The sequence below is a fragment of the Helianthus annuus genome, chromosome 16 (assembly GCF_002127325.2).
Source record: "Helianthus annuus cultivar XRQ/B chromosome 16, HanXRQr2.0-SUNRISE, whole genome shotgun sequence".
NCBI classification, from domain to species: Eukaryota; Viridiplantae; Streptophyta; class Magnoliopsida; order Asterales; family Asteraceae; genus Helianthus; species Helianthus annuus.
Window position 1 is genome coordinate 119,607,205 of NC_035448.2, and position 72,089 is coordinate 119,679,293.

The following is a 72,089-nucleotide window of genomic DNA, read 5'->3' on the forward strand; positions in this document are numbered from 1 at the left end:
ATTTATTTATTTATTTATTTATTATAATTAATTTAGTTGCTTCACTTATTTGGCTCGTATAACTTCTAAAATATGACGTTTTATAAAACAATAAATATGTTATTAGAACGAGAATATTGGTATCTACATTTTGAACCAAGTTTCATTAAAATAGAGTAGGTTCAGATATATTGTATTTTTATAATTTAGTTATTAAACGGTTCCTAGGCCCGTCTAGGAACTTCATATTTCTTACAGTCAACTTAACCGTAGCCTACCCGTCTAATATAAGTTTTTATATACTTTTATTTTAATAGAAAGGTCACCATATACAAGCCAATTAATTATTATAACATTCCAACCAACTATATATAAAATAGTTTTTAAAACTATTTGGGTCGAATAATTATATTAAAAATAAACTAGTTACTAGTGGTTAATTAACCTATAATTCTTATATGATAAAAATGGGAATGTTACATCCTCCTCACCTTGTTTTAAATCTCGTCCTCGAGATTTGGGCTATGATATCTCTTTTAGAGTTATGTCACTTCATAGTCAATAAAAACAAATATTAAGATAAATGATATAGAATCAAAATATTAAATTTTGTGAATATGAGTTGTACAATAAATAGGACTCAATGATTCAACTGAATTAGTTCAAGAAATCAATGTCAAACGAATGGGGTGAAACGATATAATTTCCAAGGTGACTAGGTTCAGGTCAAAAGATATATGATTAATGGATGTGAATATTTACAAGTTGTAAATGACTTTAGAAACAATAGAAGTGATTGTCAAAGGAAACTTACTTTGATTGTTAACTGAGGACGACTCGGAATCATAAGCTTGAATGAAATAGAAATACGAAAATAATTTGTCAACTATCGAATTATGATATAAGAAAAATCAATGAGTTGAAATTATAAGGATACACCAATATACAACAGAGTTTAGTGTATATTGTCTTAACACATAGTTGTATTAAGACCACTTTCAAGCGAAAGAAATACATTGTTTTGAACGATTCGTACGCTTATGATTAGTCCAAGCTACAAGTTTATACTGACATCGCAAGGTGTTGTAATGATTGAAATGATTCAATAATTGCGGTGACCGAACAATTTCACCGTTTTTGTAATCAACTGGAAGCTTTTTGAAGTAAAATTTTGGATATTCATTTCGAATAAGATTTTCAATTGATGATGGTAAGACCAAATGAAAGTTATAGAATTTTCGATCAATGATGAAAGAAACTTTTAGAGGTACACCGGAATATGATATGAATTTGTGTACTCTTATCTTAACACATAATTGTATTAAGATTGTTTAAGATAATGAACCAACAGAAAATAAATAAATAAATTCGTACATCAGGTGTGAAAATGAGATTAGCTCAAGCTAAAAATTTATTGTGATGTCATAGGTGTCGTAGTAGTCGAAATAATAGTAGCGGTGACTGAATGAGTTCACCATGCTTGAAATCAAAATGAAGTAAGTCCGAATATTTGTTCCAAACAAATCTAGGAGGATTTTTGATGGAAAATGAAACAATTGAATAATGTTTTTCGATCAAAGATGATAAAGCAATAAAGATTACGAAACGCTCGATTGATGATGTAAGAATTATTAAGAGATACATTGAAATATGATATGAATTTGTGTATCATTATCTTAGCACATGATTGTGTTAAGATTGCTTTTATAGGATAAACCAACAAAGCGGATTCAGTACAAATAAATAATTAAATCCGTATATAATGTGTGCAAACGAAAAGCATAAATAGTTCCGCATGAAACGACTGATAATAATTTAGCACAAGTTGCAAGTTCATACCAACACCACAAGGTGTCGTAGTGATTAAAACAAGGCAATAATAGAAGTGATCAAACAAGTATCACCGTGTTTTGAAATTAAGGGAAGGGTTCACAAAGTAAATCTGAATATTTGTTTCAAATAATTTTTATAGGATCTACAACTGAAAATGGAACGAATAAACAGTATTTTTGAGCGAAAAGGAAAGGCAATGAATATCACGAAATGTTCGCTCGATGGTGAAAGAATCGTTAAGAGGTACACCGGAATATTTAACACGAACTGGGGTACCATTATCTTAACACACAATTGCATTAAGACTGATAATACATAGATCGAACAAGCGGATTTAATATCAATACACAATAAATAATTTAATAATTAAATCCGAGCATGGTGTGAGCAACGAGATTAGCGCAAGCTTCAAACTTGTGAAAACGTCACCACAAGGTGATCGTGATCAAAGAAATAATGAAGTCGAAGGCCAAGCAAGCATGTTATGGTTTAAAGCAAATGAAGTGCTTGTTGGTACTATTTTGAATATGATAGCCTCAATCCATCATATGGGATCTTAAATGGAATACGTAATGCGAGCAAGTTCAAGCAATTGAACTTGGTTTAAACACAACGAGTTCATATATTGATAAGAAAGTTCTGACATGGTCACAACAAAAACCATGTATACCATTCAAAAGAAAATCGAGTTTTTCAGGAAATTCATCAATTCAATATCAAAGAATTATCGTTTTGCAAAAACGCGGTTTACAATGCAAAGATCAAGTATAGCAAAATGAGATTTGAACTTTTGATAAAACAACAGATTGGAATGAAGCCCTCCTATGGTCTTCATAACTCAAATGAACCACATGCACAACAAACATTGCATGTGTAACGTGTGGATTTACCAAGAAATGAAATAGATCAATATTTGCTACTATGAAAGAAATCCTCATGGTATGATGACCATTAAGGAAAGTAGAAACGCGAAAGTCAACTCATTATATGCAGAAGTCAGGATTTCAACGAAAGAAATATAAGAACTTTATCTGGAATTTCGTGTGATAACCGTTTGTTAAGTGACGTTATCATGGAATGTCGAATAAAATGAAATAGAGGGAGTTGCAAAGGTATGTGACTCCTTTTTCAGTGATAATAATTATAACTCTGATTAGACTGTGCACCGATGGTTGTGAAAAATCTTGTTCTATCATACCTCAGCAAAATTCATGTCATTTGTAGGATCACATGGCCACGTGCTGCTTTTGCTTAGTAGTTCTTCCACTGACAGGATTCGTATTGGAGTCGTCATGCCAATTATATTTTCCAAAGGTCTTGCCTTGAAAGTCGTGTGTGATATATTTCGACGTCTGTGGACGTAAAATTTTAAGTTTCATGTGTTTTCTTGTGCACTAGCACAACTTTACATGTTTCTTACTTGCGTTAATAGTTTATGGTAACGCATTGGAAATTCTTATACTTTTGATGGTGTCCCAACTTAATGGGTTTCCATTGTTATTATTGTCGCTCGAGTTACGAGGTAGATGATCAAACGAAATAATGTTTGATATCGATATATGTAAGGGATTCTTGATAAAGGAATATAGATTTATTATTGACACATATGCTTGTGCTTTATTCCAAATTGTCAATCCTTATAGTTTTTTTGGATTTCCTTATAGATATACATATCTATATAATCATATATTTCACATGCTGTAATATACATACCCTTCATAAGGTTAATGTATTTAACATATTCATATTTCTAAAAAATAAGTTAGATATCAGATCATGATACTATTTAGGGAAATTTTGTCACTTGTTTGACATATTATATACCTGCTTACCCGGTTCTAGCCGGAGAGGTAACCTCAGTATATCCGGACAAACTGGAGAGTCTGCTACACCGTACCCAGTCTTGCCAGAGAAGAAATTTGTATTCCCATAAATAGTATTTTTCATAAATCATGATTTGGAATGTGCATTATCACTTTCAACAAGGACTAAGCAAATTAGTCTTCACGTGACAGATCATATTCTAGAACAAAGTAGTACTAATAAATAAGAAATAACAGTGGTCAAATGTTATTGCTTATTTATTATACTTGCAACGTTCTAGTTATCATTCTCATGGCATACCAAAACCCATCACACTTTATTTACACAAGTATTTAGCTTATCTCGAAGCTGATACTAAGGCATATTTTCTTAAGTTCAAGTCTAAATGCTACCATGTGTGCTACCAGTTAATAGCAATCTCCTAACTCTTTTATATATGCTTAGGTATTATTAGCACAACACCTATAGGCTTAAATCAGTGGCTCTGATACCACCTTCTGTCACAGCCCCCGACCCCACCCTAGGAGCGGAATCGGGCGCCGCGAGCAGCCAAGTGGTACCGGTGGTTATATTTGAAAACAATGCAGCGGAAATTTCATCAGGACCGTGAGTTAGGAAAAATATCAGAGTTTAGAAACACCGTATTTTATTTATTAAATAGATGGGATAAACCCATGTTTTACAAAGGTAGCTTTAATATGGGATATACCCGATTACATGAAATGAAAATTCTTAATTTAATTTAATTGATAAAATGAGCCACTTCTGTAAGTCTTGTTGATGTCGTATCCAACTCTTACTCCAATCTACTGTAATTACCTGAAACGTGTTTTAAAAAGGTTTTGTCAGTAGGAAATACTGAGTGAGTTCATTCAGGTTTTTATAAAATGACCCTTAGTTATAAATTACAATATAAGAGCGATTACGATGGCTTTTATCTTATTTTTATCTGGCACTTTGTCACTTGCTGACGATGGTCATATCACTATTGGGTCCCTCCCCAAGTAGTGACGTTTATCACGGTGAGGATTTATTAGCCTAACCCGTGAGAAATTAGTAATGTGCACAATACCCCACTAGCCAGTGATTTAAGATAACCACAACTTAATCCCTGTAATTATAACTTTTGAAAATATGTAGTATTGTAAAATATGATTGATAAAAAGAGAATGACTCACATTATAAGCATGCAGTACTGATTTAACAAGCTTTCTTATTCAAATTCTTCTGAGAATTAGCATCTACTTTGATTGTAAGTGTATGGGGTAGAGTTTAGCCTACTAATAAGCTTGATAACCTAATAATGTACATGAAACTAGGTAAGTAACTGAATACAACTTTTACGATAAGCTCACGAGATTAAAATCTCACAACGAATGACAAAGTGCGATACTTAAACATCCAGCGGATTCGCAACGAATGACAGAGTATAGCCCGAGTTCGGGCGACACTCAAACATCCTGTCGGAATCACGACGAATGACAAAGTATAACCGGGGTTTAAGCAGCACTTAAACATTCATCGGATAGTTTCAATCGATCGGACATTGAATCGTAGCAGCGATCGAGTTAATACCCTGTTTTGCGACAGCGTTTCGTGCTAGTGTGTGTTTTGTAGTAATCAGACGATATCTTGAAGTGTAGAGCGAATTTTAACGTCGAACGAACGCAGAAATCTAAGTGCCAATGCCCTCTATTTATACTGAAAATTTGGGACCTTCGCGTGACGCGAGGGGTCACATAGGGGGCGTCGTGTGACGCGACGGGTCTCACTCTACCATAGGGTAGCCACGTCCCTAACTAGCTTAGCTGAGTTGACGGAATGTCAAAATTCGATTTTGACAGCAAATTATGTGGATAATCGTCAATAGGGAATATCCCCCCTTGAGTTTTAGGGGCCCTGATCCTGATTCTGATTGTTCTGAAATTTTTAGGGTTTATGCAGGATTACTTGGGAGTCTCAATTAGGGTTTCCTTTTGGACAAAGTAAAATAATAATTAATAGTTTTGGTGAGAGTTGTTACAAATCGGAAAGGGTAGCGGTGATCGGGAGTTGAAACACTTAAAACGAAGCGGGGCTTTATTATTATTATTGATATAATATTAAAGACAGAAAAAATGAATTTAGAGAAAGTGATGGGAAAGCTGGCGAGATCTAGAGTAGAAGAAGAAAAGAATGAACAAATGTTATCATGAAAGGCAACTCCTATATATAGTAAACTTTCATATGTCAGTAAGCCTCCACGTACACATTAAGCATTAATTTTATGTTTTGAGTTGTACACTATATGTACATACGTCACTTTTGATTTAGGTTCAAAGGTTTTGTTGTTTTATTTATTTATTTATATATTATAATTAATTTAGTTGCTTCACTTATTTGGCTCGTATAACTTTTAAAATATGACGTTTTATAAAACAATAAATATGTTATTAGAACGAGAATATTGGTATCTACATTTTGAACCAAGTTTCATTAAAACAGAGTAGGTTCAAATATATTGTATTTTTATAATTTAGTTATTAAACGGTTACTAGGCCCGTCTAGGAACTTCATATTTCTTACAGTCAACTTAACCGTAGCCTACCCGTCTAATATAAGTTTTTATATACTTTTATTTTAATAGAAAGGTCACTCATATACAAGCCAATTAATTATTATAACATTCCAACCAACTATATATAAAATAGTTTTTAAAACTATTTGGGTCGAATAATTATATTAAAAATAAACTAGTTACTAGTTACTAGTGGTTAATTAACCTATAATTCTTATATGATAAAAATGGGAATGTTACACGTTGTGTCCATGTCAATTGTCGAAGCAGAATAAGGGCAATGTGTTCTTCTAGTTGTGAACTATTGTGGATTGTAAATATTTTAAAAGAGTTAAAAGTTGTTTGTGAATTACCTATAAAGGTATTTTGTGATAGTCAATCTGCTATTTCCATAGCTGAGAATAATGTGTTTCACGAACGTACCAAGCATTTTGAGATTGACTTACACTTTTTGAGAGAAAAAGTTGTTGCAGGTATTATTGAACCTGATAAAACTGATTCTGAGAATCAATTAGCTGATATTTTTACGAAGGGTTTAAGTACTACAGAACATGAGCTGATATGTACAAAATTGAAGTTGGTCAATTGGTTCTCACAAATGAATGATGGGGGGATGTTAAAATGAGATAATAATATTAATTCATATGTTGCGAAATATTTGTTAATTATTACTACTGGGTTTTTTAAGGCTGTTTGTGTGCAGATATTATATTTGAAGGGCTTCAGCGTAACTTGCAATGTGCAGGAGGGGCTTAAATGTAAATGTGCAAAAAATAAGGGGTGCAATCATCTCTACTTGATATTCAAGGTTCCTTGTGTTACATTGCAGGGGGTCTAAGTGTAAGTGTTTATGGGCTGATATATAAGTGAGAGTTAGAGTTTGTTGTAAGAGAGAGTTGTTATTCTTCTGTTTTGTTCATCTGGTTCTCTCTCGAAGAGTTTGAGTTTTCTCCTTGTTCGAATCCTGCGTGATTCTGCTATTTCTGTGTATGTTCATCAGCTGATCGTGTTATCAGTTGATTATATTGAACACTTGTTGATTCTTGATCTTACAAGTTGTAAGATCAAAAGGTTTATTGGGGGAAATCGTTTTGATTTGGGTTAATAATACTTTTCTCCACGTTTTGTCACTCTACTTGGTGTTCTTGTTCTTTTCCGCGTTCATATTATTGTTGTTTACGCTAGCTACTAGCGAGTTCTCCAACCTTGCACTAGTCTACTCGTCACGTCACTTAGACCATTCATTACCCTCTCCTAGCCTATGTAGTGGCGTCACTTAATCCGGTGACCCTCTTTATTTGTTCCTATTTTAATTTTACGATAAATTAACACATAAATTAATACATTCTTAAAAATAAAAATTAATAATTTCCTAAATATTAAAATTTATGCATTTCTAAATTTTTTATAAAGTTAAAAATTAAGTTTTTAAAAATGAATTAATTTCTGTTTTATAAAAATATAAAACATTAAATTATAGAATATTTAAAAAAAAATAAAAACATATTTTTTTAAAAATAAAAACCCAAACAATCATCTTCTTCAACAACCTCCATCATCTCACCTTCACCACCCTTCCTTTACTAATAAAAAAAAATCAACAGAAATACCTTAACCCATCGGCAAGAAGCAAACCTAACCCATGCCCGCCGCCCCGCCCCGCCCTGCCCCGCCCGTACCTGCACCGCCGGTGGCAGTGTGTTGGTTTACCCGTTGTGGCTTATCCAGGCGCCTCGACCCCATATAAATATGAAAAGAATAACTTTAGTTAGCCTTATCCCCTAATCCGTTCATCGAAAACTTAATGCAAAACTTAAAACACATACATGCCCGGTTCAGGAGAACCCTAACATCGACATATTAAAGCAAATGTGTATTTAAAATTCACATATGTTTAGTAGTGTTCATTAACGTTGTGTGGTACTTATATATGTGAAATACTTTAATTGATGGTTGGTGTTCAAAACTATCCGATATTTGAATCCGAACTACCGGAAAACTCGGATATCCGGTTATTTCGGATTCAGATAGTGATTTTAAAAAATTTCGGATATCCGAAATATTCTAATATTTATAAAAAAAAATTCAATCCGAAATATATTTCATATATCTGACAATATCCGAATTATCTGAAAATATATTCGGATATCCAAAAATTTATACGTGGATATCCGAAATATCCGGTTTCAAATAAATAAAAAAATGGATATTCAAATATCCGATTCATTATCTAAAATTTCGGATACGCATTCGCTAGCAAAACTAGCTATCTGAAAATTTCGGATATTCGGTTTTGAACACCCTAGTTTTGATTGGTTTGTGTGCACCCAAAATGAAACACCTATTCTAGTTCTGATGCTCGTGTAAATTAATTAGTGAACAAAATATGAAACCCAAATCAGAACACATAAATGTTTTATACGTGTGTTCGTAAAAGGAAACTAATAAAATGCTTTATGTTCAAAATCCAAAGAAAAATATAAGTTCTATATAAATATAAATATATTTTCAAAAAGATTTATCTATATATACAATACCAACAATGATATAGAGATTTTTTTTAAAAAAATTGTTTATTGTTTGTCTATGACATTATAGTCTAGTGACGCTAAGGCTTAGAAACCATAAGGACCTGGGTTCGATTCCCACAAGAGGCTTTTTCCAGAATTATTTAATTTTCTCCTGAATTAATGTGTAGACACATAGTGCAGATGAATATGATCGGGTGGTTGTTTATTGTTTAGTTTGAGTAGTACTGCACAACATGAGCTGATATGTACAAAATTGAAGTTGGTCAATTGGTTCTCACATATGAATGTTGGTCAATTGGTTCTCACATATGAATGATGGGGATGTTAAAATGGGATAATAATATTAATTCATATGTTGAGAAATATTTGTTAATTATTACTAATGGGTTGTTTAAGGCTGTTTGTGTGCAGATATTATATTTGAAGGGCTTCAGTGTAACTTGCAATGTGCAGGAGGGGCTTAAATGTAAATGTGCAAAAAGAATAAGGGCTGCGATCATCTCTGCTTGATATTCAAGGTTCTTTGTGTTACATTGCAAGGGGTCTAAGTGTAAGTGTTTATGGGCTGATATATAAGTGATAGTTAGGGTTTGTTGTTAGAGAGAGTTATTATTCTTCTGTTTTGTTCATCTGGTTCTCTCTCGAAGAGTCTGAGTTTTCTCCTTGTTCGAATCCTACGTGATTCTGCTATTTCTGTGTATGTTCATCAGCTGATCGTGTTATCAGTTGATTATATTGAACACTTGTTCATTCTTGATCTTACAAGTTGTAAGATCAAAAGGTTTCTGGGGGAAATCATTTTGGTTTGGGTTAATAATACTTTTCTCCACGTTTTGTCGCTTTACTTGGTTTTCAAGTTCTTTTCCGCGTTCATATTATTGTTGTTTACACTAGCGACTAGCGAGTTCTCCAACCTTACACTAGTCTACTCGTCACGTCACTTAGACCATTCATTACCCTCTCCTACCCTATGTAGTGGTGTCACTTAATCCGGTGACCCTCTTTATTTGTTCCTATTTTAATATTACGATAAATTAACACATAAATTAATACAATCTTAAAAATAAAAATTAATAATTTCCTAAAAATTAAAATTTATGCATTTCTAATTTTTTATAAAGTTTAAAATTAAGTTTTTACAAATGAATTAATCTCTATTTTATAAAAATATAAAACATTAAATTATAGAATACTAAAAAAATAAAAACATAATTTTTTAAAAATAAAAACCCAAACAATCATCTTCTTCAACAACCTCCATCATCTCACCTTCACCACCCTTCCTTTACTAATAAAAAAATCAACAAAAATACATTAACCCATCGGCAAGAAGCTAACCCAACCCATGCCCGCCGCCCCGCCCATACCTGCACCACCAATGGCAGTGTGTTGGTTTACCCGTTGTGGCTTATCTAGGCGCCTAGACCCCCTTATAAATATGAAAAGAATAACTTTAGTTAGCCTTATCCCCTAATCTGTTCATCGAAAAACTTAATGCAAAACTTAAAACACATACATGCCCAATTCAAGAGAACCCTAACATCGACATATTAAAGCAAATGTGTATTTAAAAATCACATAGTTAGTAGTGTTCATTAACGTTGTGTGGTACTTATATATATGATATATTTAAGTTGATGGTTGGTGTTCAAAACTATCCGATATTTGAATCCGAACTATCGAAAAACTCGGATATCCGATTATTTCGGATTCAGATAGTGATATAAAAAATTTCGGATATCCGAAATATTCTAATATTTATAAAAAAACAATTTCGTGTATCTGAAATATATTTCGAATATCTGACAATATCCGAATTATCCGAAAATATATTCGGATATCCGAAAACTTATATGTGGATATCCGAAATATCCGGTTTCAAATAAATAAAAAATAAAATAAAAAATGGATATTCGAATATCTGATTCATTATCTAAAACTTCAGATACGCATTCGCTAGCGAAACCAGCTATCTGAAAATTTTGGATATTCGGTTTTGAACACCCCAGATTTTATCGGTTTGTCTGCACCCCAAAACGAAACACCAACTCTAGTTCTGATGCTCATGTAAATTAATTAGTAAACAAAATATGAAACCCAAATCAGAACACATAAATGTTTTATACGTGTGTTCGTAAAAGGATACTAATAAAATGCTTTACGTTAAAAATCCAAAGAAAAATAGATGTTCTATATAAATACAAATATATTTTCAAAAGAGATTTATCTATATATACAATACCAACAATAATATATAGGTTTTTTTTAAATATTTGTTTATTGCTTGTCTATGACATTATAGTCTAGTGATGCTACGGCTTAGAAACCATAAGGACCCGAGTTCGATTCCCACAAGAGCCTTTTTCCAGATTTATTGAATTTCCTTCTGAATTAATGTGTAGACACATAGTGCAGATGAATATGATCGGGTGGTTGTTTATTGTCTAGTTTGAGTTTTTCTCTAATAACTTTTTCGTTAACTTTGTAAAAATTCTATATACAAAGTTAATTTTAACTTTTTTTTTCAAACTTTTTGTGTATTTAAAATAAAGTAATATTTAGCAGCGTAAACTATATCAAATACCAGTATTATACCGTTATAGGTTATCGAATCAAACAAATACCCACCAAATAAAATCAATACCGACACCATAATTTATATTGATATAATTTATATATAATAAAAAAGAAGTTGAATGAACAGTAGTTTTAGAATTATTTAAAATGGTATCGGGTATCGGTACCGGTCTCAAATTTACTAAACCGGTGTATTTTCGGTATCGGTTCTGCACAGGTATTTACCGGTTTTTACCCTCAAATACCGGTGCCGTACTTGTACCGACCAGTACCGAACCGTACCATACTAGGTATTTCGGTACTGGTACCCACTTTTGGGGATTCCGGTAACGGTTGGTAACGAGCTCATCAAATCCTGTAGCAACGCAACAATGCAAGTAATTGCACCGTTTAGATTACTTTTCATACACACAGTAAGTAAACTGTATTTCGTTTAAATGAGTTTTTATATACACAACAACTTATTTTGCTTTCTTTTTTGTCTTTTTCTGTAATGAATGAATTGTAGCATGTAAAATTAACTTGGATATTTAGAATATTGATGAGCAAATCGTATCAAATCCTGTAAACGAACCGATATCGTATCGGTACCAAATTTACTATGCCAAATCATTTTCGGTACCAATTTGGTACCCACCATTTGGCGTTTTCAGAATCGTTACTTTTGGTTCGACACCGGTCTAGCACCATACCTTTATTTATTGATTTTTTACCTTCAAATACCATACCGTATTGTACCGAGCATTTTCGGTGCCGGTACCTAATTTCGATGATTTTCCGGATCGGTACTTTCGCTGCCGTTACCGGTACCGAGCTCATCAATATTTTAACGTGTTAGCAACGTAATAACTGAACTGAAAACAACCGAATTTCCAATGTGTAGGACGTGTGGGCCCTATTATTATATATTAGGCTATTTAAAATCGTTTTTTATGACTGAGTGACTAACCTTACCACGTCATTTTATTTATGTTTTGATATTCAATATCTGTTTGCCGTTGCTGACACGCCTTTTGTAGTTATTGAGTTCAGCCGCAACGCACGGGATGAAAATAACTAGTTAGGTTTTATAACACTATAAGCAATATTAACAATATTTCCAATCACACCAATCAAAAAAATTTCACTACTTTAATACTATTATAGGAAAACTAATAACGAATAAAACTTAGAAATTCCACACAATAATACATTACAACTCTAGACACAAAAAAATCCCCCAACTAACTCCACTCCGTCTCTCTCCTCCACCACCACAAACACCGTCGGTCAGCACAGTGGAGACGGAGGAAGTAGGTTCCGGCCGGCGTTACTTCTTCCACAGATACTTAACAGCAAACCACCACCGCCGTTAACCAAAACTATGACCTCTGGTACCACCATTACCACAACCAACAACCCAAACCACCACAACAACCACCACTACTATCCATACTCCGCCACCACTGGCTCCTCCTCCGCCTCTCTCAAAGGCTGCTGCTGCTGCCTCTTACTCCTCTTCTCCTTCCTCGCTCTCCTCGCCCTCGCCCTCGTCCTCGTCATCTTCCTCGCCGTTAAACCCAGAAAACCTCACTTCACTCTCCAACAAGTCGGCATCCAGTACATCAACCTCGCCGCCACACCTACCCCTTTCTCCGCCACTACTCCGCCCTTCGCCGCTGTCAATTCCGCCCCCGGCGCCTCGCTCTCGCTCGCTATTCGCATGATATTTACCGCAAAGAACGACAACAAGGTATAGTATAATATTAAGTAAAGTAAATATTCGTATAATATTTAAAATACTTTTTTTACTTTGATATCTCTAATATAAATACGCTACGCTTGTATGAAATACAAACCGTAATTATGGTCCCGCATGGGACGGGACCATGGTGCTGTGAAGTGAAATATTATGGTCCCGCATGGGACGAGACCATGGTGGTGTGAAGTGAAATATTTAAGAGTATGTTAATTTTGTGGTAAAGTGTAATTATTATACAATCAATAAATCACATTGACCACGTTATATTTTTTTCATTCCTTATTTAGGTAGGGATCAAGTACGACGAGTCCACGTTTACTATCATGTACCGCGGGATTCCGTTAGGTAGGGGTGTGGTCCCGGGGTTTTACCAGCCGTCACATAGCGTACGGCTGGTGCAGACGACGGTGTTGGTGGATCGGGTGAATTTGATGCAGGCGGATGCTGATGAGTTGTTGAAAGATGCTGCGATTAATGATCGGGTTGAGCTTCGGATCTTGGGTGATGTACGGGCTAAGATTCGTATCCTTGGGTTAACTTCACCCGCCGTGCAGGTTAGTGCTTTTGGACTCTTGTTTAGGTTGTTATCATGCTTTGCTTTTTGTCGGAAGGCGTATCTCTTACCCCTTTTGCTAACGTACGCTGGTTAAATGATTAACGTACGCCGTCAAATTGATTCTAGATTTTCAAGAACCTACTTTGTAAAAAAGAAAAAAAGAAAAAAAGAAAAAAAGAAATTGAATTAAGGGTAAATTACAGTTTTCGTCCTTTATGTTTATATCAGATTACAATGGATGACCTTTAACTTCAATAATTACAGTCACAGTCCTTTATTTGGAAAACCCATTACACTCTAGGTCCTTTAACACAAACCAGGTTAAAAATTTCAGTTAAGTATGATATGTGCCATTCACATAAGGGTATGTTAGCAATTTTACTACTATATACAGTACAAAATATCTTTTTATTTCTTTCATCTTTACAACCACACACAACCCAAACCAAGTCCCCTTACTCTTTCTTCTCTCTCATATCTCTCCCTCTCTCTAGAAAATGCCGGCCACCACCACCCTTGTGGCAGAGCCACGGCGGCAGCGCCACCCCGACAGTTAAACACCTTTAAAATCATTTAAAAAGGCTAAATTAAAGGATCCCATTTCCCATACAGTTAACAAAAAATGCAAAATTTCCCATTTACCTATCCAAAAATCATAATTTACTTCCCAAAACAGTCCATGTACCCTTCTAAATGCAACATATGCATTTCTCAAGTATAATACCCAATTAAAAAAACAAACTTTAAGTATAAAACACCCACCAAATTTCCAAGTCAAAATAGTTCATGTCCTCTAAACCTAGGTGGTGGTCATGGTGAATTGGCGTGAATTGGCACCAACCAAATCTGGTAACATTTAATTGAAAACCACTCACCAATTTCTCATATCTGATCCTCCTGCTTGGTCAACCCAATCGGCACCCCTTTGGGTTGGTGGAGATGCGATTCGAACCTGAGTGGTAGATCTGGGCTGAATCTGCAACAATCAACGAAAATAGTTTATTCTCCATGAGAATCAATGGTTGAATCTGATCTCGGATACAGGAATCAACGGTCGAGGTCTACAATGGTTGGGGGTTTCAATGCTGTTGGTCGAAGTGGTGGTGGTGAGGCGTTTAGGTGGTGGCCGGAGTGGTGGTGGTGACTGGTAAGGCGTTTAGGTGGTCATCGTGGCAGTGGCGCTGGAGTGGTGGTTGGGGTTGCGGTGAAACTTTAGGTTACAGGGGATATGGATGAGTGTAGAGAGAGTGAAAGAGGATGTCTAGTATAAATTGTTAATTGTTAATTAATATAATAGGTAAAATTACTAACATACCCTCATATGAAAAGCAAATGATATATTTAACTGAAATTTTTAACCTGGTTTGTATTAAAGGACCTAGAGTGTAATGGGTTTTCCAAATAAAGGACTGTGACTGTAATTATTGAAGTTAAAGGTCATCTATTGTAATCTGATACAAACATAAAGGACGAAAACTGTAATTTTTCCTTGAATTAATTAGTTATGCTGAAAGATATAAAGATGCTGTCTTATGTGTTTCTTTAAATGTTAAAGAATACTTTAAATTTAATTTGTGGAAGGTACTAGACATACAAAAGGTTACAATCTCATAGGTGTTTTAATAAAGTTAATTTAGAACCCTCTTTTTATATAATATAACATTCTCTCTGATTTTATACACTTATGGTAGACCACTTTTTTCCCAATTTATATGCATTTATTTGCCTTTAAATGATTCCTTTCATCTTTATGTTGTTTAGCGTACAGAGTTACGTTTAGCTAACCATATACTCCGTATGTATTATTTAAATAAATGTGTTGAATATTGTTTTATGATATATGCGTAATGGGTTACTTTTCTTGTGGTGGTGGCTGCCGTGTCACAACCACATGACTGTAAGATTGTCTCCCCAATCATTGGTAGTGGGTGCCTGTGTTCTTAACTCCTTTCCGATCAATCATATGTTTTTTTAGATTATTTTAGGTTGTTTTATTTACACACCCCTATAATCTTATTTTCACATCCCTAGGCCGGGTATAATGTTAAACGGGCTCTTATAGAATGTTAATGCACAGAATTTAATGTGGGGGAATGTGTTGTTTGTTTTACATAGGGCTGTAAACGAACCGAACGAACACGAACAAGGTCTTGTTCGTGTTCGTTCGTTAAGGAAATAAATGTGTTCACGAACGGTTCATGAACACTTACCGAACGAGATTTTATGTTCGTGTTCGTTCATTAAGGAAATGAGTGTGTTCGCGAACGGTTCACGAACACAAACAAACACAGATAAATTTGGCGAACGCGACGAAGGATAAAGATAGATGGCCCAGAGACTAGCACTCGAACTTGCATCCCTTATTGTGGAACGGAGGTCGATCGTATTCGCCAATGTAAATAATGAGAAATGAAAGGGAAATGATGCATAAACAAGGTGAAAGTGAGTTTCCTAGTTTAATTGTTAGGGTAATAAAATAAATAAAAGTTTAATAATATAAAAAGTACAAATAAAATATAAAAAAATACAAAGATCTTCAACTAAAACACAAACATACGAACATAAACAAACGCAAATCAACGAATGTTCATGAACATGTTCACGAACACGTTCACGAACACCTTACCGAACGTTCACGAACGCAATCGAACGAACGCGACCTCTGTTCATGTTCGTTCATTTAACTAATCGAACGAAATTTCTTGTTCATGTTCGTTCGTTTATTAAACGAACGAACATAAACGAACTTCTCGCCGAACGGTTCACGAACTGTTCGCTGAACGTTCGGTTCGTTTACAGCCCTAGTTTTACATGTATACGGGCCGTATAGCTTTATACGAGCTGTATAGGGTTGTATACGAGCAATATAATGTTATATGGTCTGCATAATTTTGTTTCACAGGTTTGATATGGTTTTTTAGTTTTAAAATCTGTATACGGGTCGTATAAGGTTATACGACCCGTATAGCCCGTACAGAAAAGTTAATTTTTGATGCAATCGGAAACCCGTATAGAATAGTTAATTTTTGGTGCAATCGGAAAACCGTTTAATAAGTTTAGTAATTCTTTAAATAGTGTTTGCATATTATTTAGATATATCGGATTATGTTACGAGTTTGTAGTTAAACGTACTAATAATGTTTAATAAGTTTCCACTTTGTAAAACGATAAATATGTGATATGATTATGATAAACACTACGACAACAATTATTAAACAAACAACTTTACATCTAAACATAAGATTAATATTTACAATGTTTTACATCAAAAACAAACAAAAAGATAAATTTTTACAATGTTTCAAACGTAAAATAAAAAAAATAAAAAATACAATAAGCAGCTATGGCGATGGTGGTTGTGGTGGTGGTGCAACGCCAGCTCGTGGAGGTAGGGCGCACCAGAATGTATAGTCATAATCGCCTCGACCATCCACTGTACATCCCCCCTGACAGTAGCTAAATCTACCCGTATGGCAGCTACATCCGACTCGACTGAGCGAGTCTCTCCTCCACCCCCAGTGGAGGCGTCACACGAGGTCTCACGCTCCGTCGATCGTACGGGCGATCACCGTGTACATCCTACGCAGCTACCTGTGATATATCGACGGCATCATCGCCCGCCCCCTGTACTTCGTGTCCCCCGGCCTCGCCTCCCTATCCGTCCCCCCCCCCCCCCCCCGGCTCCCTCTCCCCCGCCTCCCTCATCCCCGTGACCCTCATCCTCACCATACGACCAAATTAATTTTTTCCAACGAATTGGTGTTAGTTAAATGATACCATGACAAAGATGCCATCTAAAATTTAATTTTGGTAGTCCTTTGTTGACTAAACCAAACGTTCTTTTCGTTCTACTAAATGGTATGACAAAAGATGCCTTCCATGTGCTAGTAGTTTGTAATCATCAAATTTGATTACAAAACTTATCGTAGAGCCTAGACTAAAACAAGTAATGTTTATGGGTATCATTTTTTGTCTAAAGCCATTATTCTTTTTGGTTGTCATATATTGACTAGACCAAATGTTTACAAGACTTGTAGTATCCTGTTTACTAAAGCAAACGATTTTAGAATCGTTTGTTTTGAATTGTAGAATCAATCCTTTGAATATAGAATTCATGATATTGAATTTACGAAATTCATTCATTTGTAGTTACGACCATTTTTGATTGAGTAAATCATTTAATTTCGATAATAGTTAATCGATTGTTGTTTGTATATGTTTATAAAAAACAGATGTTTATAAAAATGCTTAAGGAGAGATTAACATAAATATTTCGAAGTAATTTAACAGTTAGAATAGAATATACCTTTCCTCCTTATCCGCCTAAGTAAATCTTTAAGTTGATTTTTCCAAGTGACCAACCCAACCAATTCTTCCCTACGGCCTTCTGCCTAAACGGTACTCTTATGGCTCCAGGGCTCCAGGTTTTGCAAAATTTTAAAGATGAACATAATGGATAAAAAGGAAACTGATATTTTTATTCATAACTGTTCTTCCCTAAGGAAGAACTTCTTGATATTTACATAATACTCTCCTTTAGCAAGGAGACTACTCACTTACACACATATTTGTTACAAATGAAAAGTTAGAAAGGAAATGATACGAGAGATAAGGGATGCCTAAACTTAAAGAATTCAACTTCTTTATATAGTAGAAGTGAATTTTACAAAAGACCAGTATAGCCCTTAATCAACCGTCATGGATGAGGTTTATTTAATCGACAAACACGTATGTTGGGTCCAGTTCTCGAGTGTCTTCATCTGAAGAATAGCTGCCTTTTTCAGCAGAGGTTTTGTTTTCTTCAGAAGAAGATGCTTTACAATATTCGCACTGATGGTTTTCAAATGTGCGTTGTAACTTTTGGCAAAGCTGTTCTTTAGTGGCGGGGCCTACTTCTATCTTATTGAAAATAATGCATTGCTCCATCCTTTCTAGAACTTTTTTTTCATGTAGTGGTAACAGAGTTCCACTATAGCTAGTAATTATGCAGTTGGTGCTGCAATAATTTACTTTATTAAATCTTACTGCTTTAATTTTTTGTAGGTTATTTAGGATTTGTATAAATCCTTTTGTCCTAATATCTAGCCATTTTTCATAGTCTTCTTTTATAACCCTTGAAGGGTTGATTGTTCTTGTTTTGGCAATACCAATTTCTAAATGATGGTAACTTGGAAAGGTTTTTCCTTGATACCAGTCAGGGAGTGTAGAACTACACTTGATGAAGATATTTGCATCTCTTGCAGCGGCAATTTTCTTTCGAAAATTTTTGATAGCTTTCTTCACTCCTTCGGATAAATTACTTATTTCAAGTAAATTAGGAGAAGGGTAAATGAACTTTGCTAATCCAGCAAAAAATGCTAGAGAACTAGTTCTGGGCTTGCACCTAGACAAAAGATAATAAGACTTTTAGTAGCCTTATCTTCCGTGTAAATATGTTCGAACTCGAAATCGTTTTGGCTTAGGGCTCTAGCCTTTGACCAAATTGTTCTGAATTCGTCTAAATATATAATATCTTTTTCTTCTTTCTCTTCTTTATTTTTGGTTTTGAGAAAGTGTTCCTGAATTCAACGACCCTTTCTTTTTTCTTAGGCTTCAAAGGTTCAGAAAAAATGGTTACCTTTAAAGGTATTTCTTTTTTCCCGAAGTTTGCTGAATATCGGGTGGCTTCTTGTTGGGCTTGTAATAATGACCCAATTTTTTTGAAGAGATAGTCAGTTTTGTTAACATAACTTTTGACTATAGACTAGTCTTCATAAATTCCTCTGTGTTCGCCATCAAAGATAACATAAAATCTTTATTTAAGATTTTCTGGTGTCTGAGTGACTTGAGAGTAACTTGGTCTGAGAGAGACCTTTTCAGTTTTTGGCAAACTGTCAGCCATCAACGGAGTTGATGTGCCTTTACCAGAGTCGTTTGCTTCTAGGCTAGATGAAGATTTTAGTACTTCATTTACTCTATTTTTGCTTTTTTCCAAAGCAACAGGAGTAAACGGACTTGATTTTTCTTTATCCTTCGCCGTTTGAGAGGGAGTAGATTCAGATTGTTTCCTTGCGGATTCCTGCTCTGAATTAGCAGTTGGTTCTAGACTTTCGTCATAGAGAGCTATTTGATCTTGAATAGCTTTTAATTCTATTAAAAGAATTTTTTTCTTTTAGGCGTAAAACCTTTAAATTCTCCTTATATTTTTTAACAATAAATCTTGCTTTTGTAAAAGTGATAGGTGATTCTTTGTTTGAAGGATGTGTGCTCCTTAAATAGGCATGGAAAGCATTTGACGCATGTATTTTTTATTATATGTTTTTTGAAAATCTCGTGTCAAGCAATTAGCCAGCACGTTTTTGGCCCCCTTAAGATGCTCACTGTTGAAAGAATATCTTGAAAACCAGATCTGCCATCTGACAAGACGGCCTTGTTTGTTATCTCCAGAAATTTTTGTTTTCAGAAAATAAATAAAATTTTTATTATCTGTCCTGACTAGAAATTTTACAGGAGTAAGATAAATAGAAAATTTAGAAATAGTGTTTTTTACCGCAAGTAATTCTTTTTCATTACTGTGGTAATTTCTTTCGGCTTGTTTAAAGCTCCCAGAAGTATACTTACATATGTAATCCTTTTGGAAGATAAAGTTTTGGAAAACTGGTTAAGTTTTTCTTTATCTTTTTGATATAGTCTGTATCGGATTGTTTCCATTCCCATATGTAATCCTTTTTTAATTTTACCTGTAAAGGTTTCCTAAAAATCTTTGAAGATATTTTTTATCTTCTAAAGTATCTGGGAATTTTTCAATATATGTTTTTGTGGACAATGAGTCCCTTGATCTATTTCGAGACCTAAAAAGTTTATCTTTTTTTTTTAAAAAAAGATTAGCTTTCTTTTTTGATAAAATAATTCCATATTTTTCATTGTTTTTAAAACTGATAAAACATGAAAATAGTGTTTATTTTCAGAGTTTGAGAAAACTATAATATCGTCGACATAGACGGTACAGTAATTTTCTAAACCTCTTAAAGCATTTTGCATATGTCTTTGAAATATGCTCGGTGCTTGTTTTAATCCAAAAGGAACTACCTTCCATTGATAATGACCATCTGGACATGTGAATGCGGTTAATAACTAAGATTCTTCATCTAACAGTACCTGACAGAAACCATTTTTGCAGTCGAAACTAGAAAAATAGGTTTTTCCTCTCAAAAGAGTTAATAATTCCTGCATACAAGGAAGATTATGGTTGTCGCCTTTAGTAGCTGCATTAATTGCTTTGTAATTTACAAACATGTGCTTTTTTCCTCTTCTTTTTTCAGCTTCATTTTCAACTAAGAATGCTGGAGACATGTGAGGTGATTTACTTGGAATAATTAATTTTAAATCAAGGAATTCCTTAATCTGTTTATTAAATTCTTCTTTGTCCTGTGGACTGTATTTCATAGGTTTTACCCTAATAACAGTTTTAGGATCTGTTAGTTCTATTGATGTTATCATCCATTTTTTGGACTTTTCAGGATCTATAGGATTTTCTGAACAAATCTTTTCAAGTAGTTCTTCAATTTTTTGAAACTTTTGTATTTCAAGTAAAAATATTCTTTCCGGTTTTATAACCTCTTGAACAATATTAGTTCCAGGAATCTGTTTTATCTTTGAATCTTTTTTCATGGATTCAAGAAAATCTTGTTTTCCGATTTGAAAAGCTTTTGTAATTTTTTTAATCAAAATCATTCTTTTATAGATAGTAGGAATGGTAAATGGTTCTCTAGAAAAATAGATTATAAGATTTCTACAAACCTGGTCTAATTTAATGACTTCTTTGTTAGCAATAATTGCCTTAATATCTTTGGGAGTGTTTTCCCATAGATCATCAGGAATTACATGCTTGCTTGCTAAACAAAGACTTACCCATGTATCTACATAACAATGTAGAGCAATTGTTTTATATCCTTTGAAAAAGCTTTTTCCTTTGATATAAATTGAATTTGGATTAGTTATATTTGAATATGCTAATTCAAAACAATGAGTTTATTTATGATTCTCATCCCCCCAACTAAAAGAGTGGTTAGAATTCTTTATTCAATCGTTCTTTTACCTTATCTCTGACGATGGGAATTTTCATTAAGTAGGCATCAATCCAAGAATGGAATTCACCTGTGCCTAATTTATATAAATTTGTTTCATAAAGACAAGTAAAGTCGTCTAAATGACATGTATCACAAAGTCGTGCTTTAGCAAGATTTTGTCTTGCTTTTTCTAGCAACTTTTGATTTTCTCGGTCTTTATCTGTCATGAAGTCAAGACCTAAAAACATCATGTATATTGCATTTATTATTTGATCAAAAAGATCCTCACCATGCAAATCTTTATTCCAAGTTGTTCCTTTGATGAAGTCTTTGTTTTAACTGTTGTAGAAAAAGCAAGACAAAATCTTGCTAAAGCACAACTGACGACTTTACTTGTCTTTATGAAACAAATTTATATAAATTAGGCACAGGTGAATTCCATTCTTGGATTGATGCCTACTTAATGAAAATTCCCATCGTCGGATGGAATAAAGAATTCTAACCACTCTTTTAGTTGGGGGGATGAGAATCATAAACAAACTCATTGTTTTGAATTAGCATATTCAAATATAACTAATCCAAATTCAATTTATATCAAAGGAAAAATATTTTTCAAAGGATATAAAACAATTGCTCTACATTGTTATGTAGATACATGGGCAAGTCTTTGTTTAGCAAGCAAACATGTAATTCCTGATGATCTATGGGAAAACACTCCCAAAGATATTAAGGCAATTATTGCTAACAAAGAAGTCATTAAATTGGATAAGGTTTGTAGAAATCTTATAATTTATTTTTCTGAATAACCATTTACCATTCCTACTATCTATCAACAAGACTCAGGTATGGATTTACTTCTTGAAAATAATTTCTGTCAACTTTATGAACCTTTGACTCAATGGTTAAACAGAGTATCCTTTTATCTTAATCAAGAAATGATTTTGATTAAAAAAGTTACAAAAGCTTTTCAAATCGAAAAACCAAATTTTCTTGAATCCATGAAAAAAGATTCAAAGATAAAACAGATTCCTGGAACTAATATTGTTCAAGAGGTTATAAAACCGGAAAGAATATTTTTACTTGAAATACAAAAGTTTCAAAAAATTGAAGAACTACTTGAAAAGGTTTGTTTAGAAAATCCTGTTGATCCTGAAAAGTCCAAAAAATGGATGAAAGCATCAATAGAACTAACAAATCCTAAAACTGTTATTAGGGTAAAACCTATGAAATATTGTCCATAGGACAGAGAAGAATTTAATAAATAGATTAAGGAATTACTTGATATAAAATTTAATTATTCCAAGTAAATCACCTCACATGTCTCCAGCATTCTTAGTTGAAAATGAAGCTAAAAAAAGAAGAGGAAAAAAGCACATGGTTGTAAATTACAAAGCAATTAATGCAGTTACTAAAGGTGACAGCCATAATCTTCCTTGTATGCAGGAATTATTAACTCTTTTGAGAGGAAAAACCTATTTTTCTAGTTTCGACTGCAAAAATGGTTTCTGGCAGATACTGTTAGATGAAGAATCTCAGTTATTAACCGCATTCACATGTCCAGATGGTCATTATCAATGGAAGGTAGTTCCTTTTGGATTAAAACAAACACCGAGCATATTTCAAAAACATATGCAAAATGCTTTAAGAGGTTTAGAAAATTACTGTACCGTCTATGTCGACGATATTATAGTTTTCTCAAACTCTGAAGATAAACACTATTTTCATATTTTATCAGTTTTAAAAAACAATTGAAAAATATGGAATTATTTTATCAAAAAAGAAAGCTAATCTTTTTAAAACAAAGATAAACTTTTTAGGTCTCAAAATAGATCAAGGGACTCATTGTCCACAAAAACATATACTGGAAAATTTACACAAATTCCCAGATACTTTAGAAGATAAAAAACATCTTCAAAGATTTTTAGGTAGGTTAACCTATGCTGAGAGTTATATTCCTAAACTCGCAGAACTTAGGAAACCTTTACAGGTAAAATTAAAAAAGGATTACATATGGGAATGGAAACAATCCGATACAAACTATATCAAAAAGATAAAGAAAAACTTAACCAGTTTTCGAAAACTTTATCTTCCAAAGGAAAATGAATTTTTAATCATTGAAACAGACGCTTCTCACGATTATTGGGGAGGAGTTTTGAAGGCCAGAACAACCGAAAAGGAAGAAATATGTAAGTATACTTCTGGGAGCTTTAAACAAGCCGAAAGAAATTACCACAGTAATAAAAAAAAACTACTTGCGGTAAAAAACGCCATTTCTAAATTTTCTATTTATCTTACTTCTGTAAAATTTCTAGTCATGATAGATAATAAAAATTTTACTTATTTTCTGAAAACAAAATTTTCTGGAGATAACAAACAAGGTTGTCTTGTCAGATGGCAGATGTGGTTTTCAAGATATTCTTTCGACATTGAACATCTTGAGGGGGCCAAAAACGTGCTGGCTGATTGCTTGACACGAGATTTTCAAAAAACATAAAATAAAAAATACATGCTTCAAATGCTTTCCATGCCTATTTAAGGAGCACACATCCTTCAAACAAAGAATCACCTATCACTTTCACAAAAGAAAGATTTATTCTTAAAAAAGATATGGAGAATTTAAAGGTTTTGCACCTCAAAGAAATTTTTTTTTTGATAAAATTAAAAGCTATTCAAGATCAAATAGCTCTCTATGACGAAAGTCTAGAACCAAGTGCTAATTCAGAGTAGGAATCCGCGAGGAAACAATCTAAACCTATTCCCTCTCAAACGACGAAGGGTAAAGAAAAATCAAGTCCGTTTACTCATGTTGCTTTGGAAAAAAGCAAAAATAGAGTAAATGAAGTACTAAAATCTTCATCTAGCCCAGAAGCAAACGGCTCTGGTAAAGGCACATCAAATCCGTTGATGGCTGACAGTTTGCCAAAAACTAAAAAGGTTTCTCTCAGACCAAGTTACTCTCAAGTCACTCAGACACCAGAAAATCTTAAATAAAGATTTTATGTTATCTTTTATGGGGAACACAGAGGAATTTATGAAGACTGATCTATAGTCAAAAGTTATGTTGACAAAACTGACTATCCCTTCAAAAACTTGGGGTCATTATTACAAGCCCAACCAAAAGCCACCCGATATTCAGCAAACTTCGGGAAAAAAAAAATACATTTAAAGGTAACCATTTTTTCTGAACCTTTGAAGCCCAAGAAAAAAGAAAGGGTCATTGAATTCAGTAACACTTTCTCGAAACCAACAATAAAAGAGGAGAAAGAAGAAAAAGATATTATATCTTTAGACGAACTCAGAACAATTTGGTCAAAGGCTAGAGCCCTAAGCCAAAACGATTTCGAGTTAGAATATATTTACACAGAAGATAAGGCTACTAAAAGTCTTATTATCTTTTGTCCAGGTGCAAGACTAGAACTAGTTTCTCTAGCATTTTCTGCTGGATTAGCAAAGTTCAGTTACCCTTCTCCTAATTTACTTGAAATAAGTAATTTATCCGAAGGAGTGAAGAAAGCTATAAAAAATTTTCGAAAAAAAATTGCCGCTGCAAGAGATGCAAATATCTTCATCAAGTGTTGTTCTACACTCCCTGACTGGTATCAAGGAAAAACCTTTCCAAGTTACCATCATTTAGAAATTGGTATTGCCAAAACAAGAATAGTCAACCCTTCAAGGGTTATACAAGAAGACTATGAAGACTATGAAAAATGGCTAGATATTAGGACAAAAGGATTTATACAAATCCTAAATAACCTACAAAAAAATTAAAGCAAGGAAGCTTTAATAAAGTAAATTATTGCAGCACCAACTGTATAATTACTAGCTATAGTGGAACTCTATTACCCCTACATGAAAAAGAAGTTCTAGAAAGGATGGAGCAATGCATTATTTTCAATAAGATAGAAGCAGGCCCCGCCACTAAAGAACAGCTTTGCCAAAAGTTACAACGCACATTTGAAAACCATCAGCGCGAATATTGTAAAGCATCTTCTTCGGAAGAAAACAAAACCTCTGCTGAAAAAGGCAGCTATTCTTCAAATGAAGACACTCGAGAACTAGACCAAACACATGGGTTTGTCGATTAAATAAACGTCATCCATGACGATTGATTAAGGGCTATAATGGTCTTTTGTAAAATTCACTTCTACTATATAAAGAAGTTGAATTCTTTAAGTTTAGGCATCCCTTATCTCTCGTATCATTTCCTTTCCAACTTTTCATTTGTAACAAATATGTGTGTAAGTGAGTAGTCTCCTTGCTAAAGGGGAGTATTATGTAAATATCAAGAAGTTATTCCTTAGGGAAGACAGTTATGAATAAAAATATCAGTTTCCTTTTTATGCATTATGTTCATCTTTAAAACTTTGCAAAACCTGGAGCCCTGGAGACATAAGAGTACCGTTTAGGCAGAAGCCCGTAGGGAAGAATTGGTTGGGTTGGTCACTTGGAAAAATCAACTTAAAGATTTACTTAGCCGGATAAGGAGGAAAGGTATATTCTATTCTAACTGTTAAATTACTTCGAAATATTTATGTTAATCTCTCCTTAAACATTTTTAGAAACATCTGTTTTTTTTATAAACATATGCAAACAAGAATCGATTAACTATCATCGAAATTAAAAATGATTTACTCAATCAAAAATGGTAGTAACTACAAATGAATGAATTTTGTAAATTCAATATCATGAATTCTATATTCAAAGGATTGATTCCACAATTCAAAACAAACGATTCTAAAATCGTTTGCTTTAGTAAACAAGATACTACAAGTCTTGTAAACATTTGGTCTAGTCAACATATGACAACCAAAAAGAATAATGGCTTTAGACAAAAAATGATACCCATAAACATTACTTGTTTTAGTCCAGGCTCTATGACAAGTTTTGTAATCAAATTTGATGATTACAAACTATTAGCACATGGAAGGCATCTTTTGTCATACCATTTACAAGAACCAAAAGAACGTTTGGTTTAGTCAACAAAGGACTACCAAAATTAAATTTTAGATGGCATCTTTGTCATGGTATCATTTAACTAATACCAATTCGTTGGTAAAAATTAATAAATATAACGATTCCGCATCCCTCTCCCTCTCCCTCGCCCCCTCCCCCCGGCTCCCTATCCCCCGCCTCCCTTACCCCCGTGACCCTCATCCTAACCATACGACCAAACCACCCCGTGTCCCCCAACCTCGCGAGCCAAACCCATCGCGCACGTTGTGGCCCTCCCAACCCGATGAAGCTGGAGTGATACGGTCCTAGTCTTTGCCACATGCGGGGACAAGACGCGAGGGTAATGCTTTGCCAGACGGGTGACGAAGCCCCCACAATTGATGTAGGTAGAGGGACGCTTAAAAGCGTACTCGGAGAAGTATGCGGCCAACTTGTACGCAAAGTTGCCCCCCCCCCGATAAGTAAGTCGTGCAAGTAGAAAATGTCACTTTGGGCGACCCACTCCTTGCAATCATTACGACCGGCGATCGGCAGGGCGATACACCAATTTAGGTATCGTTGTAACGGGTCATAAAAGCGACTCGCCCGCGCCTTTGGGGATCACGAACTCTCTGGACCCAATAGTGCGCCACCAAGTCCACAACACGTCAATGGAGGTACTGATGGGCACATCCAAAAATGCCTGGGACTCTGAGTACTCCTGTGAGTACAGACCCAAGGCAACAGCGAACTCGGTAAGTGTCATCCGATAACTCTTCCCGCAAAGGGTAAAAGATATCGCGTGTGTCGTCAAAAAATGCTCTAACCCCCACCCCGGGTGTCCGTAAATGAAAAGGTATATAAAAACTCTAAAGTAATCTCCCTGTGGGCCCGTTCTTCGGCGGCATCAAATAAACGGTCCCACGGGGAGTTGGCTGGCATGAACTCTCGGACCCGACCGATCGATCCAATCTCGGTCAAAAACTCAATATCAATGGTCCGGGGCGCATTCAGCTCCATCTCCCGTAATCTGCCCAAAAATCTGTAGGCAGCCGTACCTCGGGGGATGTCGCGAACAAACTGCGCCACCTCAATAAAATCGGGCAAAACCTCATCCTCCTCCTGTCCGAGTCCCCGACCCTGACCCTGACCCTGATGTTTATGTGCCGCAGCACCTAATGACTCAGCTATATCGTCTATAAAAATAACAATCAAAACTCATAAATCATTATACGATTAGCGTTCACGTATTATACGATTGCTATTCTTGTATACGAACGTATTATACATCTCATATACGATCCGTACACATCAAGTATAGGTTTCGTATACACACGTATTATACATCTCGTACACGATCCGTAAACATGAAGTATACGTATCGTACGCGCAAGTATTATACGCACGTATACACTACGTACACCTCAGATATATGTTTCCTATACGCACATATTATACGTCCCGTATACGCTAAAAATATAACAACCAAGGAATAAAATATAAGGATATACGGTCATATACATTATGTACGATCGTATATAGCTTGAGTATTTAAGAAGTATACGATCGTATACAATGTATACGATCGTATCTAGCTTGAAAATTCAAGATGTATACTACCGTATATAATGTATACATACAATCGTATATAGTTTGTACATTCAAACGTTATACGATCGTATATAATGTATACGATCGTATATAGTTTGAACATTCAAAGGTTATAAGATCGTATACAATGTATACGATCGTATACTCATGATTATTCAGTTGTATATTTCAGTGTCAATTTTTTTTCCAAATTCAATCATACAATCTTAATCGTTACGCCTTTGTACGCTATTCGATTTACTATACAAGACCATAATCTAACATGTTACGGAATCTGAAAGTATACTATATGAAAACGTATCGTTATAGAAGAACGAGAAGAAAACGTCACAAACGCCGAAGAACGCTATCCAAGAACGATCCGAGAGAAAACCGATAGAAGTTTTAGAGAATGTTGAGGTCGTATGGTGGATATGAGGTCGTATAACATATTATACGATCTTTTGTACCTGTATACGGGTCGTAAACTGGTATACGACCCGTATACAACTTATATTATTTTTAATTCGTTCGTATACATCATATACGGTCGTAGTTTTCGTCTTGTATACGAGTCGTATACTCTTATACGGCCCGTATACTATTGAGTATTTTTTATTTTTCTTAAATTACTATATGCGGAAGTGACAAAGACACAGTCGGTATGTGTTAACCTTCATCAATACTATTTTCGTTTTAAACATTTTTTCAAGTTCCATTTCAACAAGTTGCCAAAACATTAATATAACGTGTATGTTCATCATTTTAAATTCATAGGCAACCTAAATCCACGAATTCCTTCGTCTTGTATTTATCAACGATCTTATTATATTGGTTAAAACGTTCCTGGTAAAATTTATACTAACTCTTTGCTGGCGTATTCTGTGTCGGTTGTCGCCACTATCATGACGGGGTTGGCATTGGATGTTCCCCTTCTAATCTGACGTGAATAAAATGGTTCTTGTTAACATGTACAAGCGCGACCATTTGATGAGAAATACTATCTTCGGCTGTTTTGAACATGGGAAAAAACGAAGCACAACCTCTGTCGCTTAATAAGAGAAAAATGACATTCCATCGGTTCGCTATCAGCAACCCCGTGAAAGGAATTTGTAGCCACTTGTCACCAGGTGCTACGCCTATACCGACCTAATCTAATGAGTTTTGAACTTCATGAAACTGAATTTCATTTATTGTATTCCATAATTCGTAGTACCGGCTGCACTCACCTATAAGCTCCCGCCGTATTGACGGCCACTCCATCTCATGAAGCGATAAGCCGACCGCTATAGAATGAAACCCACAATTACCATCACCCTGCACATTTTGTATGTGACTGAGGTATGGATAGAAGCAAGGTGGAATGAACGGTTTGAAGTGCATGAACATATTAAGTTATACGGCAGGCATCAAAGGTAATTTTAGTGTCTCTTCCAATTTTGCCACATTCCTTTTCGTTTTCGAATTCCTAGCTCCTTTCGCAATCTCGTCGATGAACCAAGGTGTTTCACCACAATAACTTTGTGACTCGACAAACGAGTTGTGCCTTGTAGGTTCGTTGTGTGACTCTTGTGTGCCAATAGGGGTGAATCACCATACACGTCTGCCGATGAAAAAAAACTGTGTCTTGAAGGCTCCGTAAACGAATCAACCTTCCTTTGTTGCCAGTGTTGTAAAAGTCGGATTCCAAGGTCGAGTACTCGGCGAGTACTCAGTCCTCGGAACCCCTCCGAGGCGACTTCCTCCTAGGCGGACTCAATTAGTCGGCCTCGGTCAAACTCGGCGCCTAGTTGGCCTAGTCGGCGCCTAGTCGGACCTAGTCGGAAAGAGTCGGTCTAGTCGGTCTAGGCGGTCAACGTGGTTTGTTGACTTTTAATTAGTCAAAATCGGTCAAAATCGGTCAACATCGGCCTACTCGGCCTTGTACTCGGACTACTCGACCTTGTACTCAGACTAGTCGGACTTGCATTCAGAATATTTGAACTTTAAACATGTTTCATTTTAAATTATACTCAGTTGACATGAATTATGCTTATTTTAACATATGTATAATATATAACAATATATAACAAATAATTTTCTTTATAGTTACCATGTCCATAGGGCTGTAAACGAACCGAACGAACACGAACAAGGCCTTGTTCGTGTTCGTTCGTAAGGAAACAAATGTGTTCACGAACGGTTCATGAACACTTACCGAACGAGATTTTATGTTCGTGTTCGTTCATTAAGAAAATGAGCATGTTCGCGAACGGTTCACGAACACAAACGAACACGAATAAATTTGGCGAACGCGACGAAGGATAAAGATAGATGGCCCAGAGAGTAGCACTCGAACTTGAATCCCTTATTGTGGAACGGAGGTCGATCGTATTCGTGGATGTAAATAACAAGAAATGAAAGTGAAATGATGCATAAACAAGGTGAAAGTGGGTTTCCTAGTTTAATTGTTAGGGAAATAAAATAAATAAAAGATTAATAATATAAAAAGTACAAATAAAATATAAGAAAGTATAAAGATCTTCAATTAAAAACACAAAAATACGAACATAAACGAACGCAAATCAACGAATGTTCATGAACACATTCACGAACACCTTACCGAACGTTCACGAACACAATCGAACGAACGAGACCTCTGTTCATGTTCGTTCATATAACTAATCGAACGAAATTTCTTGTTCATGTTCGTTCGTTTATTAATCGAACGAACATAAACGAACTTCCCGCCGAACGGTTCACGAACTGTTCGCTGAACGTTCGGTTCGTTTACAGCCCTACATGTCCATGTACTCCCCGAGTACTCTCCGAGTACTCCGATTACTCCCAACTCCCCAGTCGGCCGACTAGGGACCGCCTAGCGACTTTTACAACACTGTTTGTTGCTGAGCTTCAAAAGGGCATGTTAACCCTCAACCCTGTTCGTTGTACGTTGACCGAAGTTCAGATATTGGTCGCTCCAGAACGAAACAAACCGGTCTATATATGGTTTTAACCAGTTTGAATACAAATAATCCATAATTTCTGAATCAAAGTCAAGTGCAGTTAAGAAAGTCAAATAAGTACGATTAATACACAAAAATAATATAAAACTTACCGTTGCTTATTTTGCTTGGCAATTTTGATCGTATTCGCTCGTACCAGTAGTTGTAGTCAGCATCGGCCGTTGAGTTAATCAGCCTGCCCCACTTGTAAATAAACTTTTCCCAGCATTCCTCGGTTTTAAAGTTTGGCTTGCAATATTTGGCAATGTTTTGCTGTATGTGCCACCTACACAGTGAATGTCTAGCCTTGGGAAACACGGTTGCACATGCTTTCATTAAGGTGCGATCTCTATCCGTTACTATTACACGGGGTTCCATAACACTTTTTAATGAGTCTTTCAACCTCTGTAGAACCCACGTGAAGTTTTCCTGTTTCTCGTTGTTTATGAACACATGAGCAATGCAAAACGACATCAACGTGGATGTAACACCGATAATCTGAACTAGCGGCATTTTGTAACGATTCGTCTTGTAGGTGGAGTCTATAAGCAACACATGCAGGAAGGCATGCCACAACATGTTCGAGTCCGGGTGGATGAAGAAAACATCCTTGACCCGTTTGCCGTTTTCAGATGTTCTATGGTAAAAAACAAACCCAACCTTTTCCAACCGGTCGAAAAGTATCTGCATTGTAGTCTCGCCGACTTGTTCCATTCGACCCAATTTGGCCCGAGCGTTGTATATGGCGTTTCTTGTTGAGACATTATGAGGGTTATGTTCTTTGACAGCAACAAGAATGTCTCGTGATTTTATCTTCTGATGCGTAAGTTGCTCCATCGTCCTCTCTTCCGCTGGAGTCAGCCTCATTAGGGACGGAAGACCCTCTGGATACAGAAAGGGTTCGTGGTTATGTTTAGCTACGTCAACCCTTAGATCCCAATAACGTAACCTCTTTTTGTATGTCCCGATCAGTTGGAACTCGCAACCGGTTTTCCTGGTCCCGCTACGTCTGACCGTGGCTTTTGAGTTGTGCTGGCCGGCACAATCGCACGTAAGCCAAATTTTTAACGGCTGACCGCTTGGGAGTTTCTCGTAGATGGTGCGTTTGGTGATGATGGCGTAGCCATTTTCGCGTCCGACTTCTCTACTTCTAACGAAAACACTTATATGTATGAATTAATGATTAACTCTAATGAATAGGATGCTATGTATTATAGTTTTTGGATGATCTAAGATTTTAATAAAAACAACATCAAACGTGAAAACAGTAAAATATTTAACGTACAACAAATAAACGTAGAATTAAATGTCATACCTGATTGTTTTGTAACTCACTAGGTTCCTGGTCAGCATTTGGACCCTCGGACGGTCCACCACTTCTGGGAGGAGAATGAAAACTACCGGTCGGCGGTCCACCACTAACAGGAGGCGATTCAAAACTAACGGGGTGATGCGATGGATAATAACCAGCATAATTAGGCTGAAAGGCATCCTAACTCCAAGTATCCTGACCTGCATCAGACGCAAGATTGAGATCGAACGGAGCATTCAGATCAAACACACCCGGATTGTCATCTTGATTGTTATCATAACTCCCCTGATTCGACTCGTTAGCCGAGTCAATACCTAAAACGTCACGCCAAAACGACATTGATAGCGTAAATAATTTGAATACAGAGAGATATAGAAGAAACGAATAGAAGTTGAATGAAAATGAATAAAATTAGAGTCGTTTATATAGAGGTTTTTACGGAATATTACATCGTTTCAAACAATTAACACGCGAATCGAGGAATCTAATGTCGAATCAAATAACTCGGACGAATATCAAGGAATCTAACGTCTAATCAAATAACTCGCACGAATATCGAGGAATCTAACGTCCAATCACAATAAAATTATTGTTTTTTTTACTATTTGACGCGACGTATTATTCCTCGATTCACGTGCGAGTAGACGTAAGATTCTCTGATTCGATGTTACATTCCTCGATTCTCGTGCAAGTTATGTGATTAGACGTTAGATTCCTCGATATTCGTGCGAGTTTTTTGATTCGACATTAGATTCCTCGACTCGCGTGTTAATCGTTTGAAACGATGTAATATTCCGTAAAAACATCTATATAAACGACTCTAATTTTATTCATTTTCATTCAACTTCTATTCGTTTCTTCTATATCTCTCTGTATTCAAATTATTTACGCTATCAATGTCGTTTTGGCGTGACGTTCTAGGATTTGACTCGACTCGACTAACGAGTCGAATCAGGGGAGTTATGATAACAATCCGGGTGTGTTTGATCTGAATGCTCCATTCGATCTCAATCTTGCGTTTGTTGCAGGTCAGGATACTTGGAGTTTGGATGCCTTTCAGCCTAATTATGCTGGTTATTATCCATCGCATCACCCCTTTAGTTTTGAATCCTCTCCTGTTAGTGGTGGACCGCCAACCGGTAGTTTTCATTCTCCTCCCATAAGTGGTGGACCTTCTGAGGGTCCAAAGGCTGACCAGGAACCTAGTGAGTTTCAAAACAATCAGGTATAACATTTAATTATATGTTTATTTGTTGTACGTTAAATATTTTACAGTTTTTACGATGTTGTTTTTATTAAAATCTTAGATCATCCAAAAACTATATTACATAGCATCCTATTCATTAGAGTTAATCATTAATCATACATATAAGTGTTTTCGTTAGAAATTCGCTAGCATGGATGAATTGGTGGAGTGGTGTAGAGAAGTCGGGCGCGAAAATGGCTACACCATCGTCACTAAACGCACCATCTACGAGAAACCCCCAAGCGGTCAGTCGTTAAAAATTTGGCTTACGTGCGATTGTGCCAGCCAGCACAACTCAACAGCCAGGGTCAGATGTAGCGGGACCAAGAAAACCGGTTGCGAGTTCCAACTGACCGGGACATATAGAAAGAGCTTACGTTATTGGGATCTAAGGGTTGACGTAGCTAAACGTAACCGCGAACCCTTTTTGTATATAGAGGGTCATCCGTCCCTAATGAGGCTGACTCCAGCGGAAGAGAGCGGAAGAGAGGACGGTGGAGCAACTTACGCATCAGAACATAAAACCACGAGACATTCTTGCTACCATTAAAGAACAGAACCCCCATAATGTCTCAACAAGAAACACCATATACAATGCTCGGGCCAAATTGGGTCGAATGGAACAAGTCGGCGAGACTTCAATGCAGATACTTTTCGACCAGTTGGAGAAGGTTGGGTTTGTTTTTAACCATAGAACATCTGAAAACGGCGAACGGGTCAAGGATGTTTTCTTCATCCACCCGGACTCGAACATGTTGTGGCGCGCCTTCCCGCATGTGTTGCTTATAGACTCCACCTACAAGACGAATCGGTACAAAATGCCCTAGTTTAGATTATCGGTGTTACATCCACGTTGATGTCGTTTTGCATTGCTCATGCGTTCATAAACAACGAGAAACAGGAAAACTTCACGTGGGTTCTACAAAGGTTGAAAGACTCATTAGACAGTGTTACGGAACCCCGTGTAATAGTAACGGATAGAGATCGCGCCCTAATGAACCATGTGTAACCGTGTTTCCCAAGGCTAGACATTCATTGTGTAGGTAGTACATACAGCAAAACATTGCCAAATATTGCAATCCAAGCTTTAAAACCGAAGAAAGCTGGGAAAAGTTTATTTACAAGTGGGGCAGGCTGATTAACTCAACGACCGATGCTGACTACAACTTCTGGTACGAGCGAATACGATCAAAATTGCCAAGCAACGGTAAGTTTTATATTATTTTTGTTTATTAATCGTACTTATTTGACTTGTCTTAACTGCACTTGACTTTGATTTAGAAATTATGGATTATTTGTATTCAAACTGGTTAAAACCATATAGAGACCTGTTTGTTTCGTTCTGGAGCGACCAATATTTGAACTTCGGCCAACGTACAACAAACAGGGTAGAGGGTCAACATGCCCTTTTGAAGCTCAGCAACAAAGGAAGGTTGATTCGTTTACGAAGCCTTCAAGACACAGTTTTTTTTCATCGGCAGACGCGTATGGTGATTCACCTCCTATTGGCACACAAGAGTTTTACAACGAACCTATAAGGCACAGCTCGTTTGTCGAGTCACAAATTTATTGTAGTGAAACATCTTGGTTCATTGACGAGATTGGGAAAGGCGCTAGGAATTCGAAAACGAAATAGAAGGTGGCAAAATCAATGGAAGAGCCCTTTGCTGCCTGCCGTACAACTTAATATGTTCATGCATTTCAAACCGTCCATTCCACCTTGCTTCTATCCATACCTTAATCACATACAAAATGTGCAGGGTGATGGTTATTGTGGGTTTCGATCTATAGTGGTCGGCTTATCGCTTCATGAGATGGAGTGGCTGTCAATACGGCGGGAGCTTATAGGTGAGTGCAACCGGTAATACGACCTATGGAATACAATAAATTAAATTCAGTTTCATGAGGTTCGAAACTCATTAGATTGGTTCTATAGGCGTAGCACCTGGTGATAAGTTGCTACAAATGCCTTTCACGGGGTTGCTGATAACGAACCGGTGGAATGTCATTTTTCTTTTATTAAGCGACATAGGTTGTGCTTCGTTTTTTCCCATGTTCAACACAGCCGAAGACGGTATTCCTCATCAAACGGTCGCGCTTGTACATGTTAACAAGGAGAACCATTTTATTCACGTCACATTATAAGGGGAACATCCAATGCCAACCCTGTCAGGATACTGGCGACAACCGACACGGAATACGCCAGCAGAGATTTGGTATTACTTTTACCAGGAACGTATTAACCAATATAATAAGATCGTTGATAAATACAAGACGAAGGAATTCGTGGATTTAGGTTGCCTATGAATTTAAAATGTTATTTCATGTTTTGACAATTTGTAATGATGAATATACACGTTATATTAATGTTTTGGCAACTTCTTGAAATGGAAGTTGAAAAAGTGTTTAAAACAAAAATAGTATTGATGAAGGTTAACACATAATGATTGTGTCTTCATCACTTCCGCATATTGTAATTTAAGAAAAATTAAAATACTCAATAGTATACGGGCCGTATAAGAGTATACGACTCGTATACAAGACGAAAACAGCGATCGTATAGGATGTATACAAACAAATAAAAAAATAATATAAGTTGTATACGGGTCGTATACCAGTTTACGGCCTATATACAGGTACAAAAGATCGTATAATATGTTATACGACCTCATATCCACCATACGACCTCATCATTCTCTAAAAGTTCTATCGGTTTTCTCTCGGATCGTTCTTGGATAGCGTTCTTCGGCGTTTGTGACGTTTTCTTCTCGTTCTTCTATTACGGTACGTTTTCGTATAGTATATTTTCAGATTCCGTAACATGTTAGATTATGGTCTTGTATAGTAAATCGAATAGGTACATAGGCGTAACGATTAAGATTGTATAATTGAATTTGAAAAAAAAATTGAAACTGAAATATACAACTGAATAATCATGAGTATACAACCGTATACATTGTATATGATTGTATGACCTTTGAATGTTCAAACTATATACGATCGTATACATTATATACGATCATATACATCTTGAATTTTCAAGCTAGATACGATCGACCGTATACTTCTTGAATACTCAAGCTATATACGATCGTACACAATGTATACGACCGTATATCCTTATATTTTCTTCCTTGGTTGTTATATTTTTAGCATATATGGGACGTATAATACGTGCGTATAAGAAACGTATATCTGAGGTGTACGTAGCGTATACGTGCGTATAATACTTGAACGTATGATACGTATACTTCATGTTTACGGATCGTGTACGAGATGTATAATACGTGCATATACGAAACCTATACTTGATGTGTACGGATCGTATATGAGATGTATAATACGTTCGTATACAAGACCAGTAATCCTATAATACGTGAACGCTAATCGTATAATGATTTCTGAGTTGTGATTGTTATTTTTACAGACGATATGGCTGAGTCATCAGGTGCTGCAGCCCGTAGACGTCAGGGTCAGGGTCAGGGACGTGGACAAGAGGAGGATGAGATTTTACTCGATTTTACTGAGGTGGCGAAGTTTGTTCGCAACATCCCCTGAGATACGGCTGCCTACAGGTTTTTGGGCAGATTACGGAAGATGGAGCTGGATAAGCCCCGGACCATTGATATTGAGTTTTTGACTGAGATTGGATCAATCGGTCTGGTCCGGGAGTTCATGCCAGCTAACTCCCCGTGGGACCGTTTATTTGATGCCGCCGCAGAGCGGGCCCACGTGGAGATTACTCTAGAGTTTTTATGTACTTTTACATCTACGGACACCCGGGGTGGGGGGTTTAGAGCATTTTTTGACGACACACACGATATCTTTTACCCTTTGCGGGAAGGGTCGCCGGATGACACTTCCCGAGTTCGCTGTTGCCTTGGGTCTGTACTCACAAGAGTACTCAGAGTCCCATGCATTTTTGGATGCGCCCATCAGCACGTCTACTGACGTGCTGTGGACTTGGTGGCACACTGTTGGGTCTGGAGAGTTCGCGATCCCCGAAGGCGCGGGCGAGTCGCCTTTACGACCCGTTACACCGATACCTACATCGATGTATCGCCGGTTGTCATGATAGCAGGGAGTGGGTCACCCAAAGTGACCTATTCTAATTGCACTACTTACTTACCGGCGCGGGGGGGGGGGCAACTTGGCGTACAAGTTGGCTGCATACTTCACCTAGTACGCTTTTAAGCGTATCTCTACCCACATCAGCTGTGGGGGCTTCGTCACCCATCTGGCGAAGCATTGCCCTCACGTCTTGTCCCCGCAGGTGGCGAAGGCTATGACCGTATCACTCCAGATTCATCGGTTGGGAGGGCCACAACGTGGGCGATGGGTTTGGGTCGGGGGTCACGGGGTGGTTTGGTCGTATGGTGAGGATGAGGGTCACGGGGGTGAGGGAGCCGGGGGGAGGGAGGCGAGGGAGAGGGGGAAGGAGGAGGCGAGGCCGGGGGACACGGGGTACAGGGGGCGGTTGATGCTGCCGTCGATAGATCGCAGGTAGTTGCGTAGGATGTACACGGTGATCGCCCATAAGATCGACGGAGCGTGAGACCTCGTGTGACGACTCCACCGGGGGTAGAGGAGAGACTCGCTCAGGTCGAGTCGGATGTAGCTGCCGTACGGGTAGATTTAGCTACTGTCGGGGGGGGGGGGGTGTATAGTGGATGGTCGAGGCGATTATGGCTATACATTCTGGCGCGCCCCTACCTCCACGAGCTGGCGCTGCACCACCACCACCATCGTCGTAGCTGCTTATTGTATTTTTTTTTAGTATTTTATGTTTGAAACATTGTAAAAATTTATCTTTTAGTTTGTTTTAGATGTAAAACATTGTAAATATTAATCTTATGTTTAGATGTAAAGTTGTTTGTTTAATAATTGTTGTCGTAGTGTTTATCATAATCATATCACATATTTATCGTTTTACAAAGTGGAAACTTATTAAACATTATTAGTACGTTTAACTACAAACTCGTAACATAATTCGATATATCAAAATAATATGCCTTTGTCGGTTCATTTTATTCGTATAAAAGCATCGTATAATAGATATACGACCACACTAAAATCTTATTGCCTTTGTCGGTTCATTTTATTCTATACGGGCCGTATAACCTTATACCGCCCGTATACACCATGTTAGAATTAGATTTTACCATGTGGGATTATTAGGACCCTTATTTTATTATTCCTATTCACATGTGATCTTTTTTTTTATTTGAACGGCCAACAGAATCAAACCTTAGCACTCTCGGGGCACCCACTGGACCAAACGGAGTACTCCGAGAGTAACCCAAGTCCACCACCAATTCCGGGGAAAACCTGGTAATCCACCCGCCCGTAGGCACGGCGGTGAAATTACCGGTAAAACCCGTTTGGCTTAAGGATCGAACCCAGGTTTCCCTAGGTCTCCTATCATTGGCCACCAATGCCGCTCTCTGCACCAAGTGGAAGTTGAACTTGCATCTCTCAAAAGAAATGCAAACCTTCCACCACTTGATCTAGAGATCATTGGCTATTCACATGTGATCTAGTTACGTTAAACTATAATTACCCATCTGCTAATCAAATAACTGAATGTAACTTGTGTATGACACTTCATTCCCATCAAGCATTGTATACATTTTTGGTGATAAATAAATTGTATACACTTTTTTTTTTGGTGATGAAGAAAAAGTAGTTTGCCGTTCAAAAAAAAACTTCATTTGCATCAAAACATGCTAAATGCATGGCGTTCGCCATCAAAACATGCTAAAAGCATGGCGTTCGCAGTGGTAGATCTAGGAAATTTTTTTCATCGGTGTCACTATTTTTTCACTCGACTTACGGATTTTTTTGGAGTGTCGGGTAACCAAATAAGTTTATAAATATTAGAAGTACAATGTTAGTTGAAAGAAAAAAAAAACCACATCTTGTAATTGTTCATAGCTAGTTTTCATTGGTTGATAACGACTTTCGTTTTGAGTATTGTTAACTATTTTTAATAAAAAAAACCGATATAAATATCATTTATAAAATAATATCCTAATCAAATATTAAAGGTGATAAACCAAAATCAGATACTGTAGCGTGGAACGGAGGTTAGAGCCGAGCTGCAGAGGTAGATGCCAGCCTTCGAGTACTAGTCGCGACTTGTGAGTAAACCACAGGTGGCAGGAACATACGGACTAGGGTAGAATTACTCAGAAGTGCAAAGGCAAATAGTGTGAATTCCCTATACATACAATTTCAAGCTGCTTACGTAAGCCGGGAACAGTTCCGGCTCTTTATTGGCCGGCATGGCGGTAAAGGGCACAGTGCCAGGCAGCTGTCTGGCACTCCCCCTATTGGCCCACTTCATTTACGATTTTATCCCCGCTTTAAAATTACGACTTTGCCATCAGCTCGAAGTTATGCTTTTGCCCTCAGCTAAAAATAAAAATACGCTTTTGCCCCATCAGTTCCAAATTACATCTTTGCCCCAACTCCAAAAAAAAATTTTACACTTACCCCCAGCTAAAAATTACTATATATCTTTGCCCCGAATTCAAAAAAATTTTTTTGATTTTGCCCCAAGCTAAAAATTACGATTTTGCCCTTAGTTAAAAGAATATGATTTTGCCCCCGTTTCAAAAATTATGAATTCACCATCAGCTTTTTAGTCGTTTTGTTTTTTTTTAATATCACAATATTGTGTTTTCTACACTCTTAATATACCATTGCAAGTTGCTTATCAAGTACTACGTTTCGTTATAAATTTTATTTAAAGCGGAGTCAGTCTATGTAATTTTATTGAAAGGTTTTTTTTTCTTCAAAAAAACCTGTAATTATCCCTTTTGATTATACGTGGTCAGTTTTTCCTTTATACCCGTTACGTTTTCTATGTATAAGCCGGGTCATATATAATACATTATGACTATATGGTATAAATTTAACTTACTTTACAGTTTGATCAAATCACAATGCTTATATATGTTGCATTGAGTTCAGTCTAATACGTCAAAATGCGCGTTTTCATATGGTTAACACATCACATAACGCTTGGATTAATTCATTCAATGTTTGCGATGAACCCGCGCCGCAACGCTCGCGGGCTTTATTACTAGTTTGTAAACAAAACAAAGTTGGTGTTCAATTTAATGATTGAGAGTGATTTCCCCCTTCCTCTTCAAGGGACCTTCAAATTTAAGTTCTAATGGATTCTCAAATTTAGTTTTGCTATTCAAAAAGGGGTAGCGGCGCAGCTTGTTGGCCGTTTACCAACTATCTCGATGTAAATTTATAATTGGTTAATGAGGTATGTGGCTGAATTACGAATCTATAGACTTTGAAAAGAACAGAAATTGAAATGGGATGAACCTCTAAACAAAAATTATGATTTTTCGGCTTACCGATTATAGGTGCCCAGGCGATCATTTATAGGGATTGTCGTCCAAAAATATATAGTGTCACCCGAAATCCGAATGCATCGATCCGGTCAACCTAGGTCTAAAATATGTGTATGATGTTTGCATTGCAGGTATCCATAGATTGTGCAATAGCGATAAGCCCAAGGAAGCAAGCGCTCACTTACAAGCAGTGTGGATTTGATGGTTTGCAACTATGACCCAACCCAACCTGCTAAGACTAGATTGACTTCATCAGTTTCCAAGTGTGACCCATTAAAAAATGGATCAGATTCGATCTCTCTGTTGGTACAAATTATTTTTTATATTTCTTGATTTACCAAGGAACATGTTACTTTTTTCAACTTATTTAACAAATTGTAGAGAAATATTGTATTTAAAATGAGATTAGTGTTTTAATTAAGGTTTTGGTGTTGTTCGATAAGTGTTTTAATTAAGGTTTTGGTGTTGTTTGATAAATGATTCCGGTGAAGTAGTTTCAAATGAGAAGTCTTTATTGGCTTGTGTTTACTGATTAACAAGTTGAAGAGAACATAAATCCGACCATGCCGTGAACACAACCCAATGAACACTTCTCGTTTCAAACTACTTCACCGGAATCATTTATCGAACAGCACCAAAACCTTGATATATGACACGAGTTTTGTGAGTGATATTTAGGAGTTTTTTTTTTTTTTTTTCTAAATGAGTGTAGGTGGAAAAAATATTTATCAAAATGGTGTAGTTGAAAAACTATTTATCAAAATAGTGTTTATATCTAAAATTTGCTCGTCTCTCCTAATTTTATTTGGTGTAGTTGAAAACAGTTTATCAAAATAGTGCCTACGGACGAGTGGGTTACCGGGTTTTCCCCGAAATTGGTGGTGGACTCGGGTTACTCTCGGAGTACCCCGTTTGGTACAGTAGGGGCCGCGAGAGTTCTCGGGATTAATTGTCTTGGCCGTTCACATTTTTTTAATCAAAATAGTGTTTTTTTCTAAAACTTGCTTGTCTCTCTCCTAATTTTATTGGATGACCTTATATGTTTAATAAAATAAACTTATTTTGGAAAGGAAAAAAAAGAGAAATTTATAACATTAACATTTTGATCGTTTGGAAAACATTTTTTGGTTTGTTGATTTTGGATTTAGGTTTTATTTTTGGTCGTTTGGAAAACAATTTTTGGTTTGTTGTTTTTGGATTTAGGTTTTATTTGTTTACAATGAACTGATCGTATGTTCTTTATTGAACTTGATATTTAATTTTAATTTTACTTTACAATCTTTATTCGATTTCTCTCCAACATTTTATTTTTAAATTTCTTATTTTAGTTGAACTTAGTTTTTGTCTTCTTGTATTTTGTTTTTTTACAACTTGGATGCACCAAGAGAAAGAACAAAAGTTAGAAGTATAAACAAAGAACGAAATTTCTATATTTTAATTAGAACTTTTATATACAACATAATATATATTTTTTTTACCAACATTCTACTTACTCTTAAAAGAGAAAGTCGGCGGCTTCAGCACCGACCCACTTCTCCGTTTTTGTCTACATATGTCGGTGTATTCTCCCAAATAGTACTCTTTTTTCAGCATTTTACACAAACTCTTTTCTCTATTTTGGAATGCAAATGGGAGAAGACAACCGAGTAGAAAGACCAGTGTCGTGTGGTTGCGATGGTAGCTGAATGAGAGGATGTGGGAGAAAGAGACCACCGCTTACTTCACCGTCTGATCTCCGCTGATTGCTTTACCAAACGAGATGCGGAAGGTGTATCGTCAATTGCTACGAGTGTAATCGGTGGCGGCGTTACAAGTAGGTTTTCTTGGTGCCATCTCTGCCTCCTGCTGTTATTGTACTATTATCTTCACTACTCCTCTTCTTAATTTTTGCAACTATTTCATCCATCAATCTTTGTTTTTCACGGCTTTATCTTGCTATCATTGTTCAAAAACCTAAAATAACAGGTCAATTCTCGATCACATACATGATACAACGATGTCGTGCTTTGTGATTTTCGTTACTTGATTTGTATTACTAGCTATGATCACGGCTTTATTTCTATGTATTACAAACGTTTGCTCATGCACACTAATTATAGATTATATATACAAAGGAAACAGAGAGCAAAGAGTAGCTCCAAGGAAACCGGCCCTAAGCTCGAAGAAAATCTCAATATCTTCAAGTCCGATAAGTTTGACGCTGATGCCTTCGTCAACTCCAAGTGTAATTCCATGAATGAGAAGGTGTGTTTGTGCTTCTGAATTGCTTCATTCAATCATTCGTGTCATATTAGTTCTGTTTTTAGGTATCATTCGTGAGGAATTGTAGTGATTATGATGTGATTTGGAAATTGTAATTGGAATTGTCTTCAAGTTTACCTAAGAGTAAATTACAAAACTCGTCCTTTATGTTGACACCAGATTGCAAACTATGCCCTTTATCTTTAAAAAGTACAAAAAACGTACTCGATGTTTGCAAACCCTTACACGTTATGTCCTTTAACCTTAACTCAGTTTATTTTTACAATTTAATCTAGTCACATGAGACCCATGTGAGGGCATTATTGTCTTTTACATTCCCCTTTTATTACCCTTTTATTAAAACCCCTGTTCCTCGTTCATATATACATATGACAACCCACCAACATTAAACCCTATTCCACCAAAAACTTTAGCAACAAACCTATCTTCCCTAACACACATCCACACACAAAGAGTCAAATTCAAAGATTTCAAAATTGGGTCTCCTATCTGTGAAACATTTTATCATGAATTCAAAGAAATTACATTTTCTGTGAATAATGTCATAGATATTGGGGGTTAAATTGTGTGTTAAAACAATAAAAAATTATGTATTTTTTAGCCCATTTCTTCATCATAACAGAAAATCAGATCCAATGCTTATTTCTTCAACTTAACAAAAAATCAATGGTGGTGGGGATGGAGGTTCGTATGAGCGCCCCCATGGAGTTTGCGATTGGGTGTGTCCGGTAATCGCCGGTGGTGGTAGGGACGGAGGTCCGTACGAGCGCCGCCATTGGTTCTGCGATTGGGTGTGTCCGGCAGTAGATTGGGCTCGACAGTGGTGGGTTTTGCGATTGGGTTGTAACACTAGTGGAGTCTGGTAGTGTGTGATGCAGATAGGGTTTTCCTCCGGCATCTGTTACTGTGTGTTGTTGGCTATGTGGTGGCAGGTGGGTGGTTGGGTAGGTGGTGGTCGCCACTGGGGTAAATGGTGGTGGTAGGGTAGTTAGAAAGAGAGAAGTAGGGGTGTTTATGTGTGTATGTATAATTTTTTCTAAAATATTTTTTTATTATTTTTGTTGATCATTTATTTTAGTATTTAGGGTAAAATTACCAAAATACCCTAATGTGGGGTCCATTTGATTAAATTTAACCATGAAAATTAACTGAGTTAGGGTTAAAGGACATAATGTGCAAGGGTTTGCAAATATCGAATACGTTTTTTGTACTTTTTGAAGATAAAGGACATACTTTGTAATATGGTGTCAACATAAAGGACGAGTTTTGTAATTTACTCTTTACTCAATTATATAGATTAGTATAGTTTAGGTTTGGTGATGATTCGGTTATAATCGAAAGTCGTGTTTGTGATCGAGCCGAGTGGTGATGCTGGTCGGTTAGGATCATTATTGTAGGATGTATGATTCCATTGTTCATTGGAGGTCCACATTATACTTGGATCTACCTTTAACTTATTCACCTTATAATAAGTTAGAGCATTTAGTTGTCAATAAAATTTGGTGCAACCATGTTGCTTGGTTTAAAAGGTGCAAAGGGAAATACACCAGGGGCAAAAATTGTGCCTTATGTGATTCTGGTTCAAAATTGATCAAAATTTGTCATATCCCTTTCTGCGGCGGAAGCACGAGGTGTGATCATGAAAGGTTCTCATTGCATACGAAAGGAAAACATACTACATGCTCAAAATAACTTCAAACATTACATTACTGAAAACATAAGTCAAGTGTTTACAACACGAGATAACATATTGTCTTAAGAGTTACAACTTTATTTAACGATAATCAAAGCGACTTCCACAAGCATGAGTAAGACCACGCGCACATCCACCCCAGTTACCTGAAATACATGTGAGTTTTGGAAAAACGTCAACATAATGTTGGTGTGAATTCATGCAGTTTTTGTATCTCACGTTTGTATACTTTATATGAAAACATAGTTTGTGTCATGTATAAAAATCAAGTTTTCATATATAAATCAAGTATTCAGGTGTACACCACGTACTTATGTATAATTCACGTTTCTCTTGAGTACCCCACGTACTCAAGTATAATTCCCGTCTTCTTGAGTACCCCACGTACTCAAGTTTTAATTCAAGTTTTAGTATGGTATGAATCTTTATGTATACAAAATATTTTTGTAAGTTTTAGGATTGTTAATGGGTTGCAAAGCCATTAACATGTGACACGACATAGGAAGTCACCAAACCTTAGGCATTTTTCTATTTGGCATATTCTGAGACACAAAAGCACTACTTGGTACTCGTTCTCACCAAGAGTGTGGCTGCCCAACACCCGTTAGATCTAACCTTTTGTTCTGCGGTCTAGGTATATTGTTGATTAATGGTGCTTATGGTACCCTATTCGTGACACGATTTCTCGTATCATTCCTCATAACGCATCATACTTGGTTCTCGTTCTCACCAAGTGCGTTTCTTGTATTCTTATGTCTCATCACACTTCGTACTCATTCTCACCAAGTGTGCTTCTGATTTTCTTATATCACATCACACTTGGTACTCGTTCTCACCAAGTGTGCTTCTGGTTATCATACCATTTGTTAAGCATAAAAATATTTGTAACATGTATTTCACCCCCGAAGTTATAAAACTGAAAACAGTTAAGAGAAAAGGGGGAGCATGAACTCACAACTTTGTGTTCCTGTGCGTCGTAAACTTCACCGGATTTGCTTAATTAGCGTCGTGACCTATACGCGTTTTCTTAACGTTAGTCACTAGACTTGCGTCGCACAAGTACAGTTACTCTCTTTTGTATTCGTATTGTTGTGTTAAAAATATTTTATATTTTTAACTAAGTATCTTACTTATATTATTTTCTCACAAATTAATATAAGTATCTCGTGTTTTGCACTTTGCACCCGAATTATGTATCTTGTATATTGTAAGTGTATTTTTATGTTTATACTCCTCATGAGTGTTTGGTGTATTTTTAAGTCTTAATACACTAGCACACACTATATACACTTAGCACAAAAGTTGGTGATCATATAATATATATATATATATATATTTCTCTCAAAAATATACATACTTATCATAAATTTACACAAGCGTTTTACTATGAAATATATATATTCTAAATATATATTTAACAAGTTTCGTTTACGAAAACCCACCTCCGACACTTGGAAAGTTTGTAACAAAAATCATGGCGAAATTTATTTGGAAAAGCAAGTTAAAAATATATTCTTAACACTTGTCGTAGAAGTATTTCCAAGTGTTATATTTCTGGAAAAATTTCGCCAGAGTTTCCTCTGTAAATGGAGGTGGCCACGCTTTCTAGCGTATCATTTTCTTTTCAAAATTTAATCAATAATTTTCCCAACATCAATCAACAAAGTTTCATCATCAAAATAGTCAAAATAGATATAAATCGCAAAACACATGAACTTGTGGTTTATCTAAAATATGTAGCAACTTTCCCCATGTTTTTAGTAGATCTTTTTATAAATCCACTCGGTTTCTTGAGAATCTCGTTTTTAAAGAAAATACATTTCCACAACTTCTTGTTAAAAATTACAAAAATAATTCTTTGTCAAAACTTCTTGTTACACAAGTGTCTACACACTCGTGTGTTCACAAAATCACCTTTGTTTAGGAAAGATCCGGCTCTAAAAACATGATTTCATTTGACACTTGGTTCTTCGAAAATACCACTTGTAGATCCTTAGATCTACTAGTTTAGAAATCCATTTCATAAGAAAAATTGTTTTTACACAAGTTCATGTTACCATGTAGTAGTGTTCTTCATCTAACCACTCTCACACTTTAACATACTCTAGGTCATGTTACATGAACAAGACTTAGCCGGGTTAGATGACGATCTGAGCTACTACTAGCATAAAACAACACTAAATAATCATAATAAAACAAGTCTCACAAGTTTTACACAATTATTCATCTATTAAACATCTTGTTCATTCTTCTAGTAGACTTTTAGTTTATGATCTTATATGTTCATGGTTTTCGACCGACAAAATTGTTATTAACCACTTTAGAATAGATCAAGGAGGCGTTTAGAGTCACTTACTACTAGCTCGAGGCTAGGGAAGAAACTAGTCGAAAAACGGGTGGTTAAAAGCGCCGTAGAGAGGTCCTTGGCAATCCGAGTGCACCGAGCTTCCTTACGTGTGATCCTTCACACTTGTATATGCTTGGAATGGGAAGATTGAAATCGAAAAATGGTGGTGAGTGGGGCTTGGTGTTCGGCCGAGATATCTAGAGAGAGAGGGAGAGTTGACTTTTTTGTTCAAGTGTTGTGTAAGTTATGATGGACTTGTGCTTGTTCTTATAGACAAAACTTCCCTAGTTAACCAAAGGATATTGTGTTGTCAAGATAATAGGCAAGGTGATTAAAATAATCCATCAAGGACCATGTGTGTCTCCTATGGTGGTGCCCGATCGGTTACATTGGGGGGGGGGTGTTTGGGGTTGGATTCTAACTAAATAGGTTAAGTATTAGTTAGTTAAGTAGGACCCTTAAGTTAGTTACTAGAGTGTAGTGTCTTGTGGCGGGTGTTAGGTTATTCGGGGACCCTAACTGGCTCAGAAAAAGAAAAACAATGTCAATGACGGTATTTTTATGTTCCGAATAAAGTCCGGTTGTTCGGTTAGACACCGTTTCGTTAAAGTGCTGAATTACACTTTTTAGTGTCTTTTATGTACCCTTTTTGTATCCTTTCAATTCCCAACACCTAGGGAAATATTCTGGATAATAAAACGACATTTTGGCATAATATTCCAGTGCCAAAATGCTGATTATAGCTGAATTATGTAAATTTCTGCACTTAAAGTGCGTTTCGGGTGCTTTTTAGTGCTTATTTTTTGCTTCCGTAATGTGTATATATTAACCCTTGTATGTACTCTCGGGTTTTAATGTAGTCTTGTCGTTGGACCTACACCTAGGCCCTAATTCCAACATCTCACTGCTTTCTGCAGTTCTGCTGACACAGTGTCTTACCGGTGAGTTTACTAGTGTTTCTGACGCAACGCTCTCGTTTATGCATAAAGCAATATTTTATAGTATACAACGTGCATGAATTCACTTGTTTAGCATCTAATCAGTCAATGTTGACATTTATGCACATAATTGTAATCATTAAATAGTAATTAAAGTGTACGGGAGTTACCGGTCTTGTGCCAGTTGTCACAAAATTAGAGTAGGTGGGATTTAGGAGGTTTATGAATGTTTAACTTGATAAATAGGTTTATATGTATAATAGAAGGGAGATAAGCAGGTTTTGGTTGTAAATAAAGCGTCACGCTTCAGCTTTTGGGACCAAACGCCTCGGAGCGCCTGGAACTTTTTTTAAGACAAGCCATATAGAAGCCTAGAAGGTATTCTTTGATTTGTCCAGCTTTGTTTGAGATGGATCAAGTATAAATATGATTTTGTCATTGCAGCTTGCTTTACACAATTTTTTTTTTAATTTGGACAAAAATTCTACCATTTATAAATATATACTATGCTCTTTAATAGTAGCGTAAATTTATTAATTTTTTTAACGTGTGTAAAACTGAGATCAAAATGTGTTGAGCAAACATATCATATTTTTTTGGGACAGGAACCAACCAGTGAAGGGATTCCATGATACCACTCGATATGTGAGCTAATTGTCAAACTAATTTACTATTTCTTGTGACAGAAACCAACCAGTGAAGGGATTCCACGATAGCACTCCCTTAAAGATATGTGAGGTAATTGTCAAACTAAATTACATCATCTATAATGTGACTTAGTTTGCAAATCTTGAATAGAAGCAAAACTCACGTGTAAGGTCACTAAAAGAATGGATGCAACAAGCTGAGGGGAATAGGAGACTTAATACAAACATCTTTATACGTGTTCCAAAACCTTCTTCCATATGTAACATCCTTATAGATGCTAGAAGGTATGTATAAAATCTTATTATCCGATGATTGTCCATAATTTTATGATTTGATATAAATGTGAAGAAATTCCATGCTTGCACATGGCATTTGCATTTGTTGGTTTAATCTCTTTAGTTTTTAATCACATGAACTATTGTCACCGGCTATAGGTGGCAAAATGCAAGTGCTATAACACCCGTTACTCTTAAATGTTCTCTAACACACTTTACAATACTTCATATAGCTAAATTGAATGCCTTTGTGTAGGTTTGGGCTAAGTTGAGGTTTTTTTGTTTGTTGGCGAATACTTTGGTTTCACTTGGCAGTCGTTGAGCATGCAGCCGTGGTAGATTTATTCTCATTGTTAGATGTAACACCTCGAAAAATTACGTCCAATAATGCATTGACACGTGTCATAGACATTGGATATGCAAAAATATACTTTTGAGGGACTTGTGTTAGTAACAAGAACACTCACAACTTCAAGAATTCACAAGGCTTCTCCAGGGACTTTCTGATCATCAAGGCAGCCTCATAGGGATTCCTAAGCTTCATTAGGACCTTTGTAAGCATTCATATCATCCTCTAATCCGTTCTAGCATAGATTATTAGTTAAAAGTCAAACCGTTGTTCATATAGTTTGACTTTTCGATTAAACGAATTTGGCTCTGTCATTTCTCAAATTGAAACCACTTATAAGTTGGTATTTATGTGGGAAACAAACCCTCAAAAGGGTATTCTCTGATTCCCACTCTAAGCATGCTATTTGTCGAGTCAAAGTTGTTCTTAAAAAGTCAACAGAAATCGTTTTTGCGAAATATAGCGTAAATGGTAATGTAGATGACATGCAATCAGTTTGATCATCAAAATAACCTTATAATAAATGTAAGAATGTGTTTTATCATAATCAACTCGACAATCTTTAGTATAAACTCGGATCGGAACCGAAAGTCTTATAAAACGACTTTTTCGTTGACTCTCGATTCGGATCCGTGCATGCATGTTTGAGATCTGTATTAGAGTTTATTTTTGACCATTTTTATTTAAGTTTAACTCTCTGGAATTTTTACTACTTGAGTCTATGCTTAACCGATTCATATGCATGTTTCCGATTTATGCTTAAAGTTGACTATTTTGCCCTTTTTGATATAAAACGTGATTTTTGGAAAAGTGAAAGAGTAGAAATCTTTATTACTGATTTATAAACTTGCACCGAAAACTTGAGATCAGTTGGTGGTCCAGATTTTGAGTTATGGCCGATATCGTAAAACTATATCTTTATGTTAAATAAACGGCGCATTTAGCGTATAACCTATTTAAGGCCACTTTTGGATATAAAACTTTTTACCCACTGATGTTATATAATATTTTGGGATTTTTGAAGATTTTTATTTAATTTTTGGCTGATCGTATCATAGATCGCTAAGTCGATTTGGTTAATGCCGGTTTTGACCTTTTAAGCCATAAAATGAGTTTTATAAATCCTTTTGACCCCAAACCTTTTTCTACTGATTTTATTTGTTAAATAAATTATTTTGAGCATTCTGGAAATATAAAAATCTCAGCTTTCTTTTGAAAACCCGGAAACGGCTCTAAATCGCATTTTTAAGCGTTTCTAGCGCATAGTAAGCGTTATACTCATATTAAACATATAAGATTCATACCTACTGATGTATTTAGTGTATTTTTATAAAATAACAGTAAGTATAAGATTTTGAATTCAGATTTCCAGTTTTAGCATTTTTAGCCCTTGTGAAATTACTAAAATACCCCTTCGGTGCATAGTTTGATTTTAAATGATAAGTTTTGTATACGGGTCATACCCTACTGTTATAATATGTCAAACTAAGTATATTTACTGTATAAATCAGACCTGTAACTCAGATTTCCAATTTGACTCTTTTATAATCTTTTAAATGACCAAAATGCCCTTATAAGGCATAAATTGAGTTTAAATTCATTCGGGGCAATATAGAACATAACTTGCTGATATTATATCATATTTAAAGCATATTATCTCAGGGGACTTGCATATGACTCTTTTGGATACCCGTAACGCCCTTTTAGCGTTCGGTTCGGTTTATGTAACTAGTTTGCATAAATTGACCGAAACGGGTCAAACGTTATCATTTTTATCTCAAAATCCAGAATGTATTTAGTATACCCATATTATACAAGTATTCAAACTTGTCGGGTCTAAACCACATTCTATCCGGTCTTTCGCTTAATCGTGCGCTTGAACCGTATCGTCCTTAAAACTAACCGGTCTAAGCTAAAGCTTAAATAAAGACCCGTTAGAAATCTAATAGGTTATTATAAACCTTTGTTCCAGAATAGGAGGCCCAGTAAAAGCTATCTACACTTACCAGTTGTGATTCATACTTACTCAGGTAAATACTTTTTAACTTATTTTCCCTATACGGGCTTGGGGTACGGTATATAGAATACCGCTTGATCGAGCGCACAAATCTTGCACCCTTGGGTATGCAATTGGAATAGTTTGTTCGGCTCGTTTAAACAGTCTTGTTTTACTTTAAGCCTTTGGGGGGTTATTGACCGTGTCCCGGATATCCTTGGCATTATCTTACGAGATGGCCACGACCAGAGCACGGGGTGTAGGCGTACACCCGTCGTGTATAACTCTTTAATGTGGTGTGTCAATTAATCTTTAACCCGGACAAGATCCCGGGCTACCGAACGTACGAGTAGCATGTAATTCGTTCACAAGTTTATATTGCATAATTATCCCAAGTTAATAAAAATATTTATGCCATGAGCATTTAAATCAATTTTCAATCATTTTCAAAATGAGTCAGTTAATTTGTATTTACCAGTGTAAACTGACGTATTTTCCCAAAAGGTTAAGTGCAGGTGCTATACGTACTAGGCTGGTTGTTTCCTAGAGCGTCCACAATAGTCTCGCAAGCTCGGACGACAATAAGCTGTTGAACAATTATCTTATTTTATTTGATCCGCCTGTGGATCCGTTTCAACTATTCGTGATATTTAATATTACATTTTATTTAAAGTTGAAATGAATCTATTTCTGCTTCCGCTGTGCATTATTATGTTGTGTTGTTTGTCTATGACGATGCCAACTACGTCACCATACCCCACACCGGGCCCACCGGTGACACGTGGAGATCGGGGTGTGACAGGTTGGTATCAGAGCCAACGCTGAGGGAATTAAACACTAGTCTTCTGTGTTTAATCTCAGTTACACAATTGCACATTCCTCGATTTTCGAGTCTAGACAAAGAACTTAGGAAATGTTCAAATTCCTTTTATATTTTTATTTTCTAACTGTGTCTTATATATATTTTGTTGTGCCACTTGTTTGATTTTTGACAGGTTCAAGATGCCGCCACGTGTACGAGGAAGGGGACGAGGAGCATTCGCCACCTCTCATGACCATGAGGCAGGGCCTTCGCATAGGCGAGCCCCATCAGCATCCCATAACACTGATGCCCGAGATCTTTGGAGATCGTTCGCTGAACCCGCCAGGCACTCACTGAGTACCTCACCTTCCCTACCACACTCTTTTGGGCCTCATTCTGAAAATGAGCCCCACAACTCCCATGGATCCTTCATTCCTCTGCCCCAGTCACCTTATGACTACCCAGCACCCGTCTATCAGGGCCTGTACAACCCTGATGCCTACTTGGAAGAACCAGTGGGTCATAACCCACTTGGACCTGAAGACCACTTCTCTGGTGGTAATGAGATGGAGGTCGATGAGGACACCGATCCTTCCATGCCACCGTCCGGCACACCTAACCACCCCATTGAGATATCTGATGGGTCACCGTTCAGGGGATCACCTTACAATGGTGTTGATAGCTACGAGGAGAGGTTTAAGCAGCACGACTGGGTGTATACCCCTAGCTACCATAACTCTCCCATGCACCAGTCCTACCACAGCTCTCCCGTGCACTCGCAGCACCACTCTCAGCAGCAGCAGCATCAGCAGCCGCCTCAGCAGCAGCAGGTTCCTTCTGAGGGATTCTGGCGCGACGTGGTTACTCCGCCGCCGCCACCACCTCCGGTTTTGCCTCCTCCGCCTCAGAGGCGAAGGGGAAGGAACGCCCCTATGTCTACACGAGGAGGGATACACATTGGCACCCCTCGACATTCAGGTAGCAGTCGCTACTCGCCGCTTCACGAGGAGTCAGAGATGGGAGAATCTCAGCATCCCGTCTCAGAGGTTACTTCTGCGCCTATTGCGCCACTGCCACCGCAGAACTTTGGAGAGCCAATCCCTGCGTATGCTAGCGCAGCACAGTTCAACCCTTTCGAGCCGACTTTTCCCCCAGGATATGACTATACAGGGGATCCCTACTGGATAGCTTCAGGCTACAACCCTCTCAATCAGGAGAGTGCTTTTGGAGGTCCCTGGGCTACGGGACAATCAACTTTTGGATACCCACCGCATGGCTACCAGCAGCCGCAGCCTCCTCAGCCACCGCAGTATCAGCCACCGCCGCCGGCGCCGATGATGTCGCCACCGCAAGTCCAAGAAATCCTGCAAGGGATAAACGACGTGCGACGTGAATTGCGACATGAAATGCGGGAAGATCGCCGACACAACCGCGGAATGTTTAAGAAGATGGTTGACTTGATCAAGGGTAAGGGTAAGAAGGATTATTAAATCCTTTGTTTGTTAGCTTATTTACTCATGTCCCTGCGAGGACATTTATTCTTGTACTCTACCCCTGCGTGGGTATATTTCTCTTGTTCTACCCCTGCGTGGGTATGTTGTTTCTGTTTAACCCATTCATGGGTTTGTTTTGTTTGTTTTGTTGTTTGTTATGTTATTTGGTTTAGCCCCTGCGTGGGCATGTTATTTGAGTTAAAAGTCCCGTTTAGGGCAAAGTTGTACTAGTTTACTTTATTTAAAATGGTTAATTTAAGTATTTCATTTTATCTATATGCATGAACATAATATGCAAATAAATGAAAAATATAAAAATGTTATTTTGATTTACCATTCTAATAAGAATCTTAAAAAGGTAAAACCTAGCTTGGATGTCTTATTAAAAAGGCCTGGCCAATATGGTAAAACTTGGTTAAAAAGATTCAAATCTCTGTTAACATCTGTGAACATGTTAACATTCTTGGCTAAGCGTGATCTGTAAAATCACACAAGCCATCCTTTTAATAAATTATCTACAGATTGTATCTGTATACATGTCTGATTATGACATGATGCCTACGGGATATGACTATGTCATATAAAACAAAAAGGCAGTTGTGGTTTATAACTCCCTGCCAAGCAAAGGATTATTTGTTTAATTATACAATTCTAATCCTATAAAATTCTAAATTTAAAATTTAGAAGTTGTCCGAAGTGACTCGGCCTATTGTGCCAATATATATATTTCATTCTATGATATAGTTGCTAATAAAAGTGCTGAATGAAATTAAAATAAATTAACTATTATGGCTATTATTACCATGGTTAATAAATCGTCAAAGAACGATAATACTGTTAGGTTTCTAAATAGACCTTGTCCTTATTTTATTGTAGCTCTTAAAGCTACATGGCAAAATCGGAAGAAACAAACAGTCGTTCTGAGGAACACCCTGATAACACCAAGATTCATGTAACTGGTGCGGAACTACAAGCACTGGTAGAAAATGCAGTTGCAAAGGCCATGGATAGGCAATTCAGGGAATCGAGGGGGACTCGAAGTAGGACCCGAACCGTACAACGTTCCAAATCCAAGAATCATTCAGAGGCTCATAGCAAGCCGCCCTCTAAGAATGATGTATCAAAGAAAGATGAGCCAAAGAAGAATGATGAGGATAATCACTCCTCCAACCACAGCAGTATCCCGAAACAGGAGATCAAGCAGAAGCATGAAACGCACAGCAAGTCCTGTACGTATAAATATTTCGTCTCATGCAAACCCAGAGACTTTACTGGGGAGAAAGGAGCAGTCGACTGCATGACGTGGTTAGATTAGATGGATACGGTTGTTGATATCAGCGGGTGTGCTGATCGGGACGTAGTAAAGTACGTGTCCCAGTCATTTAAAGGAGATGCTCTAGCATGGTGGAAATCGCTTCTACAAGCTGCCGGTAAGGCCACACTGTACGGTATGACATGGGATCAGTTTGTAGCTCTGATCAAAGAAAATTTCTGCCCGCAACATGAGGTCGAAAGGATTGAGTCAGATTTCGTATCCCTAGTGATGAAGAACCTCGACTGTCAGGCATATCTCACCACCTTCAATACCTTATCTCGATTAGTGCCATATTTGGTAACCCCTGAGCCAAGAAGGATCGCCCGTTTTATTGGGGGTTTGGCACCAGAGATCAAGGCGAGCGTTAAGGCATCAAGGCCTACGACGTTCAGATCAGTAGCTGATCTATCTCTCTCACTCACCCAAGATGTAGTCAGATTGAGAGCCCTTAAGAGCTCGGAGGAAAACAAGAGGAAACGTGAGGATGACACCTCACGAAGATCGGAGAAACGACACCGAGGGAACAACGACCACAGGAAAGGGTCGGGATTCAAGAAAGGAGATCATCAGTCGGGTGAGAAACCTAGGTGCAAGGTTTGTAGGAAGCATCATTTTGGGAGATGCAGGCAGGAGTCTAGATCCCAATCTCAGCAGAAATTATGTGGGATTTGTAAGTCCCCGGATCATAAGGCATTAGATTGCAAGAGGCTAAAGGATGCAACTTGTTATGGTTGCAACGAGAAAGGGCACATCCGGCCAAATTGCCCAAAGAATGCTAAGAAAGCTGATGATGGAAAGAAGACCAATGCGAGAGTCTTCAAAATGGACGCGAAGGAAGCAGTTCAGGACGACAACGTCATTACAGGTACTTTTCTTGTAAATGATGTTTTTGCTAGAGTCCTATTTGATTCCGGAGCAGATAGGTTATTTGTAGATAATAAGTTCTGTAAGTTATTAAACCTACCTGTTAAAACCTTAAGTGTGAAGTATGAGGTGGAATTAGCCGACGGAACTATAGAAACCGCCTCGGCCGTCCTAGATGGATGTGTTATATCCATTAGGAATCATTCTTTCCCGTTATCCTTGCTTCCCTTTAAGCTAGCTGGATTCGATATAGTGATAGGCATGGATTGGTTATCGCATAACCAAGCCCAGATTGTGTGCAATAGAAAGCAAGTGGTAGTGAAGACTCCGTCTGGTGAGTCACTTACTATCCATGGAGATACCCAGCATGGATTTCCGGAGCAAGTGTCTATGCTCAAGGCATCCAGATGCCTGCAGAAGGGATGTGTCATTTATATGGCACAAGTCACTATTGATGAGCCAAAGCCGAAGATTGAAGACATCCCTGTTATCTCAGAATACCCCGAAGTATTCCCTGAAGAACTACCCGGTTTTCCACCGGATAGGCAAGTGGAATTTCGAATAGACATCATTCCAGGTGCAGCGCTAGTAGCAAGAGCACCATATAGGTTGGCACCAACGGAGATGAAGGAGTTGAGGACGCAATTGGATGATCTGTTAGCTAAGGGTTTTATTAGACCTAGCTCGTCTCCTTGGGGAGCGCCAATCTTGTTCGTTAAAAAGAAGGATGGATCGATGCGTCTGTGCATCGATTACCGTGAGCTTAATAAGGTCACTATCAAGAATAGATATCCTTTACCAAGGATCACGATCTGTTCGATCAGTTGCAAGGAGCAAGCTATTTCTCAAAGATCGACCTAAGGTCAGGTTATCACCAGTTGAAGGTCAAGGATGAAGATGTACACAAGACAGCGTTTAGGACTCGTTATGGACATTACGAGTTCCTAGTGATGCCTTTTGGGCTCACTAACGCGCCAGCCGCATTCATGGATCTCATGAATCGTGTCTGCAAGCCTTATTTAGATAAATTCGTTATCGTCTTTATTGACGACATCCTTATCTACTCGAAGAGCCAAGCTGACCATGAGAAACACCTTCGTTGTATTCTCAAACTTCTGCATCAGGAGAAACTTTATGCCAAATTTTCGAAGTGTGAATTTTGGCTTCGAGAAGTCCAATTCCTTGGACATGTGGTAAGTGAGCGTGGTATCCAAGTAGATCCCGCTAAAGTAGAAGCAGTCATGAACTGGCAGGAGCCGAAGACTCCCACCGAGATTCGCAGTTTCCTTGGATTGGCAGGATACTATAGGCGATTCATCGAGAACTTTTCAAGAATTGCTGCGCCCCTAACTTCGTTGACTCGTAAGAATATTAAGTTCGATTGGGGCCCTAAGCAGCAGGAATCCTTCGACATTTTGAAGAAAAAGTTAAGCAATGCGCCAGTGTTGACATTGCCCGATGGTATAGAAGAATTTGTGGTGTACTGTGATGCGTCACATACTGGTATGGGCTGTGTACTCATGCAGAGAGGCAAAGTCATTGCCTACGCTTCTCAACAATTAAAGGTGCACGAAAAGAACTACACCACCCATGATTTGGAATTGGGTGCGGTTGTATTTGCATTGAAGCTATGGAGACATTACTTGTATGGAACCAAGTGCATAATTTATTCGGATCACAAGAGTCTTCAACACTTGTTCAATCAGAAGGAATTGAACATGCGGCAAAGGAGATGGATGGAAACTTTAAACGATTACGACTGCGAGATAAGATACCATCCAGGCAAGGCAAATGTGGTTGCCGACGCCTTAAGCAGAAAAGAAAGGGTGAACCCGATCAGAATCAATGCCAAGCGCATTGAAATAAAAAATAATTTAAACGAAAGGGTGTTAGCTGCACAGAAGGAAGCTGTGTTGGAAGCTAACTATCCTGGAGAAAAATTAGGAGTAACTGAGGAGCAGTTATCCTACGACAAAGATGGAATGCTAAGACTAAACGGACGAATATGGGTTCCAGTTTATGGAGGACTTCGGGATGTTATCCTCCAGGAAGCCCACAGCTCTAAATATTCCGTTCATCCTGGAGCTGATAAGATGTACCAGGATCTAAAAGCAAACTACTGGTGGATTGGTTTGAAATCCGTAGCAGAGCATGTAGCTAAATGTTTGACTTGTGCTCAAGTCAAGGCTGAACATCAGAAGCCGTCAGGTTTGCTTCAACAACCTGAAATTCCCAAATGGAAATGGGAAATGGTGACAATGGATTTCATCACCAAGTTGCCAAAGACAAGAAAAGGAAATGATACCATATGGGTCATAGTAGATAGACTGACCAAGTCAGCTCATTTTCTACCCATCAAGGAGACGTATAGCTCCGATATGTTAGCTCAATTATACGTTGATAAGATTGTAGCGCTACATGGTATACCTGTATCTATTATCTCTGATAGAGATACTAGATATACGTCGCATTTTTGGAAGAGTTTCCAACAATCGTTGGGCACTCGTTTGAATTTTAGTACAGCTTATCATCCTCAGACTGATGGTCAGAGTGAGCGTACTATTCAAACTTTGGAAGACATGCTTCGTGCATGTGCGATCGACTTGGGTGGTAGTTGGGATAAGAACCTACCACTAATTGAATTCTCCTACAACAATAGCTACCATTCCAGCATAAAAGCTGCGCCTTTTGAAGCCTTATATGGTAGAAAGTGTAGATCGCCCATCTGTTGGGCCGAAGTTGGAGATGTCCAACTGTCAGGACCTGATATCGTTTTTGAGACGACGGACAAGATCGTTCAGATTCGCGATCGTCTGAAAGCTGCTAGGGATAGGCAGAAAAGTTATGCGGATCCTAAGCGCAAAGATTTTCACTTTGATGTAGGTGATAAGGTGTTGCTTAAAGTATCGCCCTGGAAAGGGGTGATGCGATTTGGTAAGAAAGGCAAGCTAAGCCCGAGATATATAGGACCTTTCGAGATTGTCGAACGTGTCGGGTCAGTCGCTTATAAGTTAAATTTGCCCGAAGAACTTAGCGCTATACATAATGTGTTCCACATCTGTAATTTGAAGAAGTGTTTCGCTGACGAATCACTGGTTATACCGCATATAGATATACACATAGATGAGAGTTTGAAGTTTGTGGAAAAACCGTTGTCGATTGAGGATCGACAGGTTAAGAAGCTCCGAAGAAAGTACATACCTATTGTTAAGGTCAAGTGGGATGCCCGTAGAGGTCCCGAATACACATGGGAAGTGGAATCCACGATGAAGGAAAAATACCCTCATTTGTTTCAGTAAATCTCGAGGTCGAGATTTCTTTTAAGGGGGTGAGGATGTAACACCTCAAAAAATTACGTCCAATAATGCATTGACACGTGTCATAGACATTGGATATGCAAAAATATACTTTTGAGGGACTTGTGTTAGTAACAAGAACACTCACAACTTCAAGAATTCACAAGGCTTCTCCAGGGACTTTCTGATCATCAAGGCAGCCTCATAGGGATTCCTAAGCTTCATTAGGACCTTTGTAAGCATTCATATCATCCTCTAATCCGTTCTAGCATAGATTATTAGTTAAAAGTCAAACCGTTGTTCATATAGTTTGACTTTTCGATTAAACGAATTTGGCTCTGTCATTTCTCAAATTGAAACCACTTATAAGTTGGTATTTATGTGGGAAACAAACCCTCAAAAGGGTATTCTCTGATTCCCACTCTAAGCATGCTATTTGTCGAGTCAAAGTTGTTCTTAAAAAGTCAACAGAAATCGTTTTTGCGAAATATAGCGTAAATGGTAATGTAGATGACATGAAATTAGTTTGATCATCAAAATAACCTTATAATAAATGTAAGAATGTGTTTTATCATAATCAACTCGACAATCTTTAGTATAAACTCGGATCGGAACCGAAAGTCTTATAAAACGACTTTTTCGTTGACTCTCGATTCGGATCCGTGCATGCATGTTTGAGATCTGTATTAGAGTTTATTTTTGACCATTTTTATTTAAGTTTAACTCTCTGGAATTTTTACTACTTGAGTCTATGCTTAACCGATTCATATGCATGTTTCCGATTTATGCTTAAAGTTGACTATTTTGCCCTTTTTGATATAAAACGTGATTTTTGGAAAAGTGAAAGATTAGAAATCTTTATTACTGATTTATAAACTTGCACCGAAAACTTGAGATCAGTTGGTGGTCCAGATTTTGAGTTATGGCCGATATCGTAAAACTATATCTTTATGTTAAATAAACGGCGCATTTAGCGTATAACCTATTTAAGGCCACTTTTGGATATAAAAATTTTTACCCACTGATGTTATATAATATTTTGGGATTTTTGAAGATTTTTATTTAATTTTTGGCTGATCGTATCATAGATCACTAAGTCGATTTGGTTAATGTCGGTTTTGACCTTTTAAGCCATAAAATGAGTTTTATAAATCCTTTTGACCCCAAACCTTTTTCTACTGATTTTATTTGTTAAATAAATTATTTTGAGCATTCTGGAAATATAAAAATCTCAGCTTTCTTTTGAAAACCCGGAAACGGCTCTAAATCGCATTTTTAAGCGTTTCTAGCGCATAGTAAGCGTTATACTCATATTAAACATATAAGATTCATACCTACTGATGTATTTAGTGTATTTTTATAAAATAACAGTAAGTATAAGATTTTGAACTCAGATTTCCAGTTTTGGCATTTTTAGCCCTTGTGAAATTACTAAAATACCCCTTCGGTGCATAGTTTGATTTTAAATGATAAGTTTTGTATACGGGTCATACCCTACTGTTATAATATGTCAAACTAAGTATATTTACTGTATAAATCAGACCTGTAACTCAGATTTCCAATTTGACTCTTTTATAATCTTTTAAATGACCAAAATGCCCTTATAAGGCATAAATTGAGTTTAAATTCATTCGGGGCAATATAGAACATAACTTGCTGATATTATATCATATTTAAAGCATATTATCTCAGGGGACTTGCATATGACTCTTTTGGATACCCGTAACGCCCTTTTAGCGTTCGGTTCGGTTTATGTAACTAGTTTGCATAAATTGACCGAAACGGGTCAAACGTTATCATTTTTATCTCAAAATCCAGAATGTATTTAGTATACCCATATTATACAAGTATTCAAACTTGTCGGGTCTAAACCACATTCTATCCGGTCTTTCGCTTAATCGTGCGCTTGAACCGTATCGTCCTTAAAACTAACCGGTCTAAGCTAAAGCTTAAATAAAGACCTGTTAGAAATCTAATAGGTTATTATAAACCTTTGTTCCAGAATAGGAGGCCCAGTAAAAGCTATCTACACTTACCAATTGTGATTCATACTTACTCAGGTAAATACTTTTTAACTTATTTTCCCTATACGGGCTTGGGGTACGGTATATAGAATACCGCTTGATCGAGCGCACAAATCTTGCACCCTTGGGTATGCAATTGGAATAGTTTGTTCGGCTCGTTTAAACAGTCTTGTTTTACTTTAAGCCTTTGGGGGGTTATTGACCGTGTCCCGGATATCCTTGGCATTATCTTACGAGATGGCCACGACCAGAGCACGGGGTGTAGGCGTACACCCGTCGTGTATAACTCTTTAATGTGGTGTGTCAATTAATCTTTAACCCGGACAAGATCCCGGGCTACCGAACGTACGAGTAGCATGTAATTCGTTCACAAGTTTATATTGCATAATTATCCCAAGTTAATAAAAATATTTATGCCATGAGCATTTAAATCAATTTTCAATCATTTTCAAAATGAGTCAGTTAATTTGTATTTACCAGTGTAAACTGACGTATTTTCCCAAAAGGTTAAGTGCAGGTACTATACGTACTAGGCTGGCTGTTTCCTAGAGCGTCCACAATAGTCTCGCAAGCTCGGACGACAATAAGCTGTTGAACAATTATCTTATTTTATTTGATCCGCCTGTGGATCCGTTTCAACTATTCGTGATATTTAATATTACATTTTATTTAAAGTTGAAATGAATCTATTTCTGCTTCCGCTGTGCATTATTATGTTGTGTTGTTTGTCTATGACGATGCCAACTACGTCACCATACCCCACACCGGGCCCACCGGTGACACGTGGAGATCGGGGTGTGACATTAGAAGATAGGGATATTCCGTATCTTGGCTTAGCATCCGAGATTGCCAGTTATGGTAGGTTTATTATCTTTCTTTGTATGCATTGTTAGCTATATTTCATTCTACTCATGTACAATTACAACAACTAACTTTTTAATGTGATCTTGATATGATTAGGGGTGGTGTATCACCTAGAATGGTCATGTGATTCAGTTTCCTTTCACAATATAATATGTTATCATTATACGGTAATATATTTTATTTACTTTATGTTTTGACCCAATCACGATTCTTATATAGGTTACATCGACTTCAATCAGATACGTCGAAACGTACATTTCATATGGTTAACGCATCACGTAATGCTTGAACTAATCTATTCGGCGATTGCAATGTACTCGCGCCCCAACGCGCGCGGGTCTTTTTGCTAGTTTAATTTTAAATTTTTAGTTTCAATTGAACTTAGTTATTATTATTAAATAAAACGTATTAAATAAATTAAATAAAACTATATAAACAACATGCTCGTTTTGATTCGCACAAGAGCTCGAATTGAACTCAAACTCGTATATTAAAAAGCTTATTTTTAGACTCAAAATTGGGCTCAAGCCCATTGAAGCTCAATTACTACGAGCTTTTAGTTTCAATGAAATTTATTTATCATTGAATTTGATATTTCTTCAATAACTCAATCTTAGTAGGCAATTATGTATTTTTTAGGATTCCAATATTAATTTTAGACAAAATGCACAAATCAACCTTTATAATTCACCTAAACTGCAGACTATACCTTTTACTTTGAAATTAGCCGAAACCAACCTTTTGATACACGGGTCAACTTTAACAGTAACACCGTTAGATTTATTGGTAAAGTCATCTCACATACGCACGGATGTAGCTCATCCGCACGAATGAGCTGGCTGGTCTGCACGAAGGAGTACGTTTGTACGAACGCAACCTTGGTCCGTACGAACGTAATCATGTATAAATATATGTTCGGGCTGAGTGTTAGGAGTGCGTGTGACAAACTGTGAGGCGCAAGTGTTATCAAATTTGTACCGTGACTGTGAAGTTAACAGAAAACTTAGAAAATTGTGAAATCTTGTGTTTCTACCTATTTCTGATGGATTACGCACATCAATCCTAAGATTAGATATCATCGTAAACGTAATCGAACGATCCGTAAACCAAACCTACATACTCAACAAAACTCTCAGACAAACTCACCAAGAGATCATCAACATGGTGATCTATTCTCTCACAACAATGAGAAAGAGATATTTTGTATGAACGTGCATTCTGATTTCATTTGATCAGACATACTTCCTTTATATACAGCAAGTACACAAGACCTAATATGCGCATTCTTGAAGCCCATCTAGCAGCGAAGCCCATCCAGCAGCACAAGCCCAATATAGACGCAACCCAGTCGCCCAGTCTTTACTGTGCAGCCTGGTCCTTAGTATTAATATTTCCCATGTATCCAGGTGCAATATACATGTCACAAGATAACAAACATAATGTAAGTATCCTTTTAATAACAAGTGTTTAATAAAAGTGTAAAGCAAAAATATAATATGCATATATTTCAACAATCGTGGAGCTAAAAAACCGAATCATTTGATGAGAAACAAGATGGGAATTGGATAAAAATGCGATCTTTAAAGAACTCAAAACTTTGTAGAGAACCCACTGATGCAGTTGGATGCATGGGCGTAGCATAGTTGGGTAGTTTATTTATATAAATAGAGTTTGAGTTTGGTTATGATTAGAATTAGTTTAGTATAAATAGATGGTTAAGGCTATTGTAATATGTGCTTCATCTATCTATCTATATTTTCTATAAAAGGAGAAATCCCAATGACATAAGAAAAGCTGATGTGGCAGCCATAGAGGCTATCCAACAATGCTTTTCTTTTGTCATTATTGCATCATAAAGCTTAATATTAAAACACTTTAAGATTCAAAACTCTGACCCACAATAAGCTTTTCAAAGGTCTGCCCACATATACAAAAGGGCAAAGCTCTGACCCTCCCTCAAATTTCAAAGTTGTGCTCCACATTCAAAAGTCAACCTCTGCCATCACTTTAAAATACATTCCTTCATCAGAGGTTTCATTAAAATGGAGGGTACGACCTTTAAAATATCAATGAACTTTTCTCCGGAAAGTGCAGTTCTGCAGCCTGCATGGTATAGAGTGGAAAGTGCAGTTCTGCAGCCTTTAAAATACATGGTATAGAGTGGAAAGTGCAGTTCTGTAGCCTTTTCTCCGGTACGACCTTTAAGTCTTTTTCGATTGAACCGTACGTATATGTTGGTTAAATTATCAATGAACTTCAAGAGATAGGCGGCGCTCCACATAGCGCGCCAGTTATACCCTTGACCGCGAATGTGAGATTGGAAGTAGAACGAGTATAAGATGTAGAGGAAACCGATAAGACCCAAAACAGCTACGAGTTATATTGTGACGACATCAAGTGCATCAGAAACATCAGTTACGATACTGACGAATTGAATCAGTTGCATTATTTATTGTACTAGTGTAACGATCCTTTGAGTTTAATTGAATTGTTGTTGTTTGTTCAGGGAGGATTGAATCAGTTGCGTTGGCAGGACTGCAAGCTAAGGTATGTTATTTCATTACTTCAATAACCATCTTTATTGTAGTTGGAACGCCGTCGTAAAATAAATAAGTTGAACGTGAGACCCTTATATTTAAAGGGCCCAATTTTTAGCACTTCTAACTACGTTTGATTCGATAAATGAAATCAATACATGGTATAGAGTGGAAAGTGCAGTTCTGCAGCCTTTTCTCCGGTACGACCTTTAAGTCTTTTTCGATTGAACCGTACGTATATGTTGGTTAAATTATCAATGAACTTCAAGAGATAGGCGGCGCTCCGCATAGCGCGCCAGTTATACCCTTGTCCGCGAATGTGAGATCAGAAGTAGAATGAGTATAAGATGAAGAGGAAACCGACAAGACCTAAAACAACTACGAGTTATATTGTGACGACATCAAGTGCATCAGAAACATTGGTTACGATATTGATGAATTGAATCAGTTGCATTATTTATTGTACCAGTGTAACGATCCTTTGAGTTTAATTGAATTGTTGTTGTTTGTTCAGGGAGAATTGAATCAGTTGCGTTGGCAAGACTGCAAGCTAAGGTATTTTATTTCATTACTTCAATAACCATCTTTATTGTAGTTGGAACGCAATCGTAAGATAAATAAGTTGAATGTGAGACCCTTATATTTAAAGGGCCCAATTTTTAGCACCTCTAAGTTTGTAAGGCTTGACTACGTTTGATTCGATAAATGAAATCAATACATAAATAAGTTGAGTGTAATTTTGAGTTTGTTAACGTTGCTTCGAATAATGGCATAGAGTTTATGAAGGTAATAAACATATAAAATTGTTTTCTAAGCATATGCTCTAACTTATCCGTGCTCAAAAACTCAATAACATTGTTCTTGTGTTATTTTTTTATAGGATGTCTTGAGCGGCAATCAGAGACACTCAGCATCAGATGTGACAACTTTTAGAAGCAGTGATTCATCTGATAAGTCGGCTGGTTTTCCTGCTCCAGATTTAAGTTCACAGACAAGGTGTGTACTTCTTTCCTGCTCTTAAAATTTCGGTGTTATAATTTATGGTATAAAATGTTTTTGTTTATCATGGCAGTCGCAATATGCTTGAGCTTCTTGACACGGTAGACAAGTTCAGAGGATATAAATACGGTACACAGTCTGCTTATACCAACTCAGATCCAACAAATGAGATGATGTCAAAGGCTGAAAATACAGATGTATTTACTCCATCCAGAAATTCTTCGGGCCTATAATACTCTGGCCTGATGATGGGCCCAACAACTCAGAGCCCCCCTTTAAATTATTTTGACTTATCTCAGATTTCTCAACAAGTGGTATGGGCCCAACAACTCAGAGCCAACAACTGCGCTAGAAGAAACCTCGAGTACTGATACAGGGGTGCAGGAAGAGTGGAGCGATTTGAGCTTTCAGAGCCCAGAAGTACCCAATGATAACCAGCCTTCCGGTCTAATGGAAAGCGGGAAAAATCTAACTCCATGGCAGAATAACACTCTAACTGGTATTCAGCAGTCTCACAAAGAAGTTGGTGAGTTTGAGTTTGTTAACGATGCTTCGGATAATGGCACAGAGTTTAAGAAGGTAATAAACATATAAAATTGTTTCCTAAGCATATGCTCTAACTTATCCGTGTTCAAAAACTCAATAATATTGTTCTTGTGTTATTTTTTTATAGGATGTCTTGAGCAGCAATCAAAGACACTCAGCGTCAGATGTGACAACTTTTAGAAACAGTGATTCATCTGATAAGTCAGCTGGCTTTCCTGCTCCAGATTTAAGTTCACAGACAAGGTGTGTACTTCTTTGTTGCTCTTAAAATATCGGTGTTATAATTTATGGTATAAAATGTTTTTGTTTATCATGGCAGTCGCAATATGCTTGAGCTTCTTCGCACGGTAGACAAGTTCAGAGGATATAAACACGGTACATAGTCTGCTTATACCAACTCAAATCCAACAAATGAGATGATGCCTAAGGCTGAAAATACAGATGTATTTACTCCATCCAAGAATTCTTCCGGCCTACAATACTCTGGCCTGATGATGGGCCCAACAACTCAGAGCCCCCTTTAACTTATCTCAGATTTCCCAACAAGTGGTATGGGTCCAACAACTTAGAGCCCCCCTTTAGAAAAAGGATATATTGTTTCAACTCCTCGTAATGATTTCTCTATTGTTCATTTCGATCAAGTTTTGATGATTTAGAACTGATTTGGTTGAGTTTCGGATTATTTTGATGAAACTTTGACATATTTTCAGTTTGATTTCATGAGTTTTGATTAAATGTTTGGAGGTTTCAAAGTTTGCGATTATCTTTGTCATATTAAAATTGATTTCAATTTAAGTTGCTGATTCGGGTTTTTAGAAACTGTTTTGAGATTTTAGAAACTGATTCTAGTTTTTAAAAAAAATTGATTCAGAGATTGTGATTTGGTTTGCAAATCAGGTTGTTGTATTGAGGATCATGCTTATCTTGCCATCTGTTTAAGGCCAAACATTTGTTTATGGCCAAACATCTGTTTAAGGTCAAACATTTTTTTAAGGCTAAACATCTGTTTATGGCCAAACATCTGTTTAAGGTCAAACATCTGTTTAAGTCCAAACATCTGATATAGAAGGCCAAACATTTGTTTAAGCCCCAACATCTGTTTAAGTCTAAACAGATGTTTAACTAGATCCACTGTCTTCTCATATTTTAGCACTGTTTTCCTCTTCAAAACACTGTTCAAACTAATATGGGTTTCCATCCAACTGTTGACCAAAAGTCAAACAGATGTTGACCTTAGACAGATGTTTGGCCACACAGAACAATATTATAGGAAGGAAAACCCGATGTTTTCTAAAAACCACCCGTGTTTGCACACGGGTTTTAATACTAGTACTATATAATAAAAGAAATCAATAGAAGGACATATGTCATTCACTAAAGCCATCTATATCAATTAAAAGATAATTATACAATTAAATTTAATATAAATTTAAACAATTCATATAGGAGATAACATAATATTTTAAAATATTTATCAGATTTCAAAATTATTTATCCTGAAATTAATGTAAATGATTTATTTATTTTATTAAACTAAAGTAGTTAAAAGTAGAACCTATTTTAAAAAATGTTTAAAAGGGGTTTATTAGTTCTATACTTTTATTTTCGTGTTCAATTCTCAACTCAAATACAATAATCACTATGTTTACGTGACATTTATAAGAACCATCACCGCAATCACCAAATCCATCGTATATCGCTTATATCTGTTAGTTTTTTTAAGATATTAATTTTTATTAGATTCATTCAACACGTGTAATAAACGATGTTTTTTTAAAGATATAACATTTTTATTTTTTACTATACAAAATTACATTTATGCAACTCGTGTAATACACGAGGTTTTAAAAATATAACTTTTTTTTATTATGTAATATATAAAATTAGATTTATTCAATCCATATAATACGTAGGGTTTATAAAGATATAACTTTTTATTGTTTGGTATATAAATACATGTGCTCAACTCGTATAAAACATTAGATTCTTAAAAATGTAACGTTTTTTATTATTTAATATATAAAATTAAATTTACTCAACCCGTACAATACACGGGGTTCTTAAAGATATAACTTTTTTTTATTATTTAATATATAAAATTACATTTATTCAACCAATGTAATAAACGAGATTTTTAAATATATATTGTTTTATTATTTGGTATATAAAATTGTCTTTATTCAACCCGTGTAATAAACGAGATTTTTAAATATATATTTTTTATTATTTGGTATATAAAATTACATTTATTCAACACGTGTAATATACGGGGTTCTAACCTAGTTGATAAATATATAAAAGAGTCGAACGAGTTCGTTCATTGTCGTGTTTGTGTGTTCGATCAAGAGCCTGATTTCCAACAGTTGGTACTAGAGCTTGGTGGTTTTGAAAGTCTGAGAAGAGGAGCCGACCCTCACGGGGCTGCAAGCGGTAAAACGGTAAGAAGTTTGGTGATCAGCGATTAGAGGTTACGGTGACCGGGAGGAGTTCAAAATATTCTTTGTTTGGTCTTGGGTTCGTGATTCTAAAGAAAAGGATTTTTTTATTTCCTTTTACGTTTTTTGACGATGTGATCGTGTGGAATTGAAAGAGAGTGGGCATGGAATTTGAAGGTAGAAAGTGTGAGAGCAGACCGTAGACCGTGAGGTTCACTTTTACGGATCAAAATTACTCTAGAGTATAATATAATTATTAATCATTAGTCAAACATGGAGATAGATGAAACCCACGTGAGTTTGTACAAGACCATGTGTAGTGGAGCATTAGAGGCATTATTTTCAAAAAAAAAACGCTCACTCCCCCGTTACATAGGGCATTATGGGGCATTATTTTTGAAAAAAAATTGCTTGGGCATTATAATTAAAACGCCTAAATTGGAAGAAGGAAGGTTTGACTGGGTTTGACCCACCAATGAGAAAATAGTTTGTTTTTTTTTTGTTTAATGATTGGAAGGGGCATTATCAGGCATTATTCCCACTACGCCACTTTTGCAATAACGCCCCATGCTGACTGGGATGACACGTGTCGGATAATGCCCCATGATGGGGGCATTATTTTTCTAAACCACTACGGGTGGTCTAAGAAAGTTTGAATCAAATTAAACCAACACTAGGCTAGTAGGCTGAAGTTTGTTTTTATGGTGGATTGTTTCAACGTCAGAAAATGAATAGCCGATTCGCAACGGTTTAATGGCAAACCAGCGACTGTGCGGCAGATTCTGCCCAGGTGTGTTCGTGTTTTAATGTATTGGAGATTCTCGCCAAGGGAAAAAACGCAGTGAGGAGTTCGGTTTTTTTTTTTTTTTTTTTTTTTTTTTGCAAGAAAACCAATGGGCGAGTCTTGGAAGAAACGAAAGAGCAAGGGGCTTAGGGATTCGTTTGACGATCGAAGGACGAATCAACAAGTGGTTGTTGTCTTTGTTAGTGGTTGATATTAGCGGGGGCATATCAAGGAAGAGTTTGACTGGGTAGTAAAACTATGATCAAAGAAGGGTTCAAACGGTTAAAACTAAAGTGAACAATTGTTCGGGTCAACAAGTGTCATCGGGAAGTACCGTTGGGATGACGGTAGTGACATGTGATCAGTTTAGTTCATTTCGTTTCAGTGGTGGTAAACTTCATAGGATTAGCAATTTTCAATCCAATTAATATCAAGATCTTGTTCTTCCAGCCAAGGATAAGAATGGAAAAACCAGTGTAGGTTGTTTTTATCCGCAGAAGTATCTGATCGGAATTTGCGGGTTGACGGACAGAAGAAGATTTGTCAAAGCGAGAGGCTTTGAATCTTGTCGTGTTCAGCAAGGAAAGAAGAAAACGGTAGAAGCAGGGAGCTTGTTTTTTTTTCCTTTGATCGGGGGTCAAGAAAGGTGTGGTTCTGGTGATCTGCGAAGAGGGATGTCAAACTTGGTCAAGGGATTGGAGTTGTCAATAACAATATGGATGTGAAGAAACGGTTCCAATTCAAGATTAAGGGGTAAAGGAAGACGTTAATCTTCAATTGGGAGATAAAGATAGAAAGGGTTATAGATAATTCTTGGTGAATTATTTTGGGGATAATTGTTAGTTTAAATTAGATAGGTTTATCTAGTTAGGTAGTTTATTTATATAAATAGAGTTTGAGTTTGGTTATGGTTAGAATTCATTTAGTATACATAGATGGTTAAGGCTATTGTAATGTGTGTGCTTCATTGATAAATATATAAGAGTCAAACGAGTTCCTTAATTGCCGTGTTTGTGTGTTCGATCAAGAGCCTGATTTCCAACGGAGATGGCCCTCGGCCCTGAGACATGAAATCTTGGGTGTTCATATTATGTCGAGGATGTGGTTGCCTGAATTTTGATCGCCGATGAGTGTATTAGAGTACAAAGAATACCTTTCCAATCATGCATTATTTGTTATAGTAGATGATATAACGTATTTACAAGTTGATGAATCTTTTGGTGGTTGTTGAAGGTATGGACGTTGGTTGTAATCATTTATGGTGGAGCTATTGATCAAAGGAAAACATATACTTGATGGTTATTGGTGGGTTATTATTTTAATAAATTTATTAATTAAAAAGACACGGAAAAGAAATTAATACCCTATCATGCAAATTGCATGTGATCGACTTAACAAAGAAATATAACAATGTTAGTATTAAATCTTGCCCCTTTATCAAAATATAAATATAAAGGTTGATTTTGATCGATTTCAAAATGTATAGTTTGTAGTTTAGATGAAACATAAAGGTTGAGTTTTACAATTTTGTCTAAAATTTATTATAAACAAAGTTATATTTAAAAAGTTACCGAACCAAACCGATATCAATAGAACTACATTGGTACATGTGCTAGTTACCGTTAGTTATTATTACTGTTTTTTATTTTGACCAGTTAGCTTTGCTATTTTACCTTGTATTGTACCATGGTACCGAATCAGTTTTGTAAGCCATAATAATTGGTACGATGTTCTTTTTCTTGTTTTACTCATTTTGCGTTTAAGCATTTTTTATACCAGTACAAGTACTCATACCAAGTATAGCCAATGTAGGGCTGTAAACGAACCGAACGTTCAGTGAACAGTTCGTGAACCGTTCGGCGGGAAGTTCGTTTATGTTCGTTCGATTAGCTTTACGAACGAACATGAACAAAAAATTTCGTTCGGTTAACTTAGCGAACGAACACGAACATAGATCTCGTTCGTTCGACTGGGTTCGTGAACGTTCGGTAATATGTTCGGTTACGTTCGTCAATGTTTGCTTGATTATATTAGTTAATAATATATAATAAATCTTTTATCTAAACATATTGAAAACTTGAAACCCTATTTTTTTTCTAAGTTGGCTAAAATTTGGACATGCTAAGACATTTTTTGGGATAATTATGTCTAAGCTAGTTAAAGTTGATTCATCGTTTGGTGGTGTATTAGACTTCCTGTGTTTTGATTTACCATTTGATGGTTGTATTTAACTATTTATATCCAATGTTTAAGGATAACAATATTTTTATTTTTTTATTTTCAAGTTAAATGTTCGTTTGCGTTCTTTTGTGTTCGCTTGCGTTCGTTTGTGTTCGAGACCAGTGTTCACGAACTGTTCGTGAACAACTAAATTTCCTTAACGAACGAACACGAACATAAACTTATGTTCGGTATGTGTTCGTGAACAGTTCACGAACATATTAATTTCCTTAACGAACGAACACGAACATGGCCTTGTTAGTTGTTCGTGTTCGTTCGGTTCGTTTACAGCCCTAAGCCAATGTACTAAAATAATACT

At 36.7% G+C, this 72,089-nt stretch overlaps 1 protein-coding gene across 2 annotated transcripts; it reads left to right on the forward strand.

The window, feature by feature from the left end:
• The first annotated feature begins 12,468 nt into the window (after positions 1–12,468).
• On the forward strand, positions 12,469–41,504 carry LOC110915102. Of its 2 annotated transcripts, none has more exons than XM_022159734.2 (3): positions 12,469–13,033; positions 13,330–13,596; positions 37,138–38,011. In XM_022159734.2, exons 1-3 carry the CDS (start codon positions 12,665–12,667, stop codon positions 37,348–37,350), a joined length of 849 nt encoding a protein of 282 aa, XP_022015426.1. In that variant the 5' UTR covers positions 12,469–12,664; the 3' UTR covers positions 37,351–38,011. The 2 variants fall into 2 exon arrangements, with proteins under 2 accessions (XP_022015426.1, XP_022015427.1); XM_022159735.2 differs by lacking the exon at positions 37,138–38,011 and adding an exon at positions 41,215–41,504 and having other exon boundaries at positions 12,474–13,033.
• The last annotated feature ends 30,585 nt before the right edge of the window (positions 41,505–72,089 follow it).

What these genes read in the sequence shown, in the direction of transcription:
- LOC110915102 (XM_022159734.2), top strand. Translation starts at nt 12,665, where the DNA reads ATGACCTCTGGTACCACCATTACCACAACCAACAACCCAAACCACCAC. An exon ending in CCGCAAAGAACGACAACAAG is followed by an intron (nt 13,034 to 13,329) that starts GTATAGTATAAT and finishes TTCCTTATTTAG; the next exon opens with GTAGGGATCAAGTACGACGA. An exon ending in TAACTTCACCCGCCGTGCAG is followed by an intron (nt 13,597 to 37,137) that starts GTTAGTGCTTTT and finishes TTATTTTTACAG; the next exon opens with ACGATATGGCTGAGTCATCA.